This window comes from Hesperophylax consimilis, chromosome 5 (genome assembly GCF_061612785.1).
Source record: "Hesperophylax consimilis isolate HC1 chromosome 5, BYU_Hcon_1.0, whole genome shotgun sequence".
NCBI lineage: Eukaryota > Metazoa > Arthropoda > Insecta > Trichoptera > Limnephilidae > Hesperophylax > Hesperophylax consimilis.
This window is the reverse complement of record NC_142840.1, coordinates 42,317,224-42,388,435: the sequence shown is the minus strand read 5'-3', so window position 1 is coordinate 42,388,435 and position 71,212 is coordinate 42,317,224. Positions and strand designations below refer to the sequence as shown.

The 71,212-nt window shown below is 37.5% G+C and overlaps 3 protein-coding genes across 3 annotated transcripts; 2 read left to right on the top strand and 1 right to left on the bottom strand.

Moving 5' to 3' along the window:
* Positions 1-19,618: 19,618 nt before the first annotated feature.
* Positions 19,619-21,548, bottom strand: LOC149423985 (uncharacterized). Its single transcript, XM_089631949.1, has one exon. The coding sequence runs from the start codon at positions 21,546-21,548 to the stop codon at positions 19,764-19,766; it is 1,785 nt and encodes a 594-aa protein (XP_089488075.1). The 3' UTR covers positions 19,619-19,763.
* Positions 21,549-45,693: 24,145 nt separating this feature from the next.
* LOC149423984 (uncharacterized) lies at positions 45,694-52,827 on the top strand. Its single transcript, XM_089631948.1, has 3 exons — positions 45,694-45,795; positions 51,128-52,467; positions 52,605-52,827. Exons 1-3 carry the CDS (start codon positions 45,694-45,696, stop codon positions 52,825-52,827), a joined length of 1,665 nt encoding a protein of 554 aa, XP_089488074.1.
* A 3,094-nt stretch (positions 52,828-55,921) lies between these two features.
* Positions 55,922-65,880, top strand: LOC149423983 (uncharacterized). Its single transcript, XM_089631947.1, has 5 exons — positions 55,922-55,995; positions 59,818-61,420; positions 62,252-62,513; positions 63,198-64,282; positions 65,803-65,880. The coding sequence occupies exons 1-5, from the start codon at positions 55,922-55,924 to the stop codon at positions 65,878-65,880; spliced, it is 3,102 nt and encodes a 1,033-aa protein (XP_089488073.1).
* The last annotated feature ends 5,332 nt before the right edge of the window (positions 65,881-71,212 follow it).

Sequence of the window (71,212 nt, the reverse complement as noted above, 5' to 3'; positions counted from 1 at the left end):
TTTTCGTTCAGCAAATCTATATTAATATCTCCCGTTACAATAACATTTTGAAAGTGATTTACTTCTGAGAGTACTGAATTTAAAGAATTTAAAAATGTCGACACTTTTCTGAAAGATGGTGAACGGTATAGGGCTACAATACTTATATCATTTTCTATTTTTATTAATAAGCAATTTCCTTCTTCAAAATTAGGCTCTTTAACAACGCTTTTTAGTTTTTCCAAAACGTAAACGATAACTCCATCATTTTGATTATAATTACTTTCAGTGTGATATACTTTATAATTAGGAATTTCTTTTGGTTGGTATGTTTCTTTTAGCCAGCACTCTGTTAGAATAATCACATCAAAACTAACTTGAATCCTCTGAAGTAGTACAATAAAGTCATTGAAATTGCGGTTTAGACTTCGGATATTTAAAGTTAGCAATTTCAGAGAAAGTTTTTTTTCTGTGAATACTTTACCACACTGTTCTGGACTTTCAAATGACATAGAATTTCCATATTTCAATTTGGCTTCAATTTCCTCATTTAGATCTTCAAGTCCCTTATTATCCATAGTCAGTTCTTTGCTGGGCTCTCTCTTCCATTTTTTGCCGATAAGGGCACTGTCTACTATTTGCTTTATGCGAATAAACATCTTTGTTGGTAGAAATTTTACTGCAATTCCAACACTTTGTTGCTAAATCATCGTCCTTTTTTGGGCACACCATCGATTTGTGCTCGCCGGCGCAGTGGAGACATCTGTCTTTTGTAGCATTGCAGTTGGAAGAGGAATGCCCGAATCCCATACACTTGAAACACTGAACTAGTGATGAGGAATCCTCCACGTGCACCCTCATGTACCCGATGTTGATACGGCCGAGACTGAGTAGTGCTTTTCTTATTTCACTGTCTACTATTAGTACTATGTTCCTTAATTGATCATTTCGATTTTTTGTGGTTCGAAGGATCTTCATACAGTCTTCTGGTTTTCGGTCTTGGATTTTTTCATAGATAAGATCATTTTGCTGAATGATCATATGGAGGATTTCACTGTCTTTATATTCATTTGCAACTCCTTTGAAGATCACTGTAGGTCGGAGCAGCTTGCCGTCTTGAGCTTTTAGAGATCCTTTATTTGCTTTTGAAATTTCTGTCAGTATTTTTACGGCGTCTGTCTTTTTAGGGCAGGTAATAATGACCTTGTTATTTTTGGCCTTCGACAGTCCACTGACACCCACCCTGAGGACTGCTGGCTTGATGATATCCTTTATTGTTGATGTAATGGAATCCGACGTCGCTCCTAGCTCTGATGATGAAACTATTACGGCATGTCTAGTGTCATCTCCTCGATTTGCCGTTGCCGAGGCATAACTGAGTAGGGGTGTCTTTTGAGCATTGGCACAGGCTTTTATTTCCCTGCAGTGCCTTTCTTCTGCCTTTAGTTGAAATTCTGCATTTTCTACCTTTGTTTCAAGTAGTTGGACTTCCAGGGCATGAAGTTGCTGTCCCAAGTTTGCTCCTTTTTCAATTATTTCCAGTAAAGATGATATTATGGTTTCGCGGACTTCTTTGGATATTGTACTCTTGAGAGGTTCTGCTGCTTTCAGTGCCAGAGTAGCAACTTGTACAATGTTCAGGGCTGACTCGGACTGGTTCATATTCTGAGAAGAAGTAAATTGGGGGGTTTGAATAGGAGTCACGATCGGTTTGGTCTTGAGGGGAGGAGTTTTGTCTTCTTGGGTAGAAAGAAGCGCCGGACTGGATATGACTGTTGTTGGTGAGGATTTTGCAGTAGTGGCGGTGGTAGAAAAAGCAGAGCTAGTGTAAGTGGAAATTGATGCCATCTTATTGGTCTTGATTCCCTTCTTTTGTTGTTTATCCATGACCTTTCTACTTTCGGCTCGGGTTTGTCTTGGAGACTTAGCTAGCTCTGGACTGCTACGGCTCCGGATTATCGGTGACCTTGGCGTAGTTCCCGATTTTTTGAAGGGATCTTTAACCCCTGGGGGGGTACATGGGGAATCTGCCATTCAGGAATTATTGTTTTTAATGTCTTACATATCACTTATATTGTATTTTTTGTTAAATGTTATGTGTTTTTTGTCTGTGGAATAGATAGGAACGATTGTTTGATTTGTTTTTATTTTTTTTTCTCTTAGTTTTTTCTATGGTCAGATCCAAAAGTTTTTTCTGTGGTTTTTTTCTATGGTCCGATCCAAAAGTTTTTTCTGTGGTTTTTTTCTATGGTCAGATCCAAAAGTTTTTTCTGTGGTTTCGTCTGTCAGTGGGTAGTCAGGTAACAATAACAGAACGTCTGAAAAATGGGAGATTTTAAGATATTAAAAGGACGAATGCCCTGTTTTAGGGGCCCGAGATAACACTCGATGATGATTCTACACTTTTGATTTACTATTTAAAGTTAAGATTGAGTCGAAAAACGAGTTATTTCTGTTAATTTTGGGCCTTGTCTCAAACGCGTCAACAACAACTTGACTCTCAACTTAAGGAAATGCTTGAATTAGGTGTTGTTCGCCGTTCACGTTCGGCTTGGTCGAATCCAGTTTTGATCGTCCCTAAGAAGGATGGTTCTGCAAGGTTCTGCTTGGACTCCAGAAAGCTTAACAGCGTCACTACAAGGGATTCGTACCCACTGCCATATATTTCGCGTATCTTAGACAACCTACGTGGTGCACGTTTTATATCCTCCATTGACTTATCGAAAAGTTTCTGGCAGATCCCTTTACATAAGGATTCTTGCTGCAAAACGGCTTTCGTAGTACCTGGACATGGCCTGTTTGAATTCGTTAGGATGCCGTTTGGGTTAAAAAACGCTCCTAGTGAACTTCAGCGTCTTGTAGATGCACTTTTTGGTCCAGAGTTCGACGAAAACGTTTTTTGTTATTTAGATGATCTAATTATAATTTCCGAAGATATCGATTCTCATTTAGAACAATTGAATAGGGTTTTCTTACGTCTGAAAGAAGCAGGCTTGACTGTCAATTTAAAAAAATGTGAGTTTTGTAAGGATGAATTAAAATACCTCGGTTATATAGTGGATGCGAAAGGTCTTCGCACAGATCCAGTCAAGTTGGAATGCATTCGTACTTACCCCATTCCAAAAAATTCTAAACAGGTAAAAGCTTTCATTGGCCTGTGCGGGTATTATAGGAGATTCATAAAGGATTTTTCAACCATTGCGGCTCCCTTAACAAAGCTCACTGGTTCAAGGAAGGGGATTAGTAATTTTGCTTGGTCTCCTGAAGCAGAGGTCTCTTTTAAGAAATTAAAGAAAGCGTTGACTTCTGCCCCAGTTATTAATTGTCCGGATTTTTCGCTTCCTTTCACGATACACTGCGACGCGAGTAACGTGGGAATTGGAGGAGTACTTACTCAGGTATTTGATGGAGAAGAGCACCCTGTTTCATTTTTTTCTAGGTGTCTTAATGTGCATGAACGAAACTACGGCGTGACGGAGCGCGAACTCCTAGCAGTGTTGGATTCGGTCAACCACTTCAGGCCCTACATAGAAGGCGCCCATTTCACTGTGGTAACGGACCATTCTAGTTTACAATGGTTAGTATCACTATCTAATCCAACAGGTAGACTTGCTCGCTGGTCTACTCGTTTGTCACAGTATTCTTTTGACGTTATACACAGGAAGGGTAAATTAAATACGGTTCCGGACGTTCTTTCACGTAAAGACGTTTCCTTGATCTCTACTATTGACTCCGTTCCCATGAGTACAGATACTTCGTATACTACCTTATTTTCTAATTGTAAATCAAATCCACAACGTTTTACCAATTTTCAAATTAAAGATAATAAACTGTTTCGTCACAGTAAGTCTCGTTTCGATCTGCAGGAGGACACAGCTTGGAAGCTTGTTGTTCCTTTCGAGGACCGTAGCGCTGTTCTATCTAAAGAACATGAGTCGGATATTTCCTGTCATCCAGGAGTTTTTAGAACTTACAAAAAGGTTCAACTTCATTATTTTTGGCCAGGGTTGTATAATGACGTCAAAATTTTTGTTAATAGATGTAAAACGTGTAAGGCACATAAAATTAATACTGCTCCGCCGGCAGGCATTTCTACCAACCCGAAAATAGTCACAAGACCTATGCAAATGCTGTCTATTGACCTTGTCGGTCCACTGCCAAGAAGTTATTCCGGATTCACATATATTTTGTCAGTCGTAGACGTGTTTTCAAAATACACATGGATTTTCCCACTTAGGAACGCTACCACAAAAAGCATTGTTAAAAATGTAGAGCAGTACATTTTTCTCATTCATGGGGTCCCACAAACATTTGTTTGCGACAATGGCAAACAATTTATATCTATTGAATTTAAAAAATTACTGTCTGACTATAATGTTCCGGCACCTTTCTATAATGCTTACTACACGCCACAAAATAACGTCGTAGAACGTTATAACCAAACGATAGGTACTACACTGTCTATTTTGACCGAGTCCGACCAACGTAATTGGTCTAGGTTTCTGCCACAAATACAGTCAGCACTTAACAATACGGTTAACTTCGCGACAGGTTACACACCTTTTTTTTTAATGCACGGGCGTGAACAAATAATTGATGGCAATTTTCATAAAAATTTGATCTCCTCTAGCGGTGCGGATTCGAATTTAGAGGAATCAAGAGATAGTTTTGCTAAGAAATTAGAGGACTTGGCTCCGATTTACAATAAAGTTTCGGAGGCCTTGTTGCAGGCTTATAGGAAAAATGCTCAACATTATAATTTACGTAGGAAGTCGGTAAATTATGAAGTTGGAGATGTGGTGTGGAGGAAAAATTTTGTCCAATCGAGTGGACCCAATTTTTTTTCGCACAAATTGGCTCCGAGGTTTGTGCGAAACGTTATCAAAAACAAAGTTTCTAATTTAGTGTATACCCTTGCAGACATGCAAGGCAAGGTAGTAGGAAATTTTCATGTTAAGGACATAGTTCGTTTAGATTAGGTTTAGTTTAGTATATCATAGGAAGCCAATGAAATAGTGTAAAGGACTACCAACCCTTCATGCTGCTTCATTCCCTTCTTTATGTGTTTGTTCCGGTCACGTGTTCTGAAGTTTGGTACCTTCAGGACTTGTGCTTGGAATAAATGCAAAATTCTAGTGTACTGATGATAGATTTCTTTTTTATCCTCGTTGGACTAGAATAGGAACATCTTCACAAAAGATGTTTCTCTGATCCTAGTGATCAGTGGCGCCCATTAATTTACATAGTTTAGGTCTTAATTCTTTATTATCACTTAAACTTTACTGAGATTTATTCTTATTTACGTTTTGAGTAATTTTCATTTTAAATGAGACGATTCGTCTTCTTACTGTTGTGAGCTTATTAGTGCGACGCACACACGCACACACACACATTGGTACGTTCCGTCAGCATAATGGACATAAGTTTGGTTGTCATTATCCTATGGTCTGAACCCTTCTTCCACAAGTTCATTGGAGTTTTCTTATACTTTTGTCAAGTATCGAAGTTTTATTAGTATCCAAAGAGTCTCCAGGGGACTTGGAAAGAAGGATTCTTATTTTTTTTGTGTGTGAAAGAATTGAGCAATTTTTCATACACAAGATTATGTAATTTCTATTTTAGTTGTTCAATGTACTAGTTTTATGGTTAAATATATTTAGTTTAATATATATATTTTTAAGTCTTAGTTTCTTAAGGAAATTCTCAAATTGTGTTGTTTCAAACAAAGGGAAGTACATACTGCTTTGGCGTGCTAACCTATTACATAATTCCGTCTGGATATTATCACTTTACCTCTGCTACGTAAGAGTGTGTCTTTGTACAGTTTTGTTAGTCATAAGTACAATTTGGTTAGTTATAAGTAATATATGCATAAGTATCTCATTGCTAGTACCAGTGTTATGCTGTAAATTTTGTAGTACAAGTGTCGATCTCTTGAATTGTGCTCGTACACCTCGTAACCTGTGTCAATTATCTAAAGCACATAGTTGAACACCAATTATATTTTGTTTGTCCAAGAAATTTCGACTCTTTGCTTACATGGTAAGTGAAATTTTTGTTAGAATGCCATCTAGGCTACTTCCTTAGTCATATTTCTTGAGCAAGCAATGTTCATTCGAAGAGAATATGCTAGGTATTTTTTATATGTAAACCTTGATTCAACCACGATAGAGGGGTTTATCTTCTGATTGTAAAACCTCATCTAAAATTCTTGGCATTAAGTTATGTAAACCCTGCTCTGAACATTTTTTTACATCAATTTTGTAATTGATTTAGTGAAGATCTCTTAGAGATTTGGTGGATTTTTATTTTGTTAAGTTCTATTGTTTCAAGTTTTTATCTTAGAATGGTAAATTTGTTTTATATAAACATAGGGAGAGAAAGAGAGTTTATGTAGTTACTTTATTTATTTTCTGTTAAAAATATATATATGTGTTTTTGTTTTCTTCTTCAAGAATAAAGTGGGAGCTTGAGTTCTCCATACTCACTGGTGTCTCAGAGAGATTGTCTCTCGATAAGTGAGTAAGTGTTTGCGAATCTCATATTAGAGATATAAAAGTGAAGGTACAATCCCCATGTAAATATTGATAATAATATCGGTTGTGCAACACCAATCTGCGAATTGGTTTTCTCTTTTCGTTTTCTTGGTTTATAACTTGTTTAGTTTTATGGTTTTCTGTAAAAACTTATTTATTTCTACTAGCTTTGTCTTTTGTGTACATGTGCGGGATAGAAAGGTATTCGCGTGGGTTTTTTTTTTTTGTTTTTATTTTAAGGTAATTTTACTTCACTTCGCGGCGTAAAATTTCCGGGGGTTGCGGGGAATTGTAACGTCAAAGAATTGTGCAAGTTTGGATTGCCAGGGTAGTGCCCGATTATTGTTTTGTTGAGAGTTTTTTCGGGTGGCTGCCCTGCGAGCGGTTGGACGGGCGGGCAAAAATAACGCGGGTAGATTTAGATCGGGACATTTACGGGAACAATGCGCGAGACGACGATTCCGCGGGGCGGGTGGTTTTTGGGCGAGAAAGAGTGATATGGAAAATAATGAAAAAGATCGCGCGGATACCTTGAACTTAATATCCTTCGGAGACTTTCCGTTTAAATTTACAAAACATAAAACCAACGTTTCGACTCCTGTGTGAGATCGGCCTGTGCTTGTTCGAGTGTTGTGGCTTGAAGAGATGAAAATATACAATCGTTTGTTTGAAAGTAAAAAATGGTTTTATTTGTGAAGCGAAATTCCTTGGAGATTACACTGGATTACCAAGCATGCTGTCGAGGTGACACAAAGATGAATCATAATTGTTCCGTTAAACGTTCAATGGATGCTGATTAATTGAGGATGGCCTCGCGCAATCCATCTGACGAATCTCTACCCGGCGTAACCTGCTCATCAGACGTGACAACATGAACAAGGTTCTTCAATGTTTTTTACACATTATGCCTGCTTGCTTTAGCCCCATAATAGCCCTGGTGATTGACAAGGGTCCATGCTCATCAGACGGGACATCAACCGGGACTTCGGACGTGACAAAAGCATTAGTGTAAACTGATATTCTAAATTAATCTATTATTTCTATACCACCATTACTTGAAACAACGAGAGAAAAACAACTCAGAAAACGGTTGGAAGGAAAATGTTCATTAATGAAAGCCCAATGTAAAATAAAATTATTGCAGCGACAAAAATCAAGATTAAAAAAAAGTTTTTAGTGCGGGTCTTGAAAAAGCCCGGGTTATATGAAGGTGGAAAACAGATACCGGTAACTCGTTCCACAGAAGAGCCATCTTACACAAAAATAGTCAAAGAGGCGGCCCGTTCTTATAAAGCCAACACCAACTGTGAACGGGTATTCCCAGGGGGGTATAACTCCGAGAAAAAAGTGGGTCAGAAAAAAAGACACGGTAATCTCTATGGGTGACTTGTGACGTATATTTTCCACAAACCAATACGAGCTTCATGCATGTTTATAGGCCGCTGTCACGAACTTCATGCATGTTTATAGGCCGCTGTCATTGGCCGATTTTAGGCTAGCCAATGGGTTGGCTCCGAATGAGAATTATATTGTCTATGGTTACGCCTTTTTTATAGTTTCTATCCTAGTCGATGGTGAGTATGTGTAGTAGTGACGTATATTTTTCAGTTACAGACTTTTATCTATGGCAAACATTAGGACCCATGGGCTCAGTAGTAAAAACCCGAAGATATTGATCTAGTGAGTGGTTCATTTATGGGTATTCCGCTCGTGCACGTTGAGTTTCATGCACGTGCACGGGTGCGCCGGGATCAATGCTGCTAGCTCTTTAGAACAGGCTCCATTAAAATACCTGTAGAAAAGACTCAGCATGCCGGTTCCAGCCCAGAGGTGTCTCCTAAATGCAATTGTTTAGCAGCAGGTTACTATTGAAGAATCTGCCAGCCCAAGACGCCCAGTTTGTTGTGCGCCAGATTCACTCGGGCTTCTATAGAGCTGCGATACTTGAGCCGGTCTGATATGGAGTCTATTCCATGACTGAAAATTTTTCCTTTTTTTTATTTCTTTCTTGTTTATTTTTATGAATATATTGTAAAAACTGCATAAATGTAATACGTACAAGCCTAAATAAACTACGAATTATGGGAAAGGAACGAAGCAATATTAGGTTGGTAAACATTATATTAGGTTGCTTCGTTCCTTTCCCATAAGTCGTGGTTCAGCTCGCTTATCAACAAGCAACATTATATGATTTATCTCTCTCTTTATGTTAATCTTACATTATGTTTAATGTAAAGTCGTTTAGTACTTGGGTTAGTTTTCAAGTGCTATCTTGAAGAAGGTTGAGTATAACCAAAACTAGTTGACACAATGTCTTAATTCTAACAAAGTGGTTGAAAACAAAATAACTTTTCATTTAATGATAGTTAAGTAGTATAATTATTTAATGATGTAGTGTTGTTCTAGTCTCTATAATTATTTAATGATGTAGTGTTGTTCTAGTCTCTATAATTATTTAATGATGTAGTGTTGTTCTAGTCTCTATAATTATTTAATGATGTAGTGTTGCTCTAGTCTCTATAATTATTTAATGATGTAGTGTTATTCTAGTCTCTATAATTATTTAATGATGTTGTGTTGTTCTAGTCTCTATAATTATTTAATGATGTAGTGTTGCTCTAGTCTCTATAATTATTTAATGATGTAGTGTTATTCTAGTCTCTATAATTATTTAATGATGTTGTGTTGTTCTAGTCTCTATAATTTTTATGTTACTGTTAAATGTCTTGCTAATATTATTATGTATTCATTGTACAATTTTCTATAGTTTACTAGATATATTCTGTTTTAAAACGCATTCAAAAGCCCGACTGGGCATAAAACCAAATTAAATAAAATTATATCAAGTCACAAAGTGATTGCTTTCTTCAATAATCATATACCATTCTATATAAATACTATGGTAAATTTAAAAAAAACCTATGCACAATAATACAAATTTATACGTTTTTGGTTCTATAGGACCTGTACAGAATTCAAAAACACAAATAAAATGAATGAAAATCATTTTGTGTTCTTTGTAAATTCTTTTCCTGATTCAGTCCTTTTTCAGCTAATACAATTTGCTGTAAGTATTTAGTGTCTTTATGGCTTTATGTCCATATTACAATACCACAATAACTGTGCTGTGTTTTATATTGTGTGGAACATGTGTTTATATTATCTAGGCATTCTAAGCGAGGCGGCGGAATTCGTTGGAGAATTGTATTGTGAAATTCCTCCTATGTGGGGTTATTTTTAAAATGAATTTAACTAGACAGAGCTAATATAGTAAAATACATCAATGGTTGGGACACGTAATTCAACAGATGGAAGTTTTACACATTTAGTTATTTCTAATTCGGCTTACAATATTTTGAGGGTTTTGTCTGCACTTTTTGAAACCTTGAATTGATATATTTAGAAAAAAGTATTATTTCTTTATGACATATAAAATTATTGATTCTTTCTTTGTGGCTTCACGGCGACGACAGGTATCATTAAAAAAATGTCGAAAACTCTGGATTTTATGATTTTCAATCCTGAAAAAAGGAATGTTCGGATAGAGTCAACTTAATGCCCACAGCAAATATAAACCTCTGTATAATGTACAAACTGGGTTTCACGCTCATACCGCGAAATTACTTGATTACTTATTCAGCAATATTAAAGAAATCTAAATACTTATCATACATACATAGAATAATATTGAATAGTGACTATTTTTAGATCGGCCCAAAGGGGTTATTGACGAAAGTCATAATACGGAAGAGGGAACAATGTTCTATTATAAGATGTTTATTTTGAGCCAATTAACCCGTCAGTGTGTGTTTTCCGAACATTTCAAAGCAATACTCAATTGCCGGGAAAAAACCACATTTCATAAGTCGGCAAAATTAGAGAACCAACAATCCGAAGGTTGCGGTTCAAATCCACAAGTGCACAAGTTAATTTTGTCTGACGTATTATTTCACCATTTAGTCATTTAAAATAATATACCTATAGTATCCTTGTCGCAAATTCCTTGTGGTAATACCACCATTCAAAATTGAAACATATCTTGAAATTGCTTTGGCCTTGTTTGGTGACCAGACCTGATAGCCAGGTACTTCCCCACCTTCCTCCTCCCCATCTCCTTCCCCTCCCACTACCTTCAGCCTCACAACACATCAAATTGGGGATGCCATAGCCTCACTGGCTATGGACGGTGGTGAGAAGTTGAGACTAATTTTGCTACCAGTCTTTGCCAGTATATTTATAGAAGGTGTCCGGTGGTAAAGTAAATTAACACCGGGAGATTCTACATTGCAGTACAAGTAATGTAGATTTTTTTTGTTTAGAATGTTTTCGGTGCTTCTTACAAATACACAAATTTCACCCCACCCGTACCCCACCTGGCGTGAACGATTTATCTCGAGGAGTTCATTTCTCGACCTGAAATGGCAATGTGTTGATAATACTACTTTCAAAATACTGTTTTTCTCATACGTTCGTAGTATCCTTGAATACGCATCACAAGTGTGGAATCCAGGCAATGCTATGCATAAAAATTGAATTGAAAGTGTTCAAAATAGATTTTTAAGGTTCCTCAACATCCTGTCATTCCGATCTCATATTAGTAATAAAGACTGAAAAGGTCTTCAATATACAGACGTTACTTTGCCAAAGTAATATAAAGCTGATTCGGTGATGTTATTTAAAATTACACATAACTTAATCGATAGTCCTGATCTTCTTCAACGCCTATTATTCCATGTTCCCAATCGCAACAGCAGACAGTCGCTTACTTTTAATCTCCCTCATTGTAAGACCAATTCCAAACAAAACTCATTTATATACAGATCCAGACATTCATTTAACTTAAATTATTACCATATTGACATTTTTAACTCGACTTTACGCGACATAAAACTAAAACTCACTAATCAACATACCTCATTCTAGATGTTCAATCTCTATCTAAATATATTCCCGTCCTCTGCTCTAAACCTGTGTTTCCTCCTCCTCCCCCTCCTTTATTTTCATATTTTGTAACTAAACAAGAAATTAGTTTAAGAAAACACCTCTATGACATTGTACACCTTACCATTAACTATTCATCAGTGGAAAGTTCTGAATTGGCATAGTTAATTATATTATTACTGTATTGTTGTACAACTACAGATTTGTTGTCAACTTTCCTAAAATATATAAATAAATAAAAGTAAAAGCCGAGTACTCTCCCGTCCCTCTGCAGTGTACCTACAGTCCCTTCAGCCTCACAACATACCCACATTTGAGGATGCCAAAGTTCCCACTGGCTCTTGCGGTAAGCCTATTGAGCTATTCGTACTGGACTCAAGTATGAATAGCCTTTGTTTGGTAATTGCCTCGTTAGTCTTCAAATAACATTGATAAATAAATCAACATATTCCTTGGATCAGTTGCATTTAATTCCCGATGAAAATTGACTCCACATACTTCTGACACTTGAATGTTTCATTTCAATAATAAACTGATCTTGGCACCATTTTAATGGACAAGTGTTGATGCTAACAATTGTCGATTATACAAACAAAATTGAGACATTTCATGCAAATTAGCTGAGAAACCGTTTCGGTACCTTAGTCTTAATCGATGGAGTAAATATTTGAATGCATAATACCAGGAAATTGCCACAATTTAACACGTCAATCCCAACAACAAAATATTTATTTAAAAAAAATTATGTGTAGTAGGTAGCTCATTGTAGTAGATTCCATAGTCCCACTGGCTCCCGGGAGTCGGAATTCTTGTACGGTAATCACATTAAAAAAACTGCAAAACGTGACTCAACAGATTAGAACAGAAACTAGTGTAAAGGAAACACTCTTTGGCCAAAGCGCTACCTATGTACTCGTATATCCGGATTTTTAGTCTTTTCCCCAAGTCGTGTCTCGTGACCAGTTCCCGCTCCATCCTTCTTCCAAGTAACTTTTCCTCATTCTATTTGTAAATTGTCATCTTTCGTCCAACTTTTTGATATCTTTATCGATGCTTCTGTATTCAACTTGTTTTCCACATCTGTTATTCATCGGTTCATATTTCCCCGTTCCCCGGCTTCCCAGCAACGAATCTTCCGGTAGGTACCTACTCGCCTCTCACAATACTGTAAGATCGTCATTTATTTATTCATCTCGAAGGTGCTAATGATCTTAGGCGGGTGCAATCCTCACGAAATGTGTATCACGCACACTAGCAGTAAACCGAAGCCCAACGGAAAAAATATGAATAAGTGCAAACAGACGCCGAGTAACACATGTTCCGTTATTTACCTGGACACACAACACCAGAAACCGTAAGGCAAGTCAAGACTTTTCGCCTCCCGTCATAGAGCGAATCATAGCTCTTACAGTCATTATTTAAATATTCTCTGTTCATGTCGAATTTTCGCGGCCGTGAAATTATTGTGAAACCCTTCGGAATATGCCATTTATTTGGACTGCTTGGTTCAAGTTGAACACTGAGACTTGGTTGAGTTTTAACGCTTGGGATTTAGCTGTGATACTATGAGTAGTATGAGTGTGGCCACTTTCGTTTTGCTGGTAAGGAGATTTGTGTTTGTGACGTTTTCTGCGCGGTTTTCGGTCCTTTGTTGCTGTTTAAACATCATTTGTCATCGCTGTGTTGGGTGGTGGATCAATATTTGAAGTGTGTGCTTGATCTCTGGTGTCTGTGATCTTTAACGGGTCTTAAGTAAACAATTTTAAATTTATTGAATATGCCTAGCGGTGCTTACGGAATTTTTAAATCTTGATAAGAATTATTAATTTATTTGTGAAGTGACGTATGTGTGCAATCGTAATCTGATGGATTTCAAAAAGTTCCCGAAAACCATTTTCTGGATTGAATTGATATTCATATTTCAATTTCGGAGGCAGGCTCGAGAACCATTTATTGGATAACCAACACCTCTGCCATAGGTCACCCCGAGCGGTTCACTACATTTGGTGATATAGCAGGGGTGCCCGGGTTCAACGGGTGAGATGTGTTCAGGATGCGCCTACCCACCAACTGCGTGGCGTGCCAGATCGGGAAAGTCTGGGTTGGGGAGACCCTTTGACCTCTCTAACTGGTCTCTCGACTCATCGTCTTGCGCCAAAGCGGGGGAGATATATTCATACGTCTCTCCACACTCCTGGGCACACTGAACCCTAGATTCCTACCAACCCCTCATACCGTTTTGTTTCCAAGAACTGTTCTCCTTCCTTTCCTTAAAAAAAAACCCTCCACATAGTATACCAAAGATGACTCAAAGGAAATTATTTTCTTCAGGACCTCTTGTGTGGAGTTAATATTAAAAAAAAATACTAAACGAATCATTTAAAAAAAAAAATTGGATGGATGCTTAACGATTAATGATTTTGAAGTTTAATATCATTGTAAATAATAATTCTATTTCGGTAGCTGATATTTTTTGAACGTTTCTGACAGATTTCATTTCATTTGACTAACTAAATAAATATGTTAATTTTTATAACACTACGGGCCTTACAAAGTGTTTTAAATTTAATATCGATAAACAGCCATTAATGTATGGAATATGGTTGTTTTTCAGTTGTGTAAAATTCAAAATACGATTATTAGTAGGGGGATTAATTTATTTGGAAAATTCTTTTTCTGGAATTAATTGATTCGGTGCCTAGTTATGGTAAAATTATGCTCGTCATGTTCACAAATGAGTCTTCTAGAAATGTATAACTGTACTTGGAACGCCAGAGTGGTTACAGATGAGTCCAAAATCGAATTTTGCAAAACACAATACTGGTTTAAACTTAAAAGTAATTCTGTATAAGAGTGCACCATCTTAAACAATCATTACACGCAGAGCAAGCAAATGGTTTTACTCGAAATTTTTCATCATATAGTTTGAAACTAGAATCCATTCGGAACGTGCGACCGGTTTCCTTCCACAATCTGGAATTTTAACGAATCATTCGGGAGACAAAACTGCTTTTAACTTGGTGGAATCTTTTAGCGAGTCCTCAGTTTTGATTAAAACTACACCAAGCACCGTGGCTCGTGGTTCCCTCCCATTTTTGCAGCACAGACTGCATAGTGGATTTTATGACCGCACTTCGAACACGATAATGTTTTTTATTCAAAATGCATCTGCAGATGGATCCAATTGTAATTTTATCTTTGCATTCTGAACGCAAAACTAGTTTGAATTTTTTTATTTTTTATTTATTATGTGCATCTATATGAAAATAAAGTACAATTTTTCAATAAAGCAAAAATATTTGACAAAAATTTTCAGGTTTATTTTTTTATTTTTTATGTGTCACCTCACAGGAGTGTCCCTGCCTGTGCAGTGCACAGACAGGGGAACTATGTCACCACCCGGTTGGGCGGCGTTGTGAGGCGGAGTAAGGTAGGGGCTGTAGGAAGGGATTTGTTAATGCGGGCCTTGAAGAGACTCGGATTATAGGAGGGAGGAAAAACAGATTCCGGTAGCTCGTTCCACATACGAGCCGACTTACACAAAAACGAGTCGTAAAAACGGCCCGTTCTCATGCCAACGTCAACCGTGAACGAGTGTTCAGTTCGTGTCCGTCGAGTTTCGCGCACGTGCACCGGTGCATCAGGGATCAATGCTGCTAGCTCCAGGCTCCATTGAAATACCTGTAGAACAGACACAGCATGCCTACATTGCGTCGGTTGCGTAGGTTGGTAGGTAGTGGTAACAATAATGAGATAGAGGATTATATTTGGGTGAGGTGACTAATTATTGCACGACCTTTTTCGATGATCCATTGTTTGATCAGGATTTTGTATTTGTTAATATTATTCTATTTTCTTGTTTTTTCAGGTAGGTTATTTTATATTTTAGACGCAATGTATTTGAAATTTCTTTGACCAAATGTTGTGTTTGTTTTAGGTGTTTGTATGAGTTCTTTGGTTTTGTGCCTCGTGTTTACAATATTTTGGGTATTTTCATAAAATGTATGTGTTTTATTTTTAAACAGATGAGTTAAGATAGTTTTTGTGTAAATTTGTCTAATTTTTAGATTATACATGGAATTTGTACAATATATCTGCAGTACTTGTTTCTAAGGGAACTTTAAGATTAACTTTATATTATATTAATTATAAAAATTAATTATGAAAGTTAATATTTATTAAAAATTAATAAATATTAACTTTCATAATTAATTTTTGTGGCTTTGATAATGAATCTATAGCTGATAGTGTTGCACCTCCCCATGCGATTATTCCATACTCAATGATAGATTGACAAAGAGAGTAATAAACAATTTTCATAGATTTGGAGTCTAGTATGTTTCTAATGTTTTTGAAGAAATAAATATATCTTCTAAGTTTATTCGTGATAAGTAGGCAATGTGTATTCCAAAATACTAATATAAATTGAAAACATCTCCCGAGTAAAAATAAATGCCGCCAACGGGAATTAAACCCGTGCCTTCTGATGTCCGGTCAGGTGTTCTGTATCCACTGAGCTATGTCGGCTACTTGTCATTTATTTTTACTCGGGAGATGTTTTCAATTTGTATTAGTATTTCGGATGACTAATTATTTCTTATAATTATTTTTTATCCTTTATGCTATGCATAAAACCTTGTCTCATAAACGTTAATTTATCATTAAAAATATAATGTGTATTCCACTTAATTAATAGATAATTTAATAGTTATTCGGTTTCCTCCGTTTTTTGCAGCACATAGTCTGCAGATAGAATTTTGTAACTACTTATGCAACGTTGTGTTAAATATTAAAAATGTGAAGAACTTTCGGAGATTTAAGATTTTGAACAAACATTTTTATTAATATTGAAATAATAAGAAATTAAAATTAACTCAAAAAGGGATGGTAGATCGTCTATTTATGTGTGTCTAAAGTGCTTTATAGTAACATACCTACGTTATACCTATAAGTTATGTTGTATAATTTTACCACCAGGTCCTAGCCCACATCATTGCCATTCAGAATTGAAACTTAGCTGTGTTTGGTGACCAGATCTGACTAGCCAGGTGTTTCCCCACCTTCCTATTTCCCATTGCCTTCCCCTCCCCACTATCTCCACTCTCACAACATACCTCATTTGGGAATGCCGTAGTATTGGTATTCATGTTAAAAAATACAGGTTCAAATTAATTTGAAATGAATGCAGAATCCAATCATTCAAATCTTTTGAATGAGTATAACCCTAAGCTGCCGCGCAAACAACGAACATCGGAAACTTTTTTTATTTCCGCATTGTAAAGCGGCCGCTACACTACTCGCTTCGACGCTTCGACGAAGTCCTCGACGAAGTTCGAAGTGCGTGCCCACACACTCGTGTACTTCGCGAGTAACTTGGAGTAACTCAGTCCAACCAGTCAGTGATTGGTTTATTTATGCCGTGACGCTTCGAGTCCTTTGACTCGGGCGCATTTACCGACAACAATCGGAAGTCTTGCGAAGCGAAGCGAAGATGCCCGAAGCGAAGCGAAGTTCGTGCCCACACTATCGTATTCGGTCAACTTCGATCAACTTCGCGAGTAGTGTAGCTGGGCTATAAGAGATTCATTTTCAAACCATGAGAGTTAGCACTTTTAAAATTTTATCACAACTCAACTCTTCACTGTCCTTTTAAAGAGTAGGAGCACATAATATATTATCCCTTCAAATTTTTAAATTCATCAAGTCAAAGTAGAGAACAATGACTAACATACAAAAAAATATATATTTACATTTTTTTTTCATGATCTTTACACTCTCTGAAAAAATATGTTAAATTATTATTTACACGCGTTTCTCCGCCTTTTTAACACGAGCATTTGCTCTAAAAAAAGGTGTATCACAATGTACGGTAATGTATTAAAAAGAAAACAAACTTTATGTAATGTAATAACATGTAATTGGAAATTTAATATTAAATAAAGAAAATTTAAAGAAAAAAATACATCTCTTTCAAATTGACTGCGATTGGAAACTACAATCACACCAATTAATATTAAGTACTTCAGCAAACGAAGTCGACCTATCGCACTGTTCTCTGCTCGGATATGTTAAATAAACACTAAACTTACTGTATCTCGTCTACTTTTTCAATACAACTTTTTATTACCACCACGACTTAGAGCCGGTAAATCAGTAATTTGTTATTAATGGTACCGTTAGGCTTATCTTGTCAGGATTTCTGGCGTAGAGCAACTTGACGGACATAAATATCTCTCTAACGAACTCTTCAGCTTTCACTGTACCTTGACAGGAAACAGAGGAATTATGAAAAATTCTTTGCTTGCGTTGTTGTTATTTCGCATTCCATAATTTTACTTTTAAATTACATTCTCTGAATACTTATTTCATTATTACATTTTTAAATTTACCTGATTCAGTCGGCTGAAGTGTTTTTTATAAGGTACGTACCCATTTAAAATAAAAATAAATTTACACGATTTTATATTTTTACAGAAAATAATTATAGTAATTATTTTTTGGGTTTAATTAATGTAATTGCCACGTGCCTTCCTCCTTCTTTACAATCGTTACATATGTCCTGATGATGGAAATTGTAACATGGTTCGAAACGTCACTGGCTAAAGGAGGATGGAGCGCAACTCTGCATTGTAACCCAACAAGTAAACTAATAGAGGTGATTTTTTAGAAAAACGCACAAATTATCCAACTATCATTATTGTTATTGCAATTGCAGACGTACCATAAAGTAAACGATTGGTAGTTCAAAAGTATTTTTTAAATAAAATAATTATATTTATTACTTAACATATTATGTATAATGTTTGAATGGAAATCTATAACTTTTCCGAAAATAGTCAAGTAAATTAGATTTATTTTAAATATGTATTGATATTTCAGGCGAGTGATAATGATGCTTATAATAATTTGTTAGCCTATTATAAATAATCGTGTCTTCTCGTGTATCTTTTTATTCCATCACACAAGACCGCCATTGCTTTTGGTTTATTATTTTGTTTGGACATTCCCACATGAAAAATTAGTAAATGGAGAAATGCAAAAATATTAGGATTTTCGAGAACATGTAATTCGTAATTTACTAAAAGTTTATCAGGAAACCTGTTAATTCAAACTTCATTCCTGTAATTTCGTTTTAAGACGGAATTACCAATCATTTGAAAAGATTCTTAATAAATTAGCAATATTCATTCATAACATATTCGTAATTAACTAAAAGTTTATCAGGAAACCTGTTAATTCGTAATTCCTATAATCCCGTTTTAAGCCGGAATTACCAATCATTTGAAGAGGTTTTTAATAAATTAGCAATATTCATTTTTCTCCGTGCTAATCTGATCTAAGGGGAAAAATATCGAAATATCAAAATATCAAAAATAGGAAATTTTTGATTCTTGATATAACCCTTGATTTATTAACCGAATACTAAATTTTAGGTACTTCTAAAAATTAAATTGAATTATGGAATAAAAGACACCTGATTTTTGCAATTCGTGGCTAAGATAGAATTTATAACTTATGCCAACAATTCGTCTGGGGAGCTGCTTTATCATATGTGAACAAAAAAGTTAGGAAATGTATTATTTAAAAAAAATTATCGATTTATTTCGGAGTTGAAAAAACTGGAACAATAAAATATCAAGCGATTTGACAATTTATTTGCGTCGGTATTTTTCATATTCTTATTCGATTACATAGATAAATATCACTTTGAATGTGTTTTAAAAAGTCTTTTCCATTTCAGATAATGTTATGCTCGTCCTGGAAATTGGTCAGGGCCTTCGAATGCAAGGACCATGGCCGCTTCCTTGACACCACTGTTAAGGACTGTAAGGGATATGTGGTCTGCACTGAGACTTCCGCCGGGATCAGCCTCACCCTCAACTTTACCTGCCCTGGAGCATCATACTTCAACCCGGCCACTTCCAAATGCGAATTCGGAGATAAGTATCTCTGCAACCAAACACTCCTCATCAGGGATCGACTAGCTAAATTACAAACGGAATCCTTCCCTGAAAATGTCGACGCTTGGCTCATCCTCATCTCTTTAGGAGAAGACATCAACTTGACCAATAACGACAGCATCACGAACACGGAAACCTTCAACTGCTCAGAAGCAGGAAGATTCAATGATGCATCAGATCCTCTTTGCTCGACTTATTTTATATGTGCCCGAAGTAAAACAGAAGGCGAATTCATTTCAATTCAAATGTACTGTCCAGAAAGTAGCAAATTTGATCCAGAATTACAATTGTGCACGCAAACCTACCAGTGCCTGGTTCAAAATACAACCCAGGTGAAAACTGTAATTCAAACAACCATCACCGAAGTCATAAGTACAACAACTGAGATTCCAACAACAACACTCGCGACCACGATCACAACGGAACGAACGACGACCACCGTAGAAATATCAACAACTACAACTGAAAATCCAACAACGACAGCTGCTGCAACGACTTCAACTACAGAAATAAGTACGTCCACGACCGAACCAACGTCAACCACAACGGAAATAACAACAACTACAACTGAGATTCCAACAACGACAACAGCTGTAACGACTTCAACTACAGAAATAAGTACGTCCACGACCGAACCAACGTCAACCACAACGGAAATAACAACTACTACAACTGAGATTCCAACAACGACAACTGCTGTAACGACTTCAACTACAGAAATAAGTACGTCCACGACCGAACCAACGTCAACCACAACGGAAATAACAACAACTACAACTGAGATTCCAACAACGACAACAGCTGTAACGACTTCAACTACAGAAATAAGTACGTCCACGACCGAACCAACGTCAACCACAACGGAAATAACAACAACTACAACTGAGATTCCAACAACGACAACTGCTGTAACGACTTCAACTACAGAAATAAGTACGTCCACGACTGAACCAACGTCAACCACAACGGACATATCAACTAATACAGCTGAAAATCCAACAACAACAACTGCTGCAACGACTTCAAATACAGAAATAAGTTCATCCACAACTGGACCAACGTCAACCACAACGGACATATCAACTAATACAGCTGAAAATCCAACAACGACAACTGCTGCAACGACTTCAACTACAGAAATAAGTACGTCCACGACCGAACCAACGTCAACCACAACGGAAATAACAACAACTACAACTGAGATTCCAACAACGAAAACTGCTGTAACGACTTCAACTACAGAAATAAGTTCGTCTACAACCGAACCAACGTCAACCACGACGGAAATAACAACTACTACAACTGAAAATCTAACAACAACAACTGCTGTAACGACTTCAACTGCTGCAACGACTTCAACTACAGAAATAAGTTCATCCACAACTGGACCAACGTCAACCACAACGGACATATCAACTAATACAGCTGAAAATCCAACAAAGACAACTGCTGCAACGACTTCAACTACAGAAATAAGTACGTCCACGACCGAACCAACGTCAACCACAACGGAAATAACAACAACTACAACTGAGATTCCCACAACGACAACTGCTGTAACGACTTCAACTGCTGCAACAACTTCAACTGCTGCAACAACTTCAACAACAGAAGTAGGTACATCCAAAGCCGAACCAACGTCAACCACGACGGAAATATCAACAACTACAACTGAAAATCCAACAACGACAGCTGCTGCAACGACTTCAACTACAGAAATAAGTACGTCCACGACCGAACCAACGTCAACCACGACGGAAATAACAACAACTACAACTGAGATTCCAACAACGAAAACTGCTGTAACGACTTCAACTACAGAAATAAGTTCGTCTACAACCGAACCAACGTCAACCACGACGGAAATAACAACTACTACAACTGAAAATCTAACAACAACAACTGCTGTAACGACTTCAACTGCTGCAACAACTTCAACTGCTGCAACAACTTCAACTGCTGCAACAACTTCAACTACAGAAGTAGGTACATCCACAGCCGAACCAACGTCAACCACGACGGAAATATCAACAACTACAACTGAAAATCCAACAACGACAGCTGCTGCAACGACTTCAACTACAGAAATAAGTACGTCCACTACCGAACCAACGTCAACCACAACGGACATATTAACTACTACAACTGAAAATCCAACAACGACAGCTGCTTCAACAACTTCAAATACAGAAATAAGTTCATCCACGACTGAACCAACGTCAACCACAACGGACATATCAACTAATACAGCTGAAAATCCAACAACAACAACTGCTGCAACGACTTCAACTACAGAAATAAGTTCATCCACAACTGGACCAACGTCAACCACAACGGACATATCAACTAATACAGCTGAAAATCCAACAACGACAACTGCTGCAACGACTTCAACTACAGAAATAAGTACGTCCACGACCGAACCAACGTCAACCACAACGGAAATAACAACAACTACAACTGAGATTCCCACAACGACAACTGCTGTAACGACTTCAACTGCTGCAACAACTTCAACTGCTGCAACAACTTCAACAACAGAAGTAGGTACATCCAAAGCCGAACCAACGTCAACCACGACGGAAATATCAACAACTACAACTGAAAATCCAACAACGACAGCTGCTGCAACGACTTCAACTACAGAAATAAGTACGTCCACGACCGAACCAACGTCAACCACGACGGAAATAACAACAACTACAACTGAGATTCCCACAACGACAATTGCTGTTACGACTCCAACTTCAGAAATAAGTACGTCTACAACCGAATTAACGTCAACCACAACAGAAATAACAACAAATACAACTGAAAATCCAACAACAACTGCTGCTGCAACGACTTCAACTACAGAAATAAGTACGTCAAAGACGGAACCAACGTCAACCACAACGGACATATCAACAACTACAACTGAGAATGCAACAACGACAGCTGCAGCAACGACTTCAACTACAAAAATAAGTTTGGCCACGACTGAACCAACTTCAACCACAACGGACATATCAACTACTACAACTGAAAATCCAACAACGACAACTGCTGCAACGACTTCAACTACAGAAATAAGTACGTCCACGACCGAACCAACGTCAACCACAATGGAAATAACAACAACTACAACTGAGATTCCCACAACGACAACTGCTGTAACGACTTCAACTGCTGCAACAACTTCAACAACAGAAGTAGGTACATCCAAAGCCGAACCAACGTCAACCACGACGGAAATATCAACAACTACAACTGAAAATCCAACAACGACAGCCGCTCCAACGATTTCAAGTACAGAAATAAGTACGTCCACGACCGAACCAACGTCAACCACGACGGAAATAACAACAACTATAACTGAGATTCCCACAACGACAATTGCTGCGACGACTCCAACTACAGAAATAAGTACGTCTACAACCGAATTAACGTCAACCACAACAGAAATAACAACAAATACAACTGAAAATCCAACAACAACTGCTGCTGCAACGAATTCAACTATAGAAATAAGTACGTCCACGACGGAACCAACGTCAACCACAACGGACATATCAACAACTACAACTGAGAATGCAACAACGACAGCTGCTTCAACAACTTCAACTACAGAAATAAGTACGTTCACTACCGAACCAACGTCAACCACAACGGACATATCAACTACTACAACTGAAAATCCAACAACGACAGCTGCTGCAACGACTTCAACTACAGAAATAAGTTCGTCCACGACTGAACCAACTTCAACCACAACGGACATATCAACTAATACAGCTGAAAATCCCACAACGACAACTGCTGAAACGACTTTAACTACAGAAATAAGTACGTCCACGGCCGAACCTACGTTAACCACGACAAAAATATCAAATACTACAACTGAAAATCCAACAACAGCTGCTGCAATGACTTCAACTACGGAAATAAGTACGTCCACGGCCGAACCAACATTAACAACGACGGAAATATCAACTACTACAACTGAAAATCGAACAACGACTTCAACTACAGAAATAAGTACGTCCACGACCGAACCAACGTCAACCACAACTGACATATCAACTACTACAACTGAGAATCCAACAACGACAGCTGCTGCAACGACTTCAACTACAGAAATAAGTACGTCCACGACCGAACCAACGTCAACCACAACTGACATATCAACTACTACAACTGAGAATCCAACAACGACAGCTGCTGCAACGACTTCAACTACAGAAATAAGTACGTCCACGACCGAACCAAAGTCAACCACGACGGAAATAACAACAATATCAACTGAGATTCAAACAAAGACAATTGCTGCGACGACTTCAACTACACAAATAAGTACGTCTACAACCGAACTAACGTCATCCACGACGGAAATAACAACAAATACAACTGAAAATCCAACAACAACTGCTGCTGCAACGACTTCAACTACAGAAATAAGTACGTCCACGGCCGAACCAACGTTAACCAAGACGGAAATATCAACTACTACAACTGAAAATCCAACAACGACAGCTGCTGTAATGACTTCAACTACAGAAATAAGTACTTCAACGACCGAACCAACATCGACCACAACAGAAATATCAACTATTATATTTACTGAAAATCCAATAACGACTTCAACTATAGAAATAATTACATCCACGACCGAACCAACGTTAACCACGACGGAAATATCAACAACTAAAACTTTAAATCCAACAACGACTTCAACTACAGAAATAATTACATCCACGACCGAACCAACGTTAAACACGACGGAAATATCAACTACTACAACTGAAAATCCAACAACAGCTGCTACAACGACTTCAACCAGAGAAATAAGTACGTCCATCACTGAACGAACGTCAACCACAACGGACATATCAATTCCTACAGCTGAAAATCCAACAACAACAGCTGCTTCAACAACTTCAACTACAGAAATAAGTACGTTCACTACCGAACCAACGTCAACCACAACGGACATATCAACTACTACAACTGAAAATCCAACAACGACAGCTGCTGCAACGACTTCAACTACAGAAACAAGTTCGTCCGTGACTGAACAAACGTCAACCACAACGGACATATCAACTAATACAGCTGAAAATTCAACAACGACAACTGCTGCAACGACTTCAACTACAGAAATGAGTACAACAACGACCGAACCAACAACTACCACCACGGAAATAGATTCGACTTCTACTCAAACTTCAACGATGACCACTGATGGTTCGACATCATCCACAGATATAAGCACGAAGATGACCGAACCAGCATCTACTACAACGGATATCTCGTTAATATCAAGTGAGACAACAACGATGACAATCGGAGATTCCACTTCTACAACTGCAATTTTGAATACCGATATATCTTTATCATCAATTCAAACTTCTGAGCAAACTTCAGCAATGTCAACTGATAGGTTGACCCCGACCACAGACATGAGACCGACATCAACCGAAAAAACATCAACTACGAAGGATTTTTATTTAACTTCAAGTCTGACATCAATTTTAAATACCGATGGATCAACATTGACAACGGATGAAAGCACAACAACGAATGAACAGCCTTCAATAAATACGAGCATGAAACCGACTTCAACCACAACAACAGACATGAGCACAGATGACTCATATATTTCCAAGAAAGAAATGAGCACTACAAATACTACACAAACTTTAGCAACCACCGAAGTTTCTACAAAATCTAAACCAACTGAAGAATTCAATTCCATAACCGACGCTTCAACATCCTCAACTGGATCAATGACAAAACTGATGGCCACTCAAACTTCAGTAACTGATGAAACTGCATATGATGTATCCTTTAATAATATTATAACTTGTGATATGAAAACCCTGCAACCAGTTTTTACAGATAATTTGACAGAAAATTTTTCAACCACAACATCAACAACACACATTTCATCAGGTTCGACGGTAACATTCACACAGACTACTGACAAAACTACAATAATATCAACGACATCAATTAACGACACTTTAACAGATTCCACTACTAATCCAACAACAAAAATATCTGAAATCCCATCAACTTCAACCGTTACGTCAACGACTGATATCCATTCGAGTTCAACAGTTTCCTCAACAACTGACATTCCATCTAGCTCGACAATAACATCGACAGTAATAAATGATGGAACGACCCTTACATCCACAACAGACATAACCTCTTCTTCAACACATTCAACCACAACGCCAACAATGGACGTTCCATCTAGCTCAACTGTAACATTGACAGTAACAACTGATGGAACGACCCTTTCATCCAACCCAGACAGAAGTTCTTTGATAACGGAATCAACAACAAATCCATCAACAACAATATCTGAAATCTCATCAACTTCAACGGTATCGTCAACGATTGATATCCATTCGAGTTCAACAGTGTCGTCAACAAAGGACATTCCATATAGCTCGACTGTAACATCGACAGTAACCACTGATGGAACAACACTTTCAACCAACCCAGACATAAGCTCTTTGCCAACAGAATCAACAACAATTCCAACAACAACAATATCTGAAAGCCCATCATTTTCAACTGTTACGTCAACGATTGATATCCATTCAAGTTCAACAGTTTCGTCAACAACTGACATTCCATCTAGCTCAACTGTTACTTCGACAGTATCAACTGATGGAACAACACTTTCATTCACCCCAGACAGAAGCTCTTTGATATCAGAATCAACAACAATATCTGAAATCTTATCAACTTCAACTGCTACGTTAACGGAATCAACAACAAATCCATCAACAACAATATCTGAAATCTCATCAACTTCAACGGTATCGTCAACGACTGATATCCATTCGAGTTCAACAGTGTCGTCTACAACGGACATTCCATCTAGCTCAACTGTAACATCGACAGTAACAACTGATGGAACAACACTTTCACCCAACCCAGACATAAGCTCTTTGTTAACAGAATCCACAACAAATCCAACAACAACAATATCTGAAATCCCATCATTTTCAACTGTTACGTCAACGACTGATATCCATTCGAGTTCAACAATTGACATTCCATCTAGCTCAACTGTAACATCGACAGTAACAACTGATGGAACAACATTTTCATCCACCCCAGACAGAAGCTCTTTGATAACAGAATCAACAACAAATCCACCAACAACAATATTTGAAATCTCATCAACTTCCACGGTATCGTCAACGACTGATATCCATTCGAGTTCAACAGTGTCGTCAACAACGGACATTCCATCTAGCTCAACTATAACATCGACAGTAACAACTGATGGAACAACACTTTCAATCAACCCAGACATAAGCTCTTTGTTAACAGAATCAACAACAAATCCAACAACAACAATATCTGAAAGCCCATCATTTTCAACTGTTACGTCAACGATTGATATCCATTCGAGTTCAACAGTTTCGTCAACAACTGACATTCCGTCTAACTCAACTGTAACATCGACAGTAATTAATAATGGAACGACCCTTACATCCACAACAGACATAACCTCTTCTTCAACACATTCAACCACAACGCCAACAATGGACGTTCCATCTAGCTCAAGTGTTACATTGACAGTTACAACTGATGGAACGACCCTTTCATCCACCCCAGACAGAAGTTCTTTGATAACAGAATCAACAACAAATCCATCAACAACAATATCTGAAATCCCATCAACTTCAACCTCTACATCAACGACTGATATCCATTCGAGTTCAACAGTTTCCTCAACAACTGACATTCCATCTATCTCGACTGTAACATCGACAGTAATAAATGATGGAACGACCCTTACATCCACAACAGACATAACCTCTTCTTCAACACATTCAACCACGACGCCAATAATGGACGTTCTATCTAGCTCAACTGTAACATTGACAGTAACAACTGATGGAACGACCCTTTCATCCAACCCAGACAGAAGTTCTTTGATATCGGAATCAACAACAAATCCATCAACAACAATATCTGAAATCTCATCAACTTCAACGGTATCGTCAACGACTGATATCCATTCGAGTTCAACAGTGTCGTCAACAACGGATATTCCATCTAGCTCAACTATGACATCGACGGTAACAACTGATGGAACAACACTTTCACCCAACCCAGACATAAACTCTTTGTTAACAGAATCAACAACAAATCCAACAACAACAATATCTGAAATCCCATCATTTTCAACTGTTACGTCAACGACTGATATCCATTCGAGTTCAACAACTGACATTCCATCTAGCTCAACTGTAACATCAACAGTATCAACTGATGGAACAACACTTTCATCCACCCCAGACAGAAGCTCTTTGATAACAGATTCAACAACAAATCCATCAACAACAATATCTGAAATCCTATCAACTTCAACCTCTACGTCAACGACTGATATCCATTCGAGTTCAACAGTGTCGTCAACAACGGACATTCCATATAGCTCGCCTGTAACATCGACAATAACAACTGATGGAACAACACTTTCAACCAACCCAGACATAAGCTCTTTGTTAACAGAATCAACAACAAATCCAACAACAACAATATCTGAAATCCCATCATTTTCAACTGTTACGTCAATGACTGATATCCATTCGAGTTCAACAGTGTCGTCAACAACTGACATTCCATCTAGCTCAATTGTTACATCGACAGAAATAAATGATGGAACGACCCTTAGATCTACAACAGACATAACCTCTTCTTCAACACATTCAACCACAACGCCAACAATTGACGTTCCATCTAGCTCATCTGTTAAATCAACAGTAACAACTGATGCAACGACCCTTTCATCCAACCCAGACAGAAGTTCTTTAATAACAGAATCAACAACAAATCCATCAACAACAATATCTGAAATCTCATCAACATCAACGGTATCGTCAACGATTGATATCCATTCGAGTTCAACAGTGTCGTCAACAACGGACATTCCATATAGCTCGACTGTAACATCGACAGTAACCACAGATGGAACAACACTTTCAACCAACCCAGACATGAGCTCTTTGCCAACAGAATCAACAACAATTCCAACAACAACAATATCTGAAAGCCCATCATTTTCAACTGTTACGTCAACGATTGATATCCATTCAAGTTCAACAGTTTCGTCAACAACTGACATTCCATCTAGCTCAACTGTTACTTCGACAGTATCAACTGATGGAACAACACTTTCATTCACCCCAGACAGAAGCTCTTTGATATCAGAATCAACAACAATATCTGAAATCTTATCAACTTCAACTGCTACGTCAACGACTGATATCCATTCGAGTTCAACAGTGTCGTCAACAACGGACATTCCATCTAGCTCGACTGTAACATCGACAGTAATAACTGATGGAACAACACTTTCATCCACCCCAGACAGAAGTTCTTTGATAACAGAATCAACAACAATATCTGAAATCCCATCAACTTCAACCTCTACGTCAACGACTGATATCCATTCGAGTTCAACAGTGTCGTCAACAACTGACATTCCATCTCGCCCAATTGTATTATCGACAGAAACAACTGATGGAACGACCCTTTCATCCAACCCAGACAGAAGTTCTTTGATAACAGAATCAACAACAAATCCATCAACAACAATATCTGGAATCTCATCAACTTCAACGGTATCGTCAACGACTGATATCCATTCGAGTTCAACAGTGTCGTCTACAACGGACATTCCATCTAGCTCAACTGTAACATCGACAGTAACAATTAATGGAACAACACTTTTACCCAACCCAGACATAAGCTCTTTGTTAACAGAAGCAACAACAAATCCAACAACAACAATATCTGAAATCCCATCATTTTCAACTGTTACGTCAACGATTGATATCCATTCAAGTTCAACAGTTTCGTCAACAACTGACATTCCATCTAGCTCAACTGTTACTTCGACAGTATCAACTGATGGAACAACACTTTCATTCACCCCAGACAGAAGCTCTTTGATATCAGAATCAACAACAATATCTGAAATCTTATCAACTTCAACTGCTACGTTAACGGAATCAACAACAAATCCATCAACAACAATATCTGAAATCTCATCAACTTCAACGGTATCGTCAACGACTGATATCCATTCGAGTTCAACAGTGTCGTCTACAACGGACATTCCATCTAGCTCAACTGTAACATCGACAGTAACAACTGATGGAACAACACTTTCACCCAACCCAGACATAAGCTCTTTGTTAACAGAATCCACAACAAATCCAACAACAACAATATCTGAAATCCCATCAACTTCAACTGTTACGTCAACGACTGATATCCATTCGAGTTCAACAACTGACATTCCATCTAGCTCAACTGTAACATCAACAGTAACAACTGATGGAACAACACATTCATCCACCCCAGACAGAAGCTCTTTGATAACAGATTCAATAACAAATCCATCAACAACAATATCTGAAATCCCTTCAACTTCAACCTCTACGTCAAGGACTGATATCCATTCGAGTTCAACAGTGTCGTCAACAACGGACATTCCATATAGCTCGCCTGTAACATCGACAATAACAACTGATGGAACAACACTTTCAACCAACCCTGACATAAGCTCTTTGTTAACAGAATCAACAACAAATCCAACAACAACAATATCTGAAATCCCATCATTTTCAACTGTTACGTCAACGACTGATATCCATTCGAGTTCAACAGTGTCGTCAACAACTGACATTCCATCTAGCTCAATTGTTACATCGACAGAAATAAATGATGGAACGACCCTTAGATCTACAACAGACATAACCTCTTCTTCAACACATTCAACCACAACGCCAACAATTGACGTTCCATCTAGCTCATCTGTTAAATCAACAGTAACAACTGATGCAACGACCCTTTCATCCAACCCAGACAGAAGTTCTTTAATAACAGAATCAACAACAAATCCATTAACAACAATATCTGAAATCTCATCAACTTCAACGGTATCGTCATTGATTGATATCCATTCGAGTTCAACAGTGTCGTCAACAACGGACATTCCATATAGCTCGACTGTAACATCGACAGTAACCACTGATGGAACAACACTTTCAACCAACCCAGACATAAGCTCTTTGCCAACAGAATCAACAACAAATCCAACAACAACAATATCTGAAAGCCCATCATTTTCAACTGTTACGTCAACGATTGATATCCATTCAAGTTCAACAGTTTCGTCAACAACTGACATTCCATCTAGCTCAACTGTTACTTCGACAGTATCAACTGATGGAACAACACTTTCATTCACCCCAGACAGAAGCTCTTTGATATCAGAATCAACAACAATATCTGAAATCTTATCAACTTCAACTGCTACGTCAACGACTGATATCCATTCGAGTTCAACAGTGTCGTCAACAACGGACATTCCATCTAGCTCGACTGTAACATCGACAGTAATAACTGATGGAACAACACTTTCATCCACCCCAGACAGAAGTTCTTTGATAACAGAATCAACAACAATATCTGAAATCCCATCAACTTCAACCTCTACGTCGACGACTGATATCCATTCGAGTTCAACAGTGTCGTCAACAACTGACATTCCATCTCGCCCAATTGTATTATCGACAGAAACAACTGATGGAACGACCCTTTCATCCAACCCAGACAGAAGTTCTTTGATAACAGAATCAACAACAAATCCATCAACAACAATATCTGGAATCTCATCAACTTCAACGGTATCGTCAACGACTGATATCCATTCGAGTTCAACAGTGTCGTCTACAACGGACATTCCATATAGCTCGACTGTAACATCGACAGTAACCACTGATGGAACAACACTTTCAACCAACCCAGACATAAGCTCTTTGCCAACAGAATCAACAAAAAATCCAACAACAACAATATCTGAAAGCCCATCATTTTCAACTGTTACGTCAACGATTGATATCCATTCAAGTTCAACAGTTTCGTCAACAACTGACATTCCATCTAGCTCAACTGTTACTTCGACAGTATCAACTGATGGAACAACACTTTCATTCACCCCAGACAGAAGCTCTTTGATATCAGAATCAACAACAATATCTGAAATCTTATCAACTTCAACTGCTACGTCAACGACTGATATCCATTCGAGTTCAACAGTGTCGTCAACAACGGACATTCCATCTAGCTCGACTGTAACATCGACAGTAATAACTGATGGAACAACACTTTCATCCACCCCAGACAGAAGTTCTTTGATAACAGAATCAACAACAATATCTGAAATCCCATCAACTTCAACCTCTACGTCGACGACTGATATCCATTCGAGTTCAACAGTGTCGTCAACAACTGACATTCCATCTCGCCCAATTGTATTATCGACAGAAACAACTGATGGAACGACCCTTTCATCCAACCCAGACAGAAGTTCTTTGATAACAGAATCAACAACAAATCCATCAACAACAATATCTGGAATCTCATCAACTTCAACGGTATCGTCAACGACTGATATCCATTCGAGTTCAACAGTGTCGTCTACAACGGACATTCCATCTAGCTCAACTGTAACATCGACAGTAACAACTAATGGAACAACACTTTCAACCAACCCAGACATAAGCTCTTTGTTAACAGAATCAACAACAAATCCAACAACAACAATATCTGAAATCCCATCATTTTCAACTGTTACGTCAACGACTGATATCCATTCGAGTTCAAAAGTTTCGTCAACAACTGACATTCCATCTAGCTCAACTGTTGCTTCGACAGTATCAACTGATGGAACAACACTTTCATTCACCCCAGACAGAAGCACTTTGATATCAGAATCAACAACAATATCTGAAATCTTATCAATTTCACCTGTCACGTCAACGGCTGACATCCATTCGAGTTCAACAGTTTCGTCAGCAACTGACATTCCATCTCGCCCAATTGTATTATCGACAGTAACAACTGATGGAACAACACTTTCATCCACCTCAGACAGAAGTTCTTTGATAACAGAATCAACAACAAATCCATCAACAACAATATCTGAAATCTCATCAACTTCAACGGTATCGTCAACGTCTGATATCCATTTGAGTTCAACAGTGTCGTCAACAACGGACATTCCATCTAGCTCAACTGTAACATCGACAGTAACAACTGATGGAACAACATTTTCATCCACCCCAGACAGAAGCTCTTTGATAACAGAATCAACAACAAATCCATCAACAACAATATCTGAAATCCCATCAACTTCAACTGTTACGTCAACGACTGATATCCATTCGAGTTCAACAACTGACATTCCATCTAGCTCAACTGTAACATCAACAGTAACAACTGATGGAACAACACATTCATCCACCCCAGACAGAAGCTCTTTGATAACAGATTCAATAACAAATCCATCAACAACAATATCTGAAATCCCTTCAACTTCAACCTCTACGTCAAGGACTGATATCCATTCGAGTTCAACAGTTTCCTCAACAACTGACATTCCATCTTGCTCGACTGTAACATCGACAGTAATAAATGATGGAACAACCCTTACATCCACAACAGACATAACCTCTTCTTCAACACATTCAACCACAACGCCAACAATGGACGTTCCATCTAGCTCAACTGTTACATTGACAGTAACACTTGATGAAACGACCCTTTCATCCACCCCAGACAGAAGTTCTTTGATAACTGAATCAACAACAAATCCACCAACAACAATATTTGAAATCTCATCAACTTCCACGGTATCGTCAACGACTGATATCCATTCGAGTTCAACACTGTCGTCAACAACTGACATTCCATCTAGCTCAACTGTTACTTCGACAGTATCAACTGATGGAACAACACTTTCATTCACCCCAGACAGAAGCTCTTTGATAACAGAATCAACAACAATATCTGAAATCTCATCAACTTCAACTGCTACGTCAACGACTGACATCCATTCGAGTTCAACAGTTTCGTCAACAACTGACATTCCATCTCGCTTTACTGCAACATCACCACAAACAACTTTTGGAAATACACTTTCATCGGCAACATATATAAGCTCTTCATCAACAGATTTAACCACAACGTCAACAGCTGACATCCAATCTAGCCCAACAGTATCATCATTAATAACCACTGATGGAACTTCTCTCTTATTGACCACTCACATTTTATCTAATTCTACCCTAACATCCATAATGACTACTGATGAGACGCTTTCCAACGATGTCACTTTAGGCCCTAAACTTTTAACTTATTCTCCAGAATTCATAGCTACTCCGACTGAACGGGGGCTTGAACCAACAAACGTTTTGAATTATGCTTTTACATCTTCAGCGCCTAATTTTAATATCACCTATGACGACATTCCCTTGGCAAGTTCAAGTGCTTTTGCGTTATTAGAATCATCAACCCACTCACCTTCAAATATGTTTTTAGACCCCTCATCAACGATTACTTATGTTCCAATAACACCGTTTTCAAAAAAATCGATAACGGTTGTTTCTGTTGAAACTATATCAATGTTTACGCCAGACTCTCCTTCGACTACAGACAATCATTCCTCTTCACGGGAGTCTTTTTTTTCTCGGTCTGTCAATTTATTACCCACGCAAATATCAACTTCGATAAGAATCAATACAAAAAAAATAGGTTTCAAGGCCACACCTTACACAACAATTTCATATAGTTCACCAAAGTTTGCCAGAACAGGTTTATCGACAAAAACATCGACAACGTTTGATACTTTTCAGTCTTTCAATCATACTTCAGAAACATCAGAAAATACATATTCATCTGTGCCTAATGTTACTAACTTTTCAGCTTCATATGATAAACTTTCGACAGCATATAATTTATCCTTGACACCATATATTCAGTTACCCACAGAATATTCAACAAAATCTTCAATAATCACCACTGATGTCTCACCTTTGTCAACAATAGATTCTTCATTAGAAAGCAATTATTCATCTAAGCTTCCGTCGTCGATTATTAATCCTTCATCTTTACCAACATTGAATGAAATATATACTTTGCCAGTTTTTTTCAGTTCATTTCGTAATTTCACTTCTCAATTAAAATATTTTAATGATAATATTTCGACCAGTACGATTATTTCCACTTTCCCAACTAAAATTTCGCACATAAACGAAAAATCTATTACCCCCATTGCAACACCTTTTGGCTTATCGACAATTCCACATCTGTCAAAACGTACAGAGTTATATAGTTCTCTGGGTTATTTTAGCAATGCGTCTAACTATTTAAATTCGACTTTATCTTTAATTTCCGATAACGAATTCGAACATATCACTGAAAGGCCATTTACGTGTACAACAGTAGGAAGATTTCCCAACTCTCTTATCCCTGATTGTAAAAGTTACATCTTATGTACTATAACCAGAAACGGTATTCTCATTCCGTATTCTTTCAATTGTACATCTTCCACCGTTTTTAATCCCATTCTATCGAAATGTGTTTTGTCTTCAAATTACACTTGTTCGATAGATATATCAAGAAATCATGGTAAACTTAACGCAAGTCTTCCAGTTACTGTCCCGATAACTAAATCTGCCTTCAAGCCATTTAAGTGTTCAGCTAGTGGGCGTTTTCCAAACACAAACCTAGGCAATAATTGTACTGGTTATGTCTTATGTGTTAAACAAAGTCAGACTTTTAAACAATATTCTTTTAACTGTCCATCTTCAACCATTTTCAACCCGCTTGAATCAAAGTGCACCCCAGCGCATTTATATAATTGCTCCACCACCACTGTTGAATTTTCTATTGACTCAGTTACATTTCCTACACCTTTGCAGATATCAAATCTCACGGAGTCCACATCTCTAACTCCATTCAACTGTACAGCTGATGGTCACTTCCACCACCCATTAAGTAAAGATTGTAAAAGTTTTATAATGTGCACACATATATCTGAAGGACATTTTGAAAAAACATATTTAGACTGTCCTGAACCAAGTTTATTCAATCCAGAAACTTCACTATGTACTTCACCGGACATTTTTGAATGCCCTTATACTACTGCTTATTCCACATTTTCTTCATCATTTACTCTCTCACCATCTCCCAAAATTAGTTTCACGTGCCCTATATCTGGCCGATTCAGTGATATATCTGTAGAAAATTGTACGGGTTATATATTATGCCAACTTGCAGATGATGGATATTCGCAAATAAAATTCAGATGTCCGTTGGGCACAGCTTTTGATCCAAGAATCAAGTTGTGTTCTGCTCAATTTAAGTGTCCAGATGCAACGTCTACGCTGTCTTCATCTATATCAAGTCAATCGCCACATATTTTGTATACCAAGTCAGCGACAGTTGCCAGATCGACAGTTGTCTCAAACTTCCGATGCCCGGCCAATGGAAGATATTCTGATGTGACGATAGCTAATTGCAAGGGCTTTATTTTATGTACCAGGGTATCTGGATCTTTTGTACAGTATAAATATAAATGTCCTGCTTCTACGATATTTAACCCCATCACGTCAAAATGTGACTCAAAATACGTTTGCCCTAATCGATAATGTTCCTACTGTTTTAATGTGAATACCGCACAAGAGTACCAACTGCTCCCAACCATCTGGAACCAGTGAGACTGCTATACCCAATTAGGGTATGTTGTGAGGCTGAAGGTAGCGGGGAGGGGAAGGGAAGGCGGGGGAAGTTCCTGGCTATTCAGATCTGATCATCAAATATGATTAAAAAAATGCAAGCAACTGTTCAATTCTTAAAGGTGATCTTTCATCATGTCGATACTGAGTATGTTCCACTTGGAACGTGCCGCAAATATGCCATACATTGTTATGAATGATTTTATTGTTAAGGAACACAAATTAATTTATTTAAATTTACGTGATTTGAACCCGCGACCTCTCGATTCACAGTGGAAAGCCTTACCTCTCCAAACACAGGGGACATAAATTAATTAATGAATTAAGTACCGTTTTTAAGTTTTACCATCAAGACATATATTTAGGTATGTTTGGCTATTTATTTGACATGTCGTAAAATGCCGTTATAGTTGTACCAAAGAATTACTATATATTTTTTTGTTACATTCGGTAAGAATCTATCAAAAATATATCCAGGTAACCAAAATTGTGGCATAATACGAGTATATACATGTAGTACATAATAAAAATATTCTGAAAGTGATCTTTAGGCGAATATTTGTCAAATTAAAATATTAATTATAATAATAAGAAAAGTTTGTAGGTAGTTATCTACTGGTTTACCGTGGAAATGTGTTATTTTCAACAAAAAGAAAATACTATTGTTTCTTAACGATTTAAAATGTAATATTTAATTGTGATGTGTAAATGTAAGTGCAGTAATTAAACTGGTTTTAAGAGATAAAAATGTGTATTTTATTATGAACGGTAACTAATTAAAACGGCCGCTTTCGCCAACTAAACCAGGCAACCTTTAATTACATAACTCTAGGTACACCGCTGAGTTCTCTTGTAACCATAGAGCGCTAAGCCTTGAACTGTCAAAGTAACACAAAGGAAGTTTTTCCGGGTTGGTTGATAAAAGAAGTTTAAATGTAAACAATAACAAATATATTAAGTGTATTGAGTTAGGTAAATGATAACAACGATTTGTATTTCTTTGTAAATAAAATATACACTTTTTAAAGTTTTAAGAGAACTATCAGGAAACAGATGACATCCAACTGCTTTCAACCGTCTGGAGCCAGTGTGACTGCGGCATCCTCAATTGGGGTATATTGTGAGGCTGAAGGTAGTAGGGAGGGGAAGAGGAACATAGGGAAGATCGTGCAACGTTTGATATGATGTGTACTGAAAGAGTTTGACATGATTTTGAAAATACTTTTTGAGTTTTTTAGGCTTGTTTTATAACTGAAAAATACTATTTTTCCCTGAATGAAGAGATTTTTATGATCTTGCATAACATTTAATTTTAGTAAAGCTTTTAAGTCATACCCTAATTATTCTAGTAATAATATTATGTTTTGTAGTAAAATCAAATTTGTATCCGGTGTCCTGAGCGAAGCTTTTCTCCCCTAGGGGTGACAATGCAATGAGAGGCAATGTCTACACATTGGTTGGTCTCTTTCCCATCGCGACTTTACGCACGCATCAACATAATAAAATATTGTGTATTTACACATAACGCGGCGCTACAAAACTATTATTATTTCTAGGTACGCAGAGTGTATCGAACATGAACAATTATTTTATTGCATTTAATTTTAATTGCGGTTAAAGTTGAATACCTGCAAGTTGATGACCCCTTTTTCCAAATCATAATATTTACCAGTTTAAAAATATATCAATCTGTTACCAGGCGGCAAAAAGACTGAATCTAATCAGCTGAGCCAGACTCATCTGCCATCATTACAATAATGGGGCGTCTCCGTGTGCCGGCCCTTATAATCAAATGACCATGCCGCCGCTGAATTCCTGCGACTGAACTGCCCACTGCCGCTGATCACCTAGAGCCTGGCCAATCCCTGCTGCATTGATGCTGACAACCTAGAGGCTGATGAATTCCTGCTGGCTACCGACTGAACTTCCCACTGCCGCTGATCACCTAGAGGCTGGCTAAACCCTGTTGCATTGATACTGACAACCTAGAGGCTGATGAATTCCTCCTGGCTACCGACGTAACCGGCCACAGATGCTGACAATCTAAAGGCTGACGAATACCTACTGGCTACCGACTGAACTGCCCACTGCCGCTGATCAGCTAGAGGCTGGCCAATCCCTGCTGCATTTATGCTGACAACCTAGAGGCTGATGACTTCCTCCTGGCTACCGACTGAACCAGCCGCAGATGCTGACAACCTAAAGGCTGACGAATACCTGCTGGCTACCGACTGAAATGCCCACTGCCGCTGATCACCTAGAGGCTAGCCAATCCCTGCTGCATTGATGCTGACAACCTAGAGGCTGATGAATTCCTCCTGGCTACTGACTGAACTGCCCACTGCCGCTGATCACCTAGAGGCTGGCCAAACCCTGCTGCATTGATACTGACAACCTAGAGGCTGGCCAATTCTTCCTGGCTACCGACTGAATTAGCCATTGATGCTGAAAACCTAGAGGCTGGCCAATTCCTCCTGGCTACCGACTGAATTAGCCATTGATGCTGACAACCTAGAGGCCTGCCAATTCTTGCTGGTTACCAACTGAATTGGAGAGAAAGAGATGAGAAACCACGGTTTTGATGGAATAGTACTTTGCATAGAAGCATAGCCGGCTCCCTTGGATTGTCTAGCAATATTTCAATACTCTGACCAAACATTGCGGGATTTTGCCAAGGAATCCGCAATATCATTACCTACAATGCGAACGTGTTCAGAAATCTAAATAATATTTGTATGGAGACCATAAGCACTCGAATAAGGCATACAAAGTAATCATCGGGATGAAGACGACTGGATTTTAGTTTTTGGAGGGAACTGAGAGAGTCAGATAGAAAAGGGAATTATTTTTGATTATGTACTTGAGAGGTTCAATTATTGCAATGCACTCATTCTATTAAAAATTTAATGAAATACGAGTATTCTGTCATTATATTTATTATGGTAAACGTTAATACCTATACCACAGTTCGGAGATTTGGAGTCATCAGGAAATAAAAGAAAGGATTTGGGCCATTAGATGAAATAATGTCATTGAACATATTAAAATTACGGGCCGGGGATTGGAATGTCTTTTAAGTCCTCCACAACACAGGTGAACTCCTAACGTGGAGGACAATGTATACATTTTTAATGATAAATAAAAAATAAAAAAATAAAAATTTAAAAAATTAAAATAAAAAAAGGATGCCGATCCCTTCTAAAATTGTTATGGATAGACGTAACTATATTTTAATTTATAAGATCATTTTGGATAATTTGAAGATTTGAGAGAGAATGATTTTTTTTTTGCAGATGGCAGGAAGAGGTTTTGTTCGAACTTTGATTGTAGTCGATGGATGTGTTGGGTCGTTGAATAATAAAATTCTGGGGATAAACTGATGACATTTAAAATTTAAACATTTAAGAACAAATATATCAGCAAATAGTTGCCACCTTGAATAAATAGGGGGGATCAGAACATTCTTCTTGAATTGAATTGTTTTGCCACTATTGAATCGCTCCAGTTATAATTCGCAAATATTTAAATTGAATTTTGTCTAATTTACTGAGTACATTTTTTGATGCAATACTAAAAAGTGAGCAGGCATAGTCGAGATAGCTTAGAATAAGGACATTGTAAAACGACTTAAGGTTAAACGCAACGCTCGTTGTATTCTACGTGTTCACAGACGGCGTTAATTAATTAATTTTGTTTAAATACGCTTTTGCAAGGTATTGCTTTACAATATTAAGACAAATCATTTGTTTGCGCCCGTATATACGCAATATGAATATGAATCAATAGTTTTGTTCGTTTAAAGACTTAATTCTTTCGAGAAAGGCACACAAATACAATATTTTACCGATGATTCAATCCAATATTGTATTTGTATGCTTTTCTCGGTAGAATTGAGTTTTTATATGGACAAAACTATTTATTCATATTCATATTGCGTATATGAGGGCGCAAACAAATAATTTGTCTTAATACTGTAAAGCAATACCTTGCAAAAGCGTATTTAAACAAAATTAATTAATTAACGCCATCTGTGAACACGTAGAATACAACGAGCGTTGCGTTCCAGTAGGGTAAGTTCCCCACCAAACGCCAGTTAATGATCTGATGATATCTGTACCTATATCATAAATATGGGAAGACCATTTCGGGAATAATTTAGAAGCCTGCAGAAAAGACAAGTTCTGAGAGGTAATAGAAAATTTAATATTTATTTGGCGAGATTGTTCTGAGATTGCCTCTCAGAACTTGTCTTTTTTGGATAATGGCACCGTTTGGATAATGTCTTGATACACTAATGCTACCTCTCAAGACCCGAATCTAGTGCTAACTCTCAAGATTTCTTACATAAACTAAGCCCTCAACTAGAAGCACACAAAAGGTTCACAATCTTTGGAGATTTCAACATAAATTTACTTGACACAACAAATACGCAAACACGTAAGTACACAGAACCAATTAGATTAAATAATTATAGCATTTCGAAGAAAATCAACAACAAACACGAGACATGCAACACTGAAAATACTAACACAATCATAGATCTCGTACTCTCCGATATCACACTGTCGTACTCATTAACGAACTTCGATAATGCAATATCTAATCACAATATACTAAAGTACTTCTGATTGTCCTTCACACATACTTCATCCATAACGTCTTCGTATGAATACAAACACTTTAATTTAGATAAACTAAATAATGGTACAAATTCTAACAACTTTGTAAACTACCTCAAAAATAAAATAAATTAATAGTACACGAAAAAACGAAAAATATACGTCATCCGGATTGGATAACAAAAGACCTGTTAAAACTAATTAAAAAAGAAAAAAATTACATTTAAAACTAAAACCAACACCAAACAAACTTATCATTGAAAACTGAATTCCTAAATGTACGAAATAATATTACTAAAAAAACCCACTGAAATACCACTCTCTTTAAAAATTGCAAAAATTATTTGGAGAAAACGTGGAACTCAATTAATAACATACAAGAAACAAATCGAAAACAATCAATACAACTTGTAGTAAATTAATGATTAACAAAGAAAAAATCCCAAATGAGATGATATTTTGAAAAATTTTAATGACTACTTTTGCTACATTGTGTCTTCCTTAGCTGATAAAATAAATTAAAAAAACCCACACACTTTCCAGCTAACAAAACAATGTTAGAGCACAATAGCAATGAATCACTTTATCTTCAGCCCAACACGGAGAACGAAATAAAGAATTGAATTAATGCAAGTCTGTCCGAACGAATGGCTTCTCCAATATCAAAACTAATTAACTATTATATTAGAGAGGGAACTTTAAAATTGCGAAGATAATACCAATTTACAAATCTGGATCTAAAACGGATACCTCAAATTAACAGCCCATCTCCATTTTAACAATTTTATCAAAAAAATTTGAACATGTTATTTATGAAAGGCTAAACAAGTCTCTATTAAAAAATGATGATATATATGAAAAACAATACGGTTTCAGAAAAAAAATCGGTACTCTTTCGGCAACGAATGACCTGATAAATAAAATAAGAAAAAGGATAGACAATGGAAATTATATTACAGTAATCCTCGTAACCCTGCAAAAAGCGTTCGATACCGTGGAGTTATGAGATACTACTAAAAGAACTGTGTCCTGCTGCTCTTCAACTCATTAAATCGTGTCTAAACAATAGAATGCAATTTCAACACAATAACATAAGTTATGGAGTTTCTCAATTATCCATATAAGGGCCACTTCTTTTTCAAATATATATAAATGATATATGTCAAACGAACCTAAATGACGAAATTTACATATTGCAAAAGGTAATATATTTTTAATGAAGCATTAATTTCATCAACACGTTTATCTCTCGTCACAACCGGTAAGATTTGACCAAATTCACCTGAGAATAAAATTGTACATCCACCCATGGGTAAGTTTTGCTGAGCAAATAGCGCATTGTTTTGTTTAATGCTTTCACGGAATGTGTCCTTTATGATAAATGTAAAAATTAGTTATTTTGTTATATAAAAAAAATAGTCGAACTGTCCTTACTAGTAAGCGGTTAATAAATCGATTCCAATCTATTAGGTATAATAATAATAATAATTTATATTCCAGAATGTGGGGAGGTTAGTGCAATCCCACACGTCCCATATGGATATACGTTTTTTGTTGTATAATAGATATAATAAATTAACAAATAAGGACAACTATGCAGGATGTGGTCTTGAGTGCGCTTGGGCACAGCGCTCACTCAGGAGTGGCGCTTGGTGCTGGTAGGCTGCGGTCACCAACGTGTTGGCGGAGGCCATTAGCCGCATCCTGGCTCCAGTGACCAGTGCTCCGGTGTCTCATCAGGCCGGCAAATCCATTCAGTCCTAGTTCCGTGAACATTGTCGATGCGCTGCTGTATCTTCGGTATCCAAATATGATTCTACAGGCGTCATTATATTGAGTCGTTCCATCGAGCAAGTTCGGTAGTGACACCATGTCTCACACGTATACAGGCCAGTATAGAATGTGTTGAGCAGTGTTTTTTTTAACGATATTGCTGCATTTGAAAAATCTGCGGGTAATCATATTAGACACTAAGCTTAGGCTTCTCCTTTATCGTTCGATATCGCCATCGTCCGATAGGTCTTCATTAATAATGTGCCCCAAGTATTTCACGTTCGAACATGTATTTATTTTTGCCTCGTTAAGGTATACGGGGAGCATCTTACTTGTATCTTGACTTTTTCCGTGGTGGAACGCAATCAATTTCGTCTTCTTCGGGTTGTACATCATATTATGCTGTTTTCCATATTCTTCACAAGTGTTTAGCAGTGATCTTAATCCCTTGATCGACGGAGCTAGGAGGATCATGTCGTCCGCGTCCGCTATGATTCATACATATATACTGTTAACACGACAGCCTGCTCGGATGTCCAGGCGACTTGACAACTCGTCCATGCATACATTAAATAGAATGGGGGAATATATCGGCTGGGAATATGTACTTGCCCACCGTACAACATTTACCTGCTGGGAGTGCCATCGGGATAGTGTGTTTATTAATAAGGTAGGTATGTTCCTAGGATTCAATTTATCCCATAATGTTTTATGACAGACCCTGTCGAAGTTTTTACTTAGGTCTAAGAAGCACCCGTATACCTACGGTAGTTTTTCGTTTCTTGTAGAATTAGACATTAGTTTATCATGTATCTAATTTAATGTTACTCTTTCAAATAATCTTGCAGTTATAGTTGCTAAAGATATTGGGCAGTAATTGCTGGAGTTAGTCATGTCAGGCTGTCCAGATTTCAGGAATGGAGTTATAATCGTTTTCGTCATTGCACCCGGTATATGGTTGTGTTTAAGTATTGTGTTGAACAGTATGTTTAGTAGTTTGGTATGTATCTACCTGCGTATTTTATGTGTTCAATACTTAGGTTATCGTGTCCCGGAGACTTACCAGACTTAGTGCCTGTTATGGCCTTCATTATACTACTTTCAGAGAGGTAAACGTTTTGTCCATCATATTCCATAATATCAGGGACAGACGGTATTTCATTTCCGGAAATATCTGCAAAGGTTCTTCTAAAATTATTAGCAATTTCCTCCGTGTTTGTGGACCATTTTTTTTTAATGATTTTATGGATTCTTTCGTAATCCTCTAACTAGCTAGGGCTTATAACAATACCCTTCATGTTTCTAACTAACTAGTACTGCGGCTGATTAGCCTTATTACTATCACCATCTGATGTTTGTATTTAATTGACTGAATTTATTTTACATTAATAAGTTTTGTGAGGAAAAATTCTTAACTGGATAAAAAACCTCATACAAATGACAAGAAAAAGAAAAAAATAAGTTCTGAACTTTTTACGCTGTTTTACTTTGTGATTTACTGAATTTAAGTATTTCATTTTTTTTTTCATAATTTGGCTGCGTCCTTTTCGCTTCGGTGGTCCTGCAAAAAAGTTTGGGAGAGAAATCCTGTGGGAGAAAAAACATTTTGTAATATTAAAAAGGATACTATTTCTTCGCCGTCGCTGTCATTTTTCTCATGGAGCTTCACGGTGAGGTCTCCTTGAGAAGCTCCATTAGGATGATCAGTTTCTCTGCTTTGGATGAGCAGGAGGCCAGTCTTTCGCGTACCCTGATGAGGCCTTGCAGTAGAATCATTATTTCCTCGTCATCAGAGGATCTGGTGCTTGGGGCTTGGCGTCTTGAAGCCTTGATTCTCAAGGTCTTCCATTATGTCACCTGGTGACAACTTCGGGAGTCCCCTGATGACGGTCTTCTTTAATTTTTCCGCTTCTGTGGTGAAGGTGTGGAAAGGCTTCTCCTCTCCACGTAGGGCTGCTGTCAGTTTTTTGTGGGCTTCTACTGAGCTCACCACAACGCTGATTTCGCCTCCTTTGGCATACCGGTAGTTGAAGTTGGCATTTCCAATGTGCCTCTGCACTTCTTCCGTAATGTCGCCGTGCGTCATTGACCCTATGGTCATGACTACGGGCGGGACTCGTGTACTCTTCCCAAGAGTCGTTGTAGTCATAGGTCTTCGGCTGGTGGGCGCCTGGTCTCGGCTTGTGGATGCCACTGGTCCTGGTGGCGTCAGGCGTTTCTTCGTCGGTGGCGACGAGATTTCTTGATCTGGTTCGCTTACTTTATGTAAGGGTTCGTATTTGTTTTCGTAAACCAGACGAAAAATGGGCTTTGGGGGGGGAATGGGGGCGCTTTAAAGCCGTGGCCCTCGTCCATTCCTCTTCCATAGGTGATGTGGCTCTTGGTGATCCGGCTGCCGAGCCGGAGCCGGTCTGCGAGGATCTAAACTTGAACTCTGGCTCATGTATTTCTGGATTTATTCTCCAGCCAGTGCCTCCCTCCGGGAATACCATAGGAAGGGGCTTACTGCGCTTGAAAGTCGCAATTCCTCTTGGTGTGGTAAGGCATTATGTGTTGATTTGTTCTGTAAGAAACGAGAAAAAATTAGTAATATTTGAGTATTTTGCAGAATGCCTTGAAAAAGGGAGTTGGGGCGACGTAAGTGATTTGCGAAGATTGCCTTGAAAAGGGCAGTTGGGGCGCGTAAGTGATTTGCGAAGATTGCCTTGAAAAGGGCAGTTGGGGCGCGTGCGCCTGCTCCAGGCCTGCTGGATTTCTCCGGCCAGCTGTAAGGTATTGGGGCCTGTTTGAACATAAGCCAGACGGAAGCAGTTTTGTGGCTATATTACAAGCCACGAAAAAACCACAAACTGCGCAAAATCAACAAACTACGCGAATCTCCTATATCTTTTGAATCGATCCTCTTCCAATCGTTTGGTTTGTGGACCCAATGTGAAATATGAGCTTATGTATGAGGATGTGATACCGTGTTGCCAGCTCCAACCCTCTGAGCTAACATTAACGTTTAATTTTTAAAGTGGTTTTCTTCGTTTAGCTCTGGTGTAACCGTCAATTACTGGATACCAAGAACTACTGAGCTTAGCTCCATCGTCTCTATTAATATTTACGGGATTTTTGTGCACAGGTGCCGGAAGAAAGGATCGAGTACCCGCGGTTGTAACGACCCTGGGAAATATGACTCACTCGCAGATTACATCTACGGTGCAAGGAAATCTGGGGGCAGGCAAGCCGTTCTCTTTCAAATACAACAGGAGGTGGCACGGCAAACTACTTCGTGCGCACGATGGAAGACCACCGCGCCCTCACCAACGGGCTGCGAGCGGAAGCTCGCGGTTTCCATACGTACACGGCTGAAGCTGATAAGCTGAATAAGGCTTCAACAAGGGTCTACCGATAGTGGAGACTGCTGAAATCTCTGATGACCTTGAAGCACAAAGCTTCCCGGCCATTAAAGTGGTCAGGATGACGACTTCTACCTGGCCCACTTCAATAAGGAAGTGAATATAGCGCAACACGACATAACAACCCAAAAACAAATAACAAACATAATTGATTATGTCATACTACCAATGATAAACCATTTGCCTTGTCACACTCAAACTAAAGTGAGATGTGTAAAAATTGTGATATACGCCTCTGCTACTATTTTCAATTTCATTCAATTTTCATGGCAACTTTAGATTTTTCAATGTGGTTAATATTATTACTGACAAGGTTTTCTCACTATTTTATCGGTTCATAAATGTATTTTCGGTAAAATAAATGGTAAAACACGAATATAATTAATGTGATATTTCGCATTCATGAGCCATATACTTGGATAAAATCGTAAAAATGAAAAAAGGGCTCCTGTGGGAATACAAGAAAAGAAAAAAGAGCTGTTGTGGGATTTGTTGGTTAATTATAAATACATAGAGCATCTTCCCAACTATGGCGAATTCTAAAATCTGAAAAAAAAATGAACTCCATGCTACACACATGTATGACGTTCATGGGAATGTGTTTATTTGCCACAATATTATTCTTTGCTACAATTCTTGAGACAACAATGTTGATAGTAGGTAAATTATTTTAAAATGAGAAAATAATACGGACATGTGCCGAGTCTGGTAGTCGAACATCATGTACAAAATGTATTTCTTTTGTACGTATGAAGAAAATTGAAATTTATTTATTCATATTCGTATTACACATTCTAAATATTTTTGCCTAATGTAGAAAAGGTATTAATTGGAACGCAGCCAACTTTGCATCGAATAAGCCGAGAATATTATCATTTTCGATTTTGAAAAATAAAATATAATTATTTGAAAAAAACGGCGTTTCGAACCTTTTTGCTGCAAAATACTGAAAAATTAATTTGACGTGCAAAATTGTTGCAAAATATCATCGCTTTCACTGAAAAGTAATACCGCTTATAGGTAATAATAAGGTAATTCGATAATGCGTTGATGCCATAAAGATAATTCAATAATGCTTTGATGCCATAGAGGTAATTCAATAATGCGTTGATGCCATAAAGATAATTCAATAACGCGTTGATGCCATAAAGGTAATTCAATAATGCGTTGATGCCATAAAAAATGAAGTAAATGTTTTTAGCATTTTGCGATAGATGCTAAATTTATTTAAATTCTGGATAAAGCTGGGGAAAGCGGTGCAGGCAGAGGCTGTGCAACGAACCTGGTTTAAGTCTAACGAATCATAAGTCATTTCCATCATGACCTACGGAGCTTTCAAATATTTAACCATGAAAATAGATTCGTTTCCATATTTTATGGTTTTATCAAAATCGAAATCAAAAGCAAAGCCGGTTTGTGAAACTAATAGTATTAGAAAATATTTTTTGTATTCATCATTATTATTTAATGCTTACTGTAATATTTTTTGCATTATATATAAAGAAGCGCGTTTGCTAAGAATTAAGATTTTGTGTGAGATTTGTTGGATATGTAAGAAACACAAAACATAATAATATCTACTCGGATACTTTGTACAGCTAACATAATATATTATAGACTGTGTTTTGGTAAAACCCTTCAAGTCACAATTTTGGGAATGTTACTTTTCAGTTTTTCGCATAGAATAGCCTTCTAAGTACATAGATAAAAAGGGTTTTCTAACCGTTGATGAAATTACTCATCCACTAACTCTCTCATAATTATAAACAGAATTGTAATATTTTAAATAATACAAATTAAAAACAAATTACCATATTCATATAAGCATCAAAAATTTTAATTAATTATTTTTACGAATTTGTAAATATTTTAATTAATTTAAAGAATTTGTAAATATACTTTTTTATCGTGTCATGTGAAGTTTTCATTTTTTTAGAGGGTTTTACAAAACCACAGTCGATATACTTAATTATTTATTTTAAATGCACTTGAAAACGATATAGGTATGAATTTCTCAAAATCTATTTATATAAAGATTAGTGTCTGAGGCGGAATTTGATTTGTATACAAATCTACAGATTTATTCCGAGACTGATAAAATCTTGCACACTTACCTTCAAAGCAGGAGGAAGGTTACTTTGTCTACATTAGATTGATTTCTAAAAACTCCGTGTTAAGCCCGGGCAACGCCGGGACTTCAGATGGTGAGATAGATATATTTTAGACTTACCTCTTACTCTCGTATACTCTCTCTCCACTCTGCCTTCTCACCAACTGGGGTCGCTTGGTGGGACAAGGGAGGTGAATTTAATTATAAAGATATAATTTAGTGCATGGATTTTAATTAGGTTCGATGCAATCCATCTATCTAAATCTTAATTATGCTTATTTCTACTTATATCTAAATCTTAACTAGTTGTCATATGGTTCGGATACAACTAACTTTGGGGCCTTTCCTGGCGCGATGTCGTCAGAATGCGGCAATGGGGCTGTGGCGGCGCGGGCGGGCGGTGTTTATATTATGTCGGTTTGACACTATCTAAATGTTCTCAAGGTACATCGGCACTTTGCAGCTCTATCCGTCCAATTGTTATTTTACTCGTTTATTATCTCAATAAACTAGCAATGTTCACTTCACGCTTTAACTGGCGATATCGATTATCTACTTTGTATAACTCACTTTCTTCTACTTCCTAGGAACCTCTTCCTGACTCACTCCTCTCTCTCCTGTTCCCGTATTGACTGTCTTCTTTCCTGAGCTCGTAGTACCTGTCGCCCCACCTTCTTCTATTAATTTAATTCTATTCTTCTTTTCCTCTACTTCTCACTTCTTTCCTTGCAACCCTCTGTCTGTCTGCCAACACCTTCTTTGTCTTGTCTTTGGGTGAACTCGTATGTCTTGATTCGTCACAGATCATGTCATTTTGTAAGACTGAAGTATGTGGGGGTGAAAAAAGAGAAAACTTGGAAAACAACTGGCTACTCGAATCAGATTACTGATAATAGCGATGGCTATTTCAGGTAAAGTTTCACATTTCAAGATTATAATTTGCTTTCTCACCAGGGATCACCCTGAGCGCATCGTCCACTTTAGAACAAGGTGCAAATTTATAATATCTAAAAATAATCGTGATTCATTTTTGGGTTATTATGCCGTGTTGCGCTTTCTCCTTCTTTGGCCAGTGGGTATTCAAATACGTGGTTGGTCAACATCCCTTGTTATCTTTTCAAATAATGGAGAAAAGGAAGGCGAAATATATTTTCATTGCATTTTAGTGTTTTAATTTTATTTAACTGTGATTATAAAATAATATGGAAAGTTGTAATCACGTTCAGAAGGAATGTTGAATAGACAGAGAGGGTATATTTTAGAAATAACTTGATAGAACTGGAATATTTGTATGGAGATAGGACAATTCAACAAAAGTATTTTATTTTATTTGGTTTTACGCCCAGCCGGACTTTCTTTGGATTTTAATAACAGAATATACCGAGTGAACTATCGAAAATTATACAAAAAAATTAAAGCATGATATAACAGTAAACTGATAAACTAAATATGAAACAATATTAGTAAATCATGTAAATATAACATAAAATCATCATGTGACATAAAATAATATAGTAACTAGAACAATACTACACATAAGACAAATCACTAAAATTAAGAAAATAAGCGGAAATCACACAGAGAAACAAAACGAAAAATCGATCATTTCGATTTGAGTAATATATTTATTTTTTTTGCTTCTAAGTATATTCACAAAACCTAAACAATATTTAAATAAATGAATAGCTACTATATCATTATTAAACAATTAAGATAACATTAATGTTGGGAAAACAGACTTCAAAATACCCCCACAGAATATGAAATTTATTGTCACAATTATTTTACAGAATAGAATATAAATGTGGTTAAAACCACAGTTTGAAAATGCCCTTGAAAGCCAAAACAGCTGTAACAATAACAAAAACCAATAAATACTTGCAGAACTTAAAAATTATATTAATAAATTTGATTTTTAAATTAAATGGAATTTTACGAACTAAACACAAAAACAATAAATAAATAACTAAATTAACCCCCATATTTTACCAAATTTCCAACTTCATACGCGATTTACCCGAGAATGCTCAAATTTAAATAAAATTGTACAACAAAATCCAGTCCAAATGTGTTGAAGATTCGCCAGTTTCCCGCTTGTACTACGATTTTCCGTACACAGATTTGTACCAGAGCTCCGTTCTGCCACCGAGATCGTCAAAATGTAGCAATAATCATACTTATAATTGTATGAATTGAAGTAAAATAAACATGGACGACATTTCTAAAAGCCTACGCGCATTTGTGTATAATAAGGACAAGTCATGTCTATGCACATAATATTATTGTGATTGCCTTCCTGTAAAAACTTGTGTAAATACGGAATATAACAAACTAAAGCCTATTTAAAAAGACATTTATCTGTTGTCAAACAAGCAGAATACTATAAATACCGGGTTGTTGCTCACATTTCCCTAGTTATTACTTTCTCAGTCAAAGCATTTCAAGGGATTCGAAATGTACACGAAAACATTGATACTTTTTACGATTTTTGTGAGTTACTTTTAAAGTTTTTAAATTTTTACTCATATTATTTGGTAACTGTGAACATTTTATAGAAACAATTTGTTAGATTATTTTTTTTATGAATATTTTTTTTTTTTTTTAAAAGAAAGACAAACATTCCCGGGTCACGAATAACCCAACAATGTTTGAAAATCTCCTACTACCACCACAGAAAGCCGAAAATGTTGCTTGTGTTGTGATGGAGGACTTAGCCAGCCGAGGAATCGAACACGCGACGCTCGGGTGAGACCCAAGCGCTATGCCCACTCAACCACTGACCGGTCATTGACCACATGACCGGCCTATTATTCTTATCATACGCCATTCAAAAATTACAAGCTAGGTATCGTTTATTACTCGCGATAGATGTATCGCCTTCAAAATTTGTATTTGTTTTTAATATTTTCTGTATCTCTACTTTTGGAAAAAAATTATGTGTTGTTAATCAAATTTAAATTGCTTTTGAAAATAAGTAAATCAGTAGGATATTTTGGACCTCGTTTTCAATCCCAGGATTTCGTCATTTTAAATATTAAGTAATTCCACCTAGAATTTTAAGTGTTCGGAAGCATACATTACATAATTATAGAAATTAATAAAATCAATTCATCTCATCCCAGGTTTTCGTGAATATAAAACCACACTATTTATGACACTCTTTCTTTCTTGAAATGTCCCAATTAATAAGAATATTTTATTTTCAGGTCACAACATGGCAAATTGCACATTCGGCCATCAACTGCAATAAACTGAGTTTCTATTGTGGTTCAAGTACGGCATTCTATGACTGTATTGAAGATGGGACGAGCAACACATTCACTGATCCGGCAGACCCTTCGTTCACGCTAAACCCGTGTCCTGCTGGAACCGTCTGTGACACGAATCAGCCGAATCCTTGCACTGGCTTTACCCTAAGCCCAAAGGTCAAACCCACTACAGTCAAAATCACCGTGAAACCAACGATCAAGCCAACTGTCAAGCCGACTGTAAAGCCAACAATTAAGCCCACTGTAAAACCAACGATCAAGCCGACTGTCAAACCTACCATAAAACCAACTGTCAAACCAACCGTCAAACCAACAATTAAGCCCACAATAAAACCTACTGTCAAACCCACTGTGAAGCCAACCATTAAACCTACTGTCAAACCAACTATTAAGCCCACTTTAAAACCCACTGTGAAACCTACTGTCAAACCCACTGTGAAGCCAACCATTAAACCTACTGTCAAAACGACCGTCAAACCAACTATTAAACCCACTTTAAAACCCACTGTAAAACCTACTGTCAAACCCACTGTGAATCCAACCATAAAGCCTACTGTAAAGCCTACTATCAAACCAACTGTCAAACCAACCGTCAAACCAACTATTAAACCCACTGTAAAACCAACTGTCAAACCCACAATCAAGCCAACAGTCAAACCTACTATAAAACCTACTGTGAAACCTACTGTCAAACCCACTGTAAAGCCCACTGTCAAACCCACAATCAAGCCAACAGTCAAACCTACTATAAAACCTACTGTGAAACCTACTATCAAACCCACTGTAAAGCCCACTGTCAAACCCACAATCAAGCCAACAGTCAAACCTACTATAAAACCTACTGTGAAACCTACTATCAAACCCACTGTAAAGCCCACTGTCAAACCCACAATCAAGCCAACAGTCAAACCTACTATAAAACCCACTGTGAAACCTACTGTCAAGCCAACTGTCAAACCTACTATTAAACCAACTGTCAAACCCATCGTAATTGGATGGAATTTCAATTGCACAATTTCTGGTCGTTTCCTAAGTACTCGCCGTTCCGACTGTCAAGAATATGTTATCTGCACTTTAACTTCATCCGGAAGCTTTATCGCGAGTTATTATCAATGCCCAACTATGACGATTTTCAGTCCATCATTGCTGAGGTGTACCCTGGCGTCTCTGACAACTTGCATTCCTGTAACTACCACAACACCCAGAGTAACTCTGCAACCACCTATCTGCAAAGTAGACGGGAGATGTAGCAATCCATTTGTAGCCGATTGCAAAGGGTATGTTGTTTCAACAACGTATTCAAAAGGAATCCGCATCGAAGCGTATTACATATGTCCTGCAACGTCATATTTCAACCCGTCGACTCTGAAATGCACGATTTTTCCGTTCTACATCTGCCCTTCGATGGTAACAGTCAAGCCAACAACCCGAAGAGTCACGATCAAACCTACAACCCGAAGAGTCACGATCAAGCCTACAACCCGAAGAGTCACGATCAAGCCTACAACCCTAAGAGTTACAGTCAAGCCTACAACCCGAAGAGTCACAGTCAAGCCAACAACCCGAAGAGCCACAGTCAAGCCGACAACGACAACGAAACGCCCTACTCGGTGTACAGCAGTAGGAAAAATAAGTGATCCTTCAGTTGCAAATTGCAAAGGTTACATCCTGTGTTCTCGCGATACATCAGGAAATTTAGTGGAAGCCAAGTTCATTTGTCCGTCGACTTCTGTTTTCGATCCTATTAACAGAGTTTGCTCTGTGTTGTATAGTTGTATCCCGCCCTGTACTAAAGCTGGCAGGTTTGCGGATCCTTCTGTGACTGGATGTAAAGGATATATTATTTGCAGTCAAACCTTGCTTGGGTTCATCCAAACTAAATATACCTGTGCTAGCATAACTTTGTACAATTCTGTGACAAATATGTGCACTCTTCCAAGCGTTTACACATGTCCCAATTAATTCTATTCATAATAATGATTTTCCGTAGGTACCGGTTGATCAGTTTACATTATTTCCATGTATCATTTTAATATGTTAACAAAAAAAATACTTATAACTAAAATTGTGTATTCTTATTTTATTTGACAATTATTACAAGTCAAAAAGTTGATTTACTCGTAGGATTTTATTATGCAGAATAACTCCAAAACCTACAATGATTCCTTTAAAAAATGACAGTTAAAATGCTTTATAACGACATTTAGGAACAATAATAAAGTCCACAACTTTTGTTTAATGTGTGTTTAAACATACACTTAATTTATCAATTTAAAAAAAAAAGAATAATATACCTGTGCTAGCATAACTTTGTACAATTCTGTGACAAATATGTGCACTCTTCCAAGCGTTTACACATGTCCCAATTAATTCTATTCATAATAATGATTTTCCGTAGGTACCGGTTGATCACTTTACATTATTTCCATGTATCATTTTAATATGTTAACAAAAATAAATACTTATAACTAAAATTGTGTATTCTTATTTTATTTGACAATTATTACAAGTCAAAAAGTTGATTTACTCGTAGGATTTTTTTATGCAGAATATCTCCAAAACCTACAATGATACCTTTAAAAAATGACAGTTAAAATGCTTTATAACGACATTTAGGAACAATAATAAAGTCCACAACTTTTGTTTAATGTGTGTTTAAACATACACTTAATTTATCAATTTAAAAAAAATTAATAATAAAAATTATCAAAATAGACGAAAGTATATTTATAAATTTACAAATTACTAGTATGAAAAGGGATGAGGTTTATAAGTATTTAGGATACCCACAATCAAATAGATTAGACCATACTAGTATTAAAAATGATGTTAGGATTCAATTTCAAATTAGGATCAGAAAATTTTTAAAATGCAATATATCTGCTAAAAATTTAGTAACAGCAATAAATACTTGAATATAATATATTTATCACATATTTACATCACATTAGATCTAAGATGTTCGCCAACTAAAGAAGAGAGTGCCCATATTTTGATAAAATATAAAGCCTAAAAAGTTATTGTCTTTGACCGGTCAGTGTCTGAGTTGGCATTACGTCTGGGTCCCACCCAGGCGCCGTGAGTTCAATCCCTCGACTGACTAAGTCCTCCATCACACAAGCAACATTAATTAGTAGGAAATGTTCAAGTAATTTCTTCTTCCTTTAGTTATTTATTTATGGTGTGCATATGAATGACAACATTACAGATATTTAATCTAATTTTTTCTCGGAACGGTTACGTGGAATATATCCAATTTTACCTCCACCATGTTCAGGCAGCAGGTTGCTCTTCCCACAGGCGAATTCGGTTACAGATTTGTGCGACTTGCTTGATACTACAATATGTTGAAACTCATTTTTGATTTGTGCCAGAATCTCACTATTAGGTATGATTGTACGTTGTCGTTGACTAATTTGAAAAAAATATTTTAAGTGTAAAGGCTGCGCGGCCTTTTTCACTAATAAAAAATCGTAAAAAAAACATTTTTCGGAGATAAATTTTCCAAGAGACAATACCCTAAAATAAATCCAGAATGTGCGACAATACCCTAAAATAAACCATAAATGGCAATACACAGGGCCAAATCTTTAAAGCGCGCCGAATATTCCGACATAAGTGATGAATATTCGGCGCGCGGTCGACTTTGCCCTAGCAGACCTAGAAAATCGACCTTTCCGTGAGATTTATTTTCATTATTTCTGATGCACGTATCACTAAAATGTCAAATATTTCTAATTCTTTCGAAGTTACCAATACATCGTCTATAAAAATAAAATCTGGTGCTTACCGATAATTTTATAGTTGAAAAACGTTTTATAAAATTTTGTAACGGTTTTACATGAAATATTTCAATAGTAAGGTCCTGTTTATATTAATATTAAATGTAAATAACTTGCATCCGTAAAGATCCCTCTAGATACATTTAAGATTTGAGTAATTCTTTCATCAGAAATAATTAAAATGTGAGCGTCAAGTAAACCCCTATTATAAGAGTCTTACGTCACCTTAAATTGTTCATTTGTAATTTAAATTTACCTCTAGTTAAATAATAACTAATAGTTGCCTCTAAAATTATGAAAAATTTAATTATTCATTATAAAGATATGGCAAATATCCTTATTAGATATTTGCTATAACTTTTGCATGAATAATAATAGTTTGGTTGAGTATTTTTGCCTGAAATCAGTCGACAAAATGAGATGATTCATAAAGGACCCAGTCAATACAGATCTTCTACTATCTTCTACTGCAATATATCAGTGAGTAAGGACTGACAAATCCCTGTAGTTTGTACAACATTTAGGCACACTTTACACTACATCTAAAACTGATTCTTTATAGCATTTAGGATTTAGGCAGAACCCACGAAAAGCTGCAGGGATAACATGCTTATTTGGGGATCTGGTGAGGAGGCACGAAATGAAAGATGTTGTGAAGATCACAGTGTTTTATTTGAGTCAGGTTGCCGTATGTGAGATAACTTAACCACAAGGTGGTGAAGTGATGTCAGTGAGTCGACGCCGCTGCTGGTGACCGGACTCGTTGACTGTAAGGAACTGGTGAAGAACGTGGGTCTTCCCGGTGCTCCAGTGCTGAACAGGATAGCCGAAAGGTGCAGTGGACCTGGTCGGCGGTTGTGCGGTAGATGGCATAGACCGGCGTGGTCTAGATGGTGGATGTAGCGCTGGTCAGATGTGCTGGAACCAGGGCGCTGTGTTGATTATCCCGATGGAGTCCATGATTGAAAAGCCGGGTGTTATCGCCCCGCGCGCAGCGGAAGGGCGCGGGTTGTCACTCGCGAAGTATTGTTAATTGTTGAACGACTGATGACTGACTGACTGTCGAGTTCCTTCACACGCTCTCTCTTTTATAATGTGAAGAATCTTCTAGAAACATTCTAGTTGCTATGGTAGATATTACCAAACAACAAAATAAAGAATTAAAGAAAATCTAAAAAGCTTGTTTGGAAACTTCTAGAATAACGTTCGAATCAAGTAGGTATCACTACACTTATATGCTGTTCATGGTAGTGAAATATCATTTTTTGTAAATTTTCGCTCAGAGCATAAAAATGCAACCGGCTGATGGTTATGGATATCGTATTTGTCTCATTTTTGTGCATCGGGGTAATTTTTGATTTTTTCAGATGTCTGTTAATTTATTTGCTAATAGTTCATTTATAGTATTAAAAAATGATGTAATAGTAGATTGAAAATAAATCGTAAACCTTTGAGAATAGAGGTAGGTAGGACACGTTGAGTTGGGCTTGCTTGGTGCAGATACCGTCCTCTGTGACTCTGACGGGGCCTACTCCGTATCTTTCGAAACTTTCCTGCCTCCGGTTTAGCCACAAATTCCTCGTCCTCCGGTGCTTTACACTCGGTAAATATTTATATATTGTAATTACAATGCGGAGGAATTTCTAAAATTTGAACTCTGTGTTTAGTATATTTAGAGAAATATTTTATTAATTAGAGACGATGCTCACTCAGTTGACAGCACCGGAAAGGAAAGGTCAAGCAAACCACGAAGATACAGAGTAGGCCGCCAGGTCAAACCTGTCAACATGTCAACCTGTGGGACCTGTCCGTTCTGTGTATGGGATGAAGTTAACATCAAGAAGAGCTGGCTATTATAGCTGGATGAAGTATTTAATTAATTTCCGCCAAATGTCAATGGACTAAAGTGCGTCATTTGATTTTTAGCGACTTTACATAATTCCAAATTAATTCCGGGGACATTCGAGGTTTAGCTTCGTTCTTATTAAATGTAGAGTCGTTCTTAACAAAAAAATTAGCGTCCTTGCAAGAGCCCTGAAGGGGTAACCATAAGTTACCTATACCGGGGCGGGTAAGTGGTGGGATCCTCGAAAATTCCAAAATTGGTTGGAATTGGCAGATATTAATAATTCGGTGGAGTTAAATATTTTTCTTGTCAATACCCGATCACACATTTAACTAAATTACGGCAACCTGAGAGTTGAAACACCTTAAAAACTAGAACTGATGTGTAAAATATAACAAGATTTTTGGAAAAGACGTCCCAAACTAATACATCTTATTTTTACGACCCACCACAACTTATTTTTTTACCGGTGTCATAATATTTGCTATACGTTTACCCGACAGAGATAATATATGTCAAGAATTCCAGACAACAACGAAAAATCAAATAAATGTTACCTATTATTATTGTAATTATAATAAAGGTAGATTCGAAACCTTGGGCTAAAACTGAATATAAATATATTTTTTATATAATGTAGAAACATCTTATCATTTGTTTGTGAAACGCATTTATAAATACAATGTTTATAAAAATCACTCTCATTCTCCTCGGAGAGTACAACAATTAACACAGAATCCAACATGGACAAAATAGAAATAACATTTCATATTATATTCCTGCTTGTAAGTATACTAGTTATTATTAATTATGGAATTACTCAATCTTCATATTTATAATTTATTTCTTTAATATGCTGGCTACGATCATTTTACACATATTCAAAAAATATTATTAGCAATTTGTCACGCATAATGTTATTTACAAGCGATCTTCCTTCAGCGAATTGTTATTATAAGATTTCTTTAGTGATTTCTAAGTACATTTTTATGGCCTAGCGCACACATGTGTTAAGTGCAGTTTTAAGTAAAACAATTACGTGTTTTGTAAAGCATTTATTGAGATTACTTACTTATTTCATCCAGCATGGATACGATTATTCACATTAAGTTTGTTGCTTTACATCTTATATTTAACCTTGTGTATTGTTATAAATCGAATTTTCAAATTACACTTTAGACGAGACAATACCATAAAATAAAGTCGGACTCTTAACAACCAACTCATAAATCTTAAATATAAAATAATTAATTAATCTTAAATATAAATAACTTATATGCGTAGGTATTTCTCTACAAAAAATTACATATTATCATTTTGAAATCGTTGGAATTAATTAAAATGTTAGCCTCGCCTCGGGACGTGTGTGTGTGTGCGTGCGCTAAGCCATCGATTTATCAGTACACTCACCTCGTGTCCCTTTTTTCAAATACTGTATCAAACTATAAATTAATGTACAAATAAATGTATTATGACAGTCCAGTCAATTTACGAAAATTCCTTGCCAATAATTCCTCGTGTAGTTCAAAATCATTGATACATCTTTATTTTTTCGGAATAACTTTATTGAATAAAACCTCAAATTGTAATATGTAATTATTGAAGACAATATTAGAGATTTCTAAACGAAAATCTGAACCTTTTCTGATTTTTCTGTTTCAGATTTTCGTTTAGAAATCGCTAATATTGTCTTCAATAATTAAATATTGATACATCGTTTGGGTTGACACGGAATCCCCGCGCCCGGCGTTACTCGGCAAAAAAAAAGTTTTTTTGAATAATATAGTATATTTGCTACAATTTGAGCACAATAGAGGTATAGAGATAGAGCTTATTAAAACAAATATACAGCTTACAAAAACAGCAATTTAATGTACTAAGTGTGATATTCGTGAATTTTTAAGTACACTCGTTTTTACGTACAGAGATATTTATCATAATTGGTCTTTGATAAAAAAAAAATATTTTAAATCGCTGTTTTAATCGGTTGTGTCTTGAGAATCGTCATATACGGCAACAATGAAAACAAAAGCTTAAAATTTGCAATTTTTGTCGGGTAACGGCGAGCGCAAGGGTTCGTCGAGGTCGAAAACATGGTTTTGACGTCACTGTGGCAACCCAAGTAATATATCAAAACTACCCAACCTTCTGCAGGGAATTCCCTTTTTGTAATATATTGACTGTACATCTCTTACTTTAATAAAATATCTAACATCGCGATGATGGCGTTCATGCGATGCATCGTTACGTCATGGACAAACATCTTTTTGCGAAACATATTGACCAAAAATGATCGACTTTGCGTTTATAACAGGAAACTCAATTTTTGATTTATCTCTTTTCTCCTTTCCCACGCAGAATTTAATTTGGATTCGTGTTGGAATTTATGCGAAAATTTTCATGGTTGGTTACTTTGTGGCAAAACTAAAACACTTTAAAAACTATTACATAATAATTTTTATGTCCCATCCAGGTAACTTTCGCACAAAATGCAAAATCGTTGGACGTAGATTGCTTTGGCAAGGACTTCTTCTGCTCAGATACCACGACATTTTACGAATGTGTTTCTCTAGACGGCATCACCACCAGTACCCTTGGAGATCCACAGACCTGTCCGTTGGGCACAATATGTGATAACACCAAGGCATTGGCCTGCGATGGTTTCAATTCTGGCACAACGCAGAAACCCATAACCACAACACAGGTAGTCCCAATTGTAAGTAGTAAATTATTATATGTTAAAATGACTATTGGTCAATTAATCAAAATCGGTAACTCAGTGAAATTGTTCGAATGTACACTGATAACTGTTTAATAAAATCAATTACCTTCCAGGTATTCCAACCAACTGATTGTGGGACAAATGATTTTTACTGCACAAGTTCAACAACATTTCTGGATTGCATACCTACTATAAATGGAGGATACGAGACGTTTCCGGGAGAACAATCTTGCACAATTGGTACACTGTGCGATAACACCAAGAGTATTGTGTGCAGTGGTTACCAATTATCCACGACAACAACAGTGAAACCTACTACCACTCGAAAACCAACTACCACACCAAAACCAACAACTACTTTTAAGGCCACCACAACACATAAACCAACAACAACCAAAAAACCTACCACCACTCAAAAACCAACAACCACACATCAACCCACTATCACACTTAAACCAACGCCAACACTTAAGCCGACTATAAGTCTGAAACCTACAACCACACCAAAGCCTACTACGATACTAAATCCAACAATCACAGGGAAAACCACAACTACACTGAAACCTACCACCGCTCGTAAACTAACAAATCCAACTATAACTCTGACACCCACAATTACACCAAGTTCTACTACAACACTAAAGCCAATAACCAAGAGTAAGATCACAACTAAACTGAAACCTACGACCACTATAAAACCAACTACCACTATGAAGCCTGCAACCACACTTAAACTAACAATGAAACGTAAATCCACTACTACATTAAAACCAATCAGAACACTTAAACCTACTACTACATCGAAGCCAACAACCACACTAAAACCTACTACCACATTAAAGCCAACAACCACTCGAAAGCCCACAACTACAGTGAAACCTACCACCACCCCTAAACCAACTTCCACTCTTAAGCCCACTACAACATCGAACTCAACAACCACCCCTAAACCAACTTCCACTCTTAAGCCCACTACAATATCGAACTCAATAACCACCCGAAAGCCAACTACCACACTAAAGCCAACAACAACACAGCATCCCACAACTACAGAGAAGCCCACAACTACACAGCAACCCACTACCTCACTAAAACGATCAACCACACTTAAGCCTACTACCACACTTAAGCCTGCTTTCAGTACCACACTTAGGTTAACAACAAAACGAAAACTCACTACCACATTGAAACCAACCACAACACTTCAGCCTACGACAGCATCGACGCCAACAACCACACGGAAACTTATTACCACACTAGAGTCAACAACCACACAGAACCCGATAACTACAGTGAAACTTATGACTACTCGTAAACATACCACTACTTTTAAGGCTACTACCACACTTAAACCAACTACCACACTAAAAATAACAACCACACTTAAGCCTGCCACCACACTTAAGCCTATTTCCACACTTAAGCCAACAACCTTAAGTAGACCCACAAACACCCTAAACCCTACTACATCGTCGAAGATTATAACCACAATAAAGCCAACAACTACACTGAATCCCACAACTAAAGCGAAACCTACCACCACTCCTAGATCAACGTCCACTCTTAAGCCCACAACTACAGTGAAACCTACCACCACTCCTAAACCCACTGTAACATCGAACTCAACAACCACCCGAAAGCCAACTACCACTATAACGCTAACAACAACACAGCATCTCACAACTACACAGAAGCTTACTACTACTACTCGTAAACCTACTACCACACTAAAACCAACAACCACACAGACTCCCACAACTACAGTTAAACCTACCACTACTCGTAAACCAACCAAGCCACCTACAACTTTGACACCTACAACTCCACCAAAGCCTACTACAACACTAAAGCCAACAACCACGAGGAAGGCCACAACTACAGTGAAACCTACCACCACCCCTAAACCAACTTCCACTCTTAAGCCCACTACAACATCGAACTCAACAACCACCCGAAAGCTAACTACCAGACTAAAGCTAACAACAACACAGCATCCCACAACTACAGAGAAGCCCACAACTATACAGCAACCCACTACCTCACTAAAACGATCAACCACACTTAAGCCTACTACCACGCTTAAGTCAACAACAAAACGAAAACCCACTCCCACATTGAAACCAACCACAACACTTCAGCCTACTACAGCATCGACGCCAACAACCACACTGAAACTTATTACCACACTAAAGTCAACAACCACACAGAACCCCATAACTACATTGAAACTTATGACTACTCGTAAACAGACCAGCACTTTTAAGCCTACTACCACACTAAAGTCAACAACCACACAGAACCCCATAACTACAGTAAAACTTATGACTACTCTTAAACAGACCAGCACTTTTGAGCCTACCACCACTTTTGAGCCTACTACCACACTAAAAATAACAACCACACATAAGCCTACCACCACACTTAAATCTACTTCCACACTTAAGGCAACATCCTTAAGTAGACCCACAAATACCCTAAAACCTACTACATCGTCGAAGCCTATAACCACAATAAAGCCAATAACCACACTGAATCCCACAACTAAAGCGAAACCTACCACCACTCCTAGATCAACGTCCACTCTTAAGCCCACAACTACAATGAAACATACCACCTCCCCTATACCCACTATAACATCGAACTCAGCAACCACCCGAAAGCCAACTACCACACTAAAGCTAAAAACAACACAGCATCTCACAACTACAGAGAAGCTTACTACTACTACTCGTAAACCTACTACCACACTAAAACCAACAACCACACAGACTCCCACAACTACAGTTAAACCTACCACTACTCGTAAACCAACCAAGCCAACTACAACTTTGACACATACAACTCAACCAAAGCCTACTACAACACTAAAGCCAACAACCACGAGGAAGACCACAACTACACTAAATCCTACCACCACTTTAAAACCAACCACCACTCTAAGGCATACAACCACACCTAAACCTAGAACGACACGTAAATCCACTACTACATTAAACCCATCCAGAACACTTATACCTACTACTACATCAAAGCCAACAACCCCACTAAAACCTACTACCAAAATTAAACCAACAATCACTCAAAAGCCTACCACAACACCAAAGCCAATAAAGCCAATAACTACACGGAAGCCTACAACTACACAGCAACCCACTACCACATTAAAACGATCAACCATGCTTAAGCCTACTACCACACCTAAGCCTGCTTTCACTACAACACTTAGATCAACAACCAAACGAAATTCTACTACCACATTAAAACTAACCACATCACTTCAGAATCAAAACAACACAGCATCCCACACCACACGAAAACTTATTACCACACTAAAGTCAACAACCACACAGAACCCTATAACTACAGTGAAAATTATGACTACTCGTAAACAGACTACCACTTTTAAGCCTACTACAACACTAAAACCAACAACCACAATTAAACCTACTACAACACTTACGACAACTACCACACGTAAACCTATTACCACACTTAACCCATCATCCACACAAAAACTCAATACCACATTAAAACCAACCACAACACTTAAGCCTACTATTATAGTGAAACCAACCACAACAACATCGAACTCAATAACCAGCCGAAAGCCAACTACCATACTAAAGATAACAACAACACAGCATCTCACAACTACAGATAAGCCTACTATTAGTACTCGTAAACCTACTACCACACTAAAACCAACAACCACACAGAATCCCACAACTACAGTGAAACTTACCACTACTCGTAAACCAACCAAGCCAACTACAACCTTGACACCTACAACTCCACCAAAGTCTACTACAATACTAAAGCCAACAAACACGAGAAAGACCACAACTACACTGAAACCTACCACCACTTTTAAACCAACCACCATTCTAAGGTCTACAACCACACCTAAACCAACAACGACACGTAAATCTACTACTACATTAAACCCAACCAGAACACTTAAACCTTCTACTATATCGAAGCCAACAACCTTACTAAAACCTACTACTACACTAAAGCCAACAACCACTCAAAATCCTACTTCAACACTGACGCCAACAATTACACAGCAACCCACTACCACGCTAAAACCATCAACCACACTTAAGCCTATTTTCACACTTAAGCCGACAACCACAAGTAAACCTACAACCACAAGTAAACCAACCACAACACTTAAGCCCACTACAACACTAAAGCCAAGAACCCAACGGATGCCCACTACTACACTGAAACCCACTACTACTAAAAATACCACAACAACATTTAAACAAAAAACCACAATAAAACCGACAACGACTCATAAACCCACTACCATACTAAAAACAACCACAACACTTAAGCAAACGACTACAAGTAAACTCTCTACCACACTTAAAATAACGAGTACAGTTAAGCCCACTGCAACACTGAAACCAACCACTACTCATAAACCAAAAACCACTATAAAAGCGACAACGACGCTTGAACCAACCACCACAATTAAACCTGCCACAACTCCTAAACAGACCGCTACTTTTAAGCCTACTACTATACTAAAACCAACAACAACAATTAAGCTAACCACAACACTGAAACCATCGAAAACACTAAAGCCAACAACCACAGAGAAACCCACAACTACCGCAAAAGCTACCACGACACCTAAGCAAACAGCTACACTAAAACCCACCACGCCTCTCAAGCGTGTTACCACTCTCAGGCCCATTCCTACACTAAATCCAACTACAACGCTTAAGCCAACTGTAACACTGAAACCAACCACCACACTAAAGCCTACTACAACATTTAAGCCTACTACCACATATAGGCCCACTAACAGTCAAAAACCAGCAACCACACGTCAACCCACTACCACTCCTAAACCAACGACAACACTTAAGACGACTACATCTCTGAGATCTACAACTACACCAAAGCCAACTACGACACTTAAGCTAACAACCACAGGGAAGACCACAACTACACTCAAACCTACCACCACTCGTAAACTAACTACCACTCTGAAGCCCAATATCACTCTGAAACCATTAACCACATTTAAGACTACTACCATACTTAATCCTACTAGAACACTTAACCCAACAACAAAACGAAAACCCACTACCACACATAAACCAACCACAACACTTGAGCCTACTACAACATTGAAGCCAACAACCACCCGAAAATATATTACCACACTTAAATCAACAACTACACTCAATCCAACTACCACACTTAAGCCCACTACTACTCCTAAGGCTGCAACGCCACCTACCATAAGCAAACCAACGACTACACATAAAACTATCACAACACATAATCCAACGACACCTAAACCAATAGTCCCATTTGTATGCAAATCTGTTGGGCGATTTTTAAGCCTTCGAAGAGCTGATTGCAAGGAGTACATAATTTGCTCAATTAGTTCATATGGCAATTATTCGGTTACATATTTTCTTTGCCCTTCAACGACCTTTTTCAATGCTGCCACAAGAAAATGTGCGTTTGTTTACAACTGTCAACCATCAACAACAGTAACGTCAAAAGCTCCCATAACATCGAAAGCAACAATCAAGACAACAATGATACCCACGGTTAAACCCACTTTTAAAACAACTGTTAGACCAACTCCTATACCCATAACAGCAAAACCAATTACTCTTAAACCTATGCCATTTGTTTGCAAAACTGCAGGACGTTTCCTGAGCCCCAGGAGATTGGACTGTAAGGAATACATTATTTGTTCTTTTGATTCCACCGGAAAATTGATTATAACGTATTATTTGTGCCCTTCAACTACGACATTCAATGCATTTACAGGTAAATGTGCTTTCAATGTAGTTTGTCGTCCAATAACGACAGCTTTACCCACAACGAGAAGACATACCACGCCAAGACCCACAACCAAAAGACCCACTACGTCAAAACCGATAACTGAAAGACTTACTACGACAAGACCCACAACTAAAAAACAAACTTCTTCAAGACCCCCAACTAAAATACCTACTACGCCAAAACCCACAACTAAAAGACATTCTACAAGGGAATCCACTACAATTAAGCGAACAACTCAAAAACCAACTGTCAAACCAACGACTTCAAATCCGTTTGTGTGTAAAAGCGTTGGACGTTTCATGAGTCCAAGAAGAGTGGATTGTAAGGAATATGTCATTTGTTCAGTCAATTCCTCCGGAAACTTAATTGCGACCTATTACTTATGCCCTTTAACGACAACATTCAATGCATTAACGGGTAAATGTGCTTTCAATGTTGTATGTAGTCCAGTAACAACAATTTTACCCACTACGAGAAGACCCACAACGCCAAGACCCACAACCAAAATACCAACCACAGTTAAGCGTTCAACTCTGATATCAACAATTAAACCGACTATAAAACCTACAGTTAAGCCAACTTCTTCAAAACCTGTTGCACAATTCGTATGCAAAAATGTTGGGCGTTTTTTAAGCCCAAGAAGAGCAGACTGTAAGGAATATGTGGTTTGTATGGCTAATTCTTTGGGAAAATTAATTGAAACGTATTACTTGTGTCCTTCGACGACGATATTCAATGCGATGACTTCCAAATGTGCGTATTCAGCGTTGTGTGGTCCAGCTTCAACACTAATGCCTACAACGAGGAGACACACTACAAAAATACCTACTACAAGAAAACCAACAACAAGAAGACCCACGACAAGAAGACCCACAACAAGAATATCAACAACGATCAAACCGACCACGAAAAATCGGACTGTGAAGCCGACAATCAATCCAACGATTTCGATACCAATTGTCCCATTTGTGTGCACCACGACTGGACGATTCTTAAGCCTGCGAAGGTTAGACTGCAAGGAATACGTCATCTGCACAGCTAACTCAATTGGAAAATTAGTGGCTACCTACTACTTGTGTCCTTCTACCACTGTATTCAATATCTTCACAGGCAAATGCGGTTTCACTATACTTTCCATATGTCAACCAACTATCACAACGTTAAGGCCTACCACGAAGAAGCCCACTACAACAAAGCCGGTGTTCTCTTGTAATAAAGCTGGAAAATTTGAAGATACTACTGTGTCGGGTTGTAAAATATATATTCTGTGTTCTATTAATAGCAGTGGCTCAATCACACAAACCAAATATCAATGCCCAAGTATTGCGTTGTTTAATCCTCAAACATCTATGTGCTCCTTGCCGCAAAGCTACACATGCACGAGATAAGATTTTTTTTTAATCTTTCAAAAATTGTTAACACATATTTTTAGGGTTCATCGCATTCATAATGGTTCGTATACATTTGCGAACCAAGACACGAATTACGGGAAAGGAACAAAGCAACTGCAAGCGGCGTTTCGCACCATTTGCGGTTGCTTCGTTCCTTTCCCATAAGTTGAGGTTCAGTTCGGTAGTTTGGCTCGCGTATGTTTACGTAGCATTAAAATCGAAAAACTTCACCAGTATTTGAATTATCAACATTTATACGTCAACGAATTTTCTTGTACATGGGAATCAAATAAACAACATAGACTCGATGTAGATTTTGTAGGTTGATAATATATACCATAATGTATCCGAGACTAACATCTTACCATATTAATAGTTCTTCATTGATTTATTTTAATTTTAAATTTTAGCTCTAAGTTAGGTACTACTGTGTATATATTGTACAAAATGTAAGTATTTAATAAATTGCATGATTAAAAATTCGAGTGTTTTTCATATTAATTGTTAACAATATTCAAAATGTTAATGCTAGTCATAAATAATAAAGCTTTGGGGATCTGGTTAGGTGGCACGGAATGAAAGATAGCGTGAAGATCACAGTGTTTATATGAGTCAGATAGCCGTGATGAGAAAGAAGGACCGATGTTGTACACTCCGGATGTAGGCGGTGACGTGCTGGTCAAGCGCAGGTCAGTTAGTCGACGCCGCTGCTGGTGACCAGACTCATTGATGGTCAGGACTGGCGAAGAACGTGGTTCTTCAGATACTCCAGTGCTGACGGGAAGGGCGAAGGTGCGGTGGACCTTGTAGGTGGTTGCGCGGGAGGTACACAGACCAGGAAGGATGCTGCGTGGTCTAGGTGCGTGGATGTAGCGCTGGTCAGATGCGCTGGAACCAGGGCGCTGAAATCCGGTGTAGCGCTAGCCAGGGACGGTGGCCGGGGCCAAGGCGCTATGATGATATCCCGATGGAGTCCATGGTTGAACCGAGCAGAGCCGGGAGTATTGTCATTCGCGCGATGAAGGTGCGCGGATTATCACTCGTTGAGCCTTGTTAACTAACGGCTGATATATGACTGACTGACTTCTCGCTGCGTCGGGCCCATTTATACAGACCGGCCGACGGCAAAAGTAGGTAGGCGAGATCGCAAGTAAAACGGAGACACTCGCTCAGTCTGGATCCTACTAGAACTTTCGTTGGCGCTGCTATTATTCCTAGGCAAAAGGGTAGAACCTTCTAGTGAGTTTGCGTAATGTGCCAGACCAACTCACAACGTATTGTCGTAGGTAGCTCTAGACGTCGCGAGTAGGTATTCACTCGCAAGTAGATAGGTAGGTCGCGTTGTTTACAATCTGGATGATTCCACCCATCGCCACAAAGCATTTCTAGCTTATTTCTTATACTTTTTTTGATGTTTGTGTTAAGGTGTATAAGCGCAAGCGAGACAGTATGCTTGCGAGATTCTATAAAAGGCGATGCATGCTAGTAGAGTCCCTCTTTTATTACAAATAGTTCCCTAATAAATACCAGTACTTGATCACGTATATTCCTACTGAGTACTACCCTCACACGCCACAATAAAGGCACGACAAATCCGTACACTACACTCTTACTCTAGAGTTTCACCATCCATAGTTTCATTTACCCTGAATAATCTTACAGAGTAAGACAAAGTTACTCTCCACAGAGTCTGCGGAAGAATCACGGGTTATCCCTAACCCGTGATTTTTTTTTTCTGATTTTCTTTCCAGACGTCCCCGTCTGGAAAGAAAAGGGGATGAAGATAGAACATTTCATATTTTTTAGTGATTGCGTATTTCAAAGCCCATAATTAAAATTACGCTGCAAGCTGAAAAAAATAGTGCAACTGAGTTTGGTCGAGCACGAAAATATCTAGTTTGAATAAATAACAATATATTTTGAAATACTTGCCTAGTTACTTATCTTAAAACTTAAGAATCAAATATAGATATGGCAATATTCAGTTTGAAACAAAGTATCGAATATTATAAGGCAAGAAAAACAACAGTGTATGCTTGCTTTCTAGACCTAAGTAAAGCTTTGGACCGAGTATCTCATGCACTGCTTTGGAAAAAACTAAAAGAAAGGAATGTACCCAGTTCAATAATTAACATTCTGGCAATCTGGCATCATCAACAAGAGAACCAAGTTATTTGGAAAAATAAAATGTCAGTACCAGTGAATACGGAATGCGGCGTCAGAGAAGGGGGAAGCTTATCACCAATTTTATTTAACGTCTATATGAATGATTTAAGGAATAAACTCACCTCGGCGAATGTAGGTTGTTACCTGGGAAACATTTGCGTAAATAACATTGCGTAAGCAGATGACAAGGTTATTTTGTCTCCAAGCATTAAAGCATTGAGAAAGCTATTGAAGATATGCGAAGAATATGCCGCTGAACATAACATGGTCTACAACCCAACTAAATCTGTGTTACTAGTATTGAAAATGGGCGCAGTCCCTACAAAAGTAATACCCGTCAGTCTAAACGGCACAAAAATAACTGAAAAACCGGAGGTCAAATACTTAGGACACATCGTAACAGCGGAGCTCAATGATGATATGGATATTGAGCGACAGAGAAGATCACTGTGCATCAGAGCAAATACGATTTCTCGACGATTTAACAAGTGTACCCCAAAAGCAAAAAGGCAACTTTTAAACACATACTGCACGAGCCTATATACCTTGGAGCTGTGGACCAACTTCAACAAAGCATGTCTAAAAAGAATGGAAGTATAGTACAACAATTCCTACCGAATACTTTTTCGGCTTTCCTGGTACTGCAGTGCCACTGATATGTTTGTAGAATGGCGTGCTCCCGGATTCCGAGCACTAATGAAAAAACGGATCACCAGCTTTCGAACACGACTAGCCACGAGCGAAAACGGTCTTGTGATGGCAGCACTGCACTTCTGGCAGGGACCTATTTACAAGAGATGGAGCCAAATCCTGATGTCATAGATAAAAAAATATGGATATATATATTTTTTTTAAATATTTTTTCTTTTTAAAAAACTTTAATCTCATTATGATTTTTGTATTATTATTATTATTGTCTTTTGTTTTCGTTTATTGTGTATGTATTATCTTACAATATTTTTTTATATTTACTTTATATAATATATTCTATGTATAATATGGAGCTCGTGGGATTGCACCGCCCTCTCCGAGATCTGGAATAAAAAATTTTAAAAATGTATTTACATATATATATATATATATATATATTTTAATAAAAATATTCCTACATTGTACATAATAAATATTATGTACCTACAGCTTGGCAAAATATTATATTCTTTTAATCAATTGGATCTAAAAATGTCCATTTCTTTTAAACACCAAGATTTTGCTATATTGGCCCCGAACAAACCGATGCGACGTTCTACGGGCCGCGCGCAAAGCACCCCAGTACGCTGAACTTCATACTCGAGAAAAACTTCAAGAGATCTTGCTACTGCGCATAGCTAGAAGAGCTGTCATCGGACCACCTGCCTGTATAATATTAAAATAAGTATTTTATTATCTTCTTTTGTTGTACCATATATATAATGATATTCTCACTGGGATCTCACGTGCTGAGGATTTCATTTTTTATTTACATATAAATAAAATAATTATAAGTAAATATAAAGCACGTGTGCCCCTTGTCACAACTGGTAATTTTTGACCTGAGAACAAAATTGTACATCTACTCTAATGTGAGTTTTTGCATTTTTTTGCAATTCGCGCATTGTTCTGTCTAATGCTTCAACGGGAGTCTTGTCCAACATGATAGCTTTGTCCCAAACTATTAATGATAGTGATGGACAAGCAACAAACATTTGGAGGAGCAACAAACTCGGCGATCGATTCATTATAAATCAAACAGAAAACGATTTTAAAGGTAATACTAAAAAAACATAGACTGACTGATACAGATCAAATATTCAACAGTTGTGACGTACTAGATATACGCCAATTATACGTTAAAACACTACTAAACTACATTTTTTACCAAAAAACAAATTTCAACATACACAAAATACCACTAACAGACCAGTTACACAAGCGTACAAAGAAAACATAAAAACTCAGACGGTAAATATAAGCTTTGTACAGAGACACTATCAATCATGTTATACTCGTAAAAGCTTTAAAAAGTCTAACAGTAAAACAAAAATAAATTCCGACAAACAATTACAAAATGGATTAAAGAACAAAAAAGACAATATTACCAAAATTTCATAACATAAAATAATAAACGTAAAACACAAAACCAATATACAACACACATCACTCACAAACACACAACATCAGACAAACCAGACAAAATCACACATTAAACATCCCTCAATGTAACACGAACTCAAAACAAAATGCTTTTATTCACCGTGCTTCATACAATTTTAATACTTCATACAGTGAATTAGACTTATTTAACTCAGCACCCCACAA

What these genes read in the sequence shown, in the direction of transcription:
- LOC149423984 (XM_089631948.1), top strand. Translation starts at nt 45,694, where the DNA reads ATGGAAGACCACCGCGCCCTCACCAACGGGCTGCGAGCGGAAGCTCGC. An exon ending in TGAATAAGGCTTCAACAAGG is followed by an intron (nt 45,796 to 51,127) that starts GTCTACCGATAG and finishes TTTTATTTTCAG; the next exon opens with GTCACAACATGGCAAATTGC. An exon ending in TTTGTAGCCGATTGCAAAGG is followed by an intron (nt 52,468 to 52,604) that starts GTATGTTGTTTC and finishes CGATGGTAACAG; the next exon opens with TCAAGCCAACAACCCGAAGA.
- LOC149423985 (XM_089631949.1), bottom strand. Translation starts at nt 21,548, where the DNA reads ATGTCCGTTGTGGTTGACGTTGGTTCGGTAGTGGACGTACTTATTTCT.
- LOC149423983 (XM_089631947.1), top strand. Translation starts at nt 55,922, where the DNA reads ATGGAGTCCATGATTGAAAAGCCGGGTGTTATCGCCCCGCGCGCAGCG. An exon ending in CGCGGGTTGTCACTCGCGAA is followed by an intron (nt 55,996 to 59,817) that starts GTATTGTTAATT and finishes TATTGTGTGCAG; the next exon opens with TGGTTACCAATTATCCACGA. An exon ending in CTACAACGCTTAAGCCAACT is followed by an intron (nt 64,283 to 65,802) that starts GTAACACTGAAA and finishes TGTTGTATGTAG; the next exon opens with TCCAGTAACAACAATTTTAC.